The sequence below is a fragment of the Mustela lutreola genome, chromosome 9, assembly GCF_030435805.1.
Source record: "Mustela lutreola isolate mMusLut2 chromosome 9, mMusLut2.pri, whole genome shotgun sequence".
NCBI classification, from domain to species: domain Eukaryota; kingdom Metazoa; phylum Chordata; class Mammalia; order Carnivora; family Mustelidae; genus Mustela; species Mustela lutreola.
Window position 1 is genome coordinate 58,210,065 of NC_081298.1, and position 72,089 is coordinate 58,282,153.

The window sequence follows — 72,089 nt, forward strand, 5'->3', positions numbered from 1 at the left end:
CCAATATGGTGACATGCTTTCTAATTTTGTGCTCATTTAGTTCAGATGTATTTCTTATTATAATTAACAATGCTCTACATTTCCTGAACACTTTATATTACAAAACATTATCACATACATTATTATAGTGAATCTTAACAACAGTCCCTGCTGTTTTATACTCCATTTAACATATGAGGGGAAAAGTTTAGAAGTGAAGTACATTGTGTAAGATAAGAAAATACTGGGGGGGGGGGGGACCTAAAGAATTTATAAGATTTTTTCCCTCCTTGGGCGCCTGGGTGGCTCAGTGGGTTAAGCCGCTGCCTTCGGCTCAGGTCATGATCCCGGGGTCCTGGGATCGGGTCCCGCATCGGGCTCTCTGCTCAGCGGGGAGCCTGCTTCCCCCTCTCTCTCTGCCTGCCTCTCTGTCAATTTGTGATCCCTGTCTGTCAAATAAACAAATAAAATCTTAAAAAAAAAAAAAAAAAAGATTTTTTCCCTCCTTGGTGAAATTTATGTGGCTTGAAGACCAAGAAGCATCAGCCTTAAGTAAAAGGAAGAGAGGCTGAGCTTGCATTTAAACTTCCCTACTAGTTTCTCTGCTTTGACAAGCCATTAATTCAGCCCAAACGTGGTTACTGAGAGTCCACCAAGGTTCCAGGTGCTGGGTTAGATCACTTGCCATTCTTTCTTGCACAAGTCTCATCCTACTCAACAGCTCTACTCAGCAGCTGGCCAGGAATCTCATACACCCAAGACCATTCCCCAGGGCAGCTTTGTACCAGGCAACTTGTAGTAAGAAGAGTAAGAACTATCAAAACAGGCTTATGATCCCTTCTTACACTTATCATTTATTAGCTTTCAAGTCATCAGTATTTACTTAGTATCTTTGGGCTACTGATTCTTCAATTGTGAACTGAATATTAAAATGACTATATTGCAACATTTTTATACATATAAGAGAATAATGTAGCAAATCACCCATGACATAACAGGAAATACAATTGGTCTCTGCCCCTGGTTCCTGCTGCAGAGTTCCTGAAGTCCTTGTGATTTGCTCATTGATAAGAGCACTAATAATTGGTCTTTGACCCTAATTCCTAACACAACCCTCCTAGAACCCTTGTAATTTCCTGGCTGATAGGACTATCTTTTGTTCTATTAAGGAAACACTGGGTTTCTGGATGGCTTCTGGATGGAGGCTGGTCACTGGAAAGACCAAGCCATAACTAGAAGCTTGAGATTTTCAGGCCCACCCCACCCTCACTCTCTTCATAAGTGAGAAGAGTGGGAAATAGAGTGAATAATTATATGTCTATGTGATGAAGATTTCATAAAAATCCCAAAACTATGAGGTTTAGAAAGTTTCCAAGTTAGTAAAGGGATCTATGTTCCAGGAGGGTGACACACTCAATTTCACAAGGACAGAAGCTCCTGAGCTTGGGTCTCTCTCACACTTCACTCAATATATGCCTTTATCTGGCTGTTCATCTGCACCCTTTATTATATACTTTAGTAAACTGGTAAATATGTTTTCCTGAGTTCTGTAAGACACTTGCACAAACTAATCAAACCCAAGGATGTCAAAAGTGAATCTCAGATTCATAGATGATTTTGTCAGAAGCCCAGGTGACAACCTGGACTTGCCATTGGCATCTGCAGTGGGAGTAGCAGTCCTGTGTGACTGAGTCCTTAACCTGTGGTATCTGATAATCTCTTCACATAGTGTGAGAATTTAAGCAAATTGAGTTAAATCATACCCCACTGGTGTTGCAGAGTTGCTTGGTGTGCAGAAAAAAATCCCACACATTCGGTGACCAGAAGTATCAGAAGTAGACATATTCTGTGTGAAATTTAAGGAGACAAGGGAAGAAGATGGTTTCTAAATACATCACAAAACCACAGCCCATCCTTCTTGGTCAGTGAGATGCAAGCAGGCAACTAATTCCCAACCAAAGATAAACAGGTGACAAGGACCAAAAGGATGTCCTCCCTTCATTTTAGAAGGGAATGTTGAAGGCTCCAAAACCTTGGCCCCCTTTTAACATAATTTTATTCTTCTTTGCAGGGATGGGGTCTCTGATGGTATCATTCATTCCTATTGAAAATCCATATTGGGCACCTATGCTGTCAGGCTTTGGGCTAAAGAAGAATAAGATATGGTCCCCAACTTGGAAGAGTTTATTACATCAATTTATTATTTCATCCACCATGGAGCATGGTGACCAATTGTTCTCCAGCCCCACCATCTGGTCTCTTCTAGAACACCTTCCCCATGGGTTCTCTGACAAGTGAGAGTCATTCTTTACTGATTACCTGAGAATTCATCCTTTCCAAAAATATTTTATCATAGAAGCTTATGGGACATAACTCCCATCCTTATACTTGATACCCCACAGCATGTTGCAAATTCCATTACCCTCACTCACATTGGCTTTGTGTGCCCTGTTACATGCAGGTCCTGTCAGCCCAGCCCTAGTACAGGTTCACGATGTTCTCATAGCACCTTGTGTAGTGCTGCCCATCCTCCATCCCTCACCAGCAATCATGCATTTGTGATGAATGAAGCTGAACTGGACTACATGAAAATGTGCAATATTAAGCTTAGACTTCAGACATTTCTAATAGGAAAAACTGTTAAACATTAAGAGACTGATACTCAAATCAGGTCACACAGTCCAGTCCCTTTGAGAAAAATCCATCTGGAGATGATTAAGTTGTGGTATTGTTACGGAAACCCAAGTCTGGCTGTCTGTCACTCAAAATGTCACTCAAGGGAACTGTTTTGGCTGGAAAGGAATATGAACTTTATTCAGGAGGCTAGCCTTCTGGGGAGAAGGCAGGCTCTTGCCCAAAAGCCAACTTCAAGGTTTCTGGCCCTCAGATTTTTAAAGGGGTTTAATCAGTTAAGGAAGAGCAATGGTCTATGATTGTTTCTTGATTACGTGCAGACTCCATGATGCCAGCTACAGTGTTATCTTGGTGCTCAGAGGTTGTGCGAGAAGTTCTAGTTCCTTGGTGCCCCAGGGGTTGTGCAAGAGTACTCTGCTCTTTCTGCAAAGGAGGGCACAAAGGGAGATCAGTAGTCATCTGTGTAACTTAAAAAAGAAAAAAAAAATTTTTGCTCAAAGATGGCTGGGCTAATCAGAAAGCTAAGGGGGATTGAAACAGACTTGCTGGGCTCTGTGGCCTTAGAACATTGTGATCCTTTATTCCCCAAAGCCAGTGATCTGCAGGATCTCTAAGAAAGTAAATTACTTCTATTACAGATGAAGGGCCTCAAGTCAGCAACCAGGACTGTGCTGATTTTGAAGGAAGTTAACCCTTAAGGCATCGGAATGCTGTTACAGTGATCAATCTTGGAAAAAATGTTGGTGGACTTGCCATACTCTTCATCTGGGGTAGCCTTTACTGTTCACCAATTAATCTCTTCTTTGTTACTGTCTTAGCAGTAGCAAGACCATACATATTTTATCATAAGCTAGAATCCTCAGTCCTTAGCAATAGAGTTGTTTTTTTTTTTAGATTTATTTATTTATTTGAAAGAGAGAGAGAGAGCAGGATGGAAGGCAGAGAGAGGGGGAGTTTTAAGCAAACTCTGAGTGGAGTACAGAATCCAACATAGGTTTCAATCTCATGACTCTGAGAGCATGACCTGAGCCTAAATCAAGAGTCCCATGCTTAACTGACTGTCACTCAAGCACCCTGAGAGTTGCTTTTTTTTTTTCTTTCAAGATTTTACTTTATTAATTTGTCAGGGAGAGAGAGCATAAGCAGGTGGAGCAGCAGGCAGAGGGAGAAGCAGAAACTCCCCACTGAGAAAGGAGCCCCATGCGGGACTCCATCCCAGGACTCTGAGATCACAACCTAAGCCAAAACCAAGAGTCCATTGCTTAACTGATTAAGGCACCTAGGCATCCCTCCGAAAGCTGGTTTTTAAAGGGAAAATTTTTGCCGAGTTTATAAAATATATTGGATAAAGCTATTGTTTTAATAAAATACTCAGCAGGATAACTGCTTGTCTGTGTCTGTGAAAAGAGCAATTTTTCTAAAAGTTTCTTTTATACTGACTCACCTTTCAAAAGATATCACATTCAAGATCTAGAACCATATTTTCCACTTTAAGGTGTTCATCCACACAAATAGCCTTCTGAAAGCTACTCTGCTGTGAGTGTAGCTTGACAAAAACCACTCAGACATGTCTCGCCTATCTAGCACATCTCTGTGCTTAATTAAGAGAGCAAAGCAAATACCGGAAAAGAAAACCATAAGCTACTTTTTAAGTAATTTTTTTGTTTTTTTTTTTAAGATTTTATTTATTTATTTGACAGACAGAGATCACAAATAGGCAGAGAGGCAGGCAAAGAGAGAGAGAGGGAAACAGGTTCCCTGCTGAGCAGAGAGCCTGATGTGGGTCTCGTTCTCAGGACCCCAGGATCATGACCTGAGCTGAAGGCAGAGGCTTTAACCCACTGAGCCGCTCAGGTGCCCCAAGTAATTTATTTTTAACTATAAGCTACTTCTTCCATTTTTGTATTAATTCTTAAATCTTTTAATTTTAATTTAATTAGGAAACTATCACAGCAAATGACCTCAAGTGTAGTTGAATGAGAAGCTAATTCTATGTCTCTACTACTAAGTATTAAAAGTCAAAGCGGAAAAACTTACCACCCATGTTCTTGCAGTTTATTGTATCAGTTAATTTAAAGAGTTAATCAGTTCATTCCTGAAATGCTTAAATCAGCTTGTCTGTTCTACTTTGTGCTTTCCCTCTGACACTGGCAACTCACCTTGAACCTGAGTTCACCATACAAAGGCTATCAACAGGGCTCATGGCACATTAGTGATGGATGGATGAAAGCCCTGTACAAATCTGTATTGCTTCCAGCTTATGATTCTTCTCTACTCATTTTTCACTGTTACATGCTTTTGCTATTACCACACACAACTAGAGAAAGGTCAAGTCAGAAACAAATAGGAATTGAAGGCAAGTATTCAAGGACTGAACATATTTTAAATAAACAGTACAAATTTGTCTTTTCTCTGCTGACATTCTTAGGATAATTCGTGTGAAAATGTATCTGTTAAATTTGAGTTTCAGATGAGAGATAATTAAAGGACAAGCAAGAAAACCATTTTAAATTTGGGTTATTGGGAAGGTAAAGGAGGTTTAAATGAAAACTATTCTCTGATAGGAAATTAGGTTAGGATTTAGTCTGGAAAAAGTTAGCATTTAGCATTGAATATTAAGGTGTTCAGATAAAACACAGACTACCAAATTGCATTATAGATAATTGTTTAGGATCAATAGGTCTCAAATATTGCATGTAACATACGTCCACGTAACTTTTGTTATTTGAACATCAAACTTAACTGGATATCTTGGTATTTTTATTTGTTAAATCTGGTAACCTGAATTAAGATATTGAAAATTAGGCAGAAAAAGGAAATAGGCTAAAGCTGAATTCTGTGACTTAAATTTTTGTGTGTGTGGTCACTCAATAAATATTTGGTGAATGAGTCAATATATTTAAAACATGCAGGAAAAGCCCTATTGGAGAGGAAAGATAATAGCATTTAAAGTCCTCAGGACTCAAGTTGGAGAAGAAATTATTACCTGACAAGAATACTTCTCAGTCTCTTGAAAAATTTACTCGAATAGCTTTTACTCCATTTCTAAAATTGGGACCATGCTTCTCTCCATAGGGGATGATTCAAGTCACCTTGTCAAACAGCAGTGGATGATAAGCATTATAATACTTAGAAAATATGTAAGAGAAATAAGGCTGACAAATGTGAAAGGTAAAATTCAAACACCTTGCTCTGAGTGGGGAAAATGAAGAGATTCTGCCCAAATAATTCAAATTCAATGAAGCAGATGAAACACGGCTATCACTTTCCCAAAGCAGCTTAAGTTTTAGATATCCTGAGACCCCACTGTCCCATTGAGACTTGCAGGGCTAACGGGTCAAAACAGACCCAGAAGTAACCAGAGAAGAGGGAGGGTACCTAGATCAGGCTACAAAATGGCAGTGAAAAATCAAAGTGTACATTCCAAGCTCGTGGAGAAGCTGGGATGCCAGAGGAAAAACAAGGTAAGGAGAATTTAGGAGCTGAATTGAAGAGCCATGTTATTTTGCTTTATCTGAGAGTTGAACACCAGCTAGAGTTTGATTGCCATTAAATGATAACGGGGTCTGGACGCACAGCCATCAGAATCTGTAACAGCCATTACAGTTGACTCTCTAACTCAAGAGAATGTTCAGATCCTGAAGCTTACTTTTTTCTTCTTTATCCTTCTTCCTCTGTGCTAGATCCTTAAGAGGCATTACTGGCTTTTAGGTAAGTGACTGGTGTTCTTGACATCCATGCGGAGAGACTACCAAAAAGAATTCTTTATCTCTGCTTTATTTCTACTCTTAAGGTGAGAGGATTTTATTATTATGAGTTCCAGCAAGGCAACTTTATTGAACAAAATGCCACAAGATAATGAATTCACATTTTTAGCAGTATTTTCTATCATTAAACATTTGAAATGGGAGAGACCAATAGGATTAAACATTCCACAGGTTTTTTTTTTTTTTAATATTTCATTTATTTACTTGAGAGAAATACAGAGCAGAAATGGGGGGGGGGGGACAGAGGTAGAAGGAGAAGCAGACTCCTGGCAGAGCAGGGAGCCGGACTGGGGCTCCCATGAGATCATGGGCAGATACTTAACCAATTGAGCCACCCAGAGGTTCCTAAAGATTCCATAGTTTTAAAGTGTGTGTGAGTGTGAAAGTTTCTGGAGAAGTGAGGTATGTCATTCTGTCCTTGCGCACTGTCGATACCCCAGACACAGACACTAGTGGCAATAAGTCATGGTGAACACCTCTAGTTATCTCTGAAAGACACTTAGGGTTGGTTATAGAGTAAGAGATGAAGTGGATTTCACATAATGATCATAACGGTGCATGATAGCAAACACTGATTGAGCACTGTCTGCTTGGGGGTCTATCAATGACTACTCCCAAGAATTCCATGATGCAAGTATGAGTTCTTATTCCCATGTGCCTCAGGGAAAACTGGACTTCAGTGGGTGGCCATCACCACTTCCCTCAGTTCCAGAAGATGAAAAGGATGCCAAAGGACTACTTCAACATGCTTATTTTATGTATACTCATGTTTAATTAGTAAATATTTTCTAAGACTTTTGAAGTCAATAAACAGTTCATGGAAAAAAAAAAAAAAGAAACCATATTGCAACTTACAATCCCTTACATATGCAAGGATAGACAGGTCTAAAAGCTTATTTCATGGATACTGAAGCCGCTTTCAACTTAAAAATAAAAACAAAAACAAAAACAAAAATAAATCTGTCAGAAGCATCAGAGGCGCATTGCCCGGCTGCCGCTGAATGCGGCGCGGAGATAATGTAGCAGAGTTAAAACGCTCTGACAAATATGGAGTCAGCATGGAAGTACAACAAGCTCTGCGTATTATGAATTTATAATGATTCAAATAGGATCCTATGGCGGAAGGCTATTTAACGGGTATTCTCAGGACCCAGCAGCCCGCAGTGCCTTTGTGAGGCTGATTTGTTTATCTTCTGTGCAGCGAGCCCGAGTGCACCAGGTACGGCCTGCAAAGCAGAGGTCCTGTTAGCTGTGGGAGGCTGAAGAGCCCCTACGCCACCCTCGCCGCGCTTACACTTGAACCTTCCTACTTCCCACATCGACATGAACTTCGATACAAGAACTCTATTGTTTACTAAAGATTGAAGGCAAATCCTTCATCTGCAAAGAGCTGTAGTTCTAATGACTTTACATGACCCTCCTAAAGAGAATTCCCTAACAACTGCATGTCTAAGGCTTCAGCAAGGTTTCTCTTTTCTGTCACAGTTCCTGAAACAAAAACCCTGTTGAACTAGCTGGAGGCCCTTTGTTTCATTGCCTGTCACCACTTCACAGCAAGGGGGTTAACTGAGAATTCCCTAAATTTAGATCCAACCTAGATCATTGCAGACAGTAACCTACATAACTCTTCCAATGGGTTGAGATATGTGCAATTGCCAATTATTGACTGGTTTTGACCCACAGAAATAGTAATTTCTTAGGGTTCAACTGAATGCTTGTAAGATTCCAATTTCTTCTTTTTTTTCCCCCACATGCTAACTTTGAGACAGGCCTGCTACTGTTAGAGAAGTCAGTGAGAAAGTCTCTGTCATCTTCAAAATCAATCTCTAAAATCCCCTAAAGTCCTCCCACAAAATCTTCAAGGGCAAACTGCCACATGCAGGCTTCCTATGTTCCTGTTTTAGGGACTGTATTTATTTTTAGTCATTCAAGGCAATTTTAGCATTTGAGGTTACCGTGCCTGAGGCAGAAACTGTCGATTTTGTATACTGTGCGTGGGCACAGAGGCCAGGGTGAGCCTGTGCAGTACTCCGGGGAGGGACCTCACTTAAATTTAAAACGGAAAAGCACACTCTTTCCATCAAGCACATATGCTGCGTTAGGAGCAGCACCTTGTCCCGGCTTAGCATCTGCTCAGGAAGGAAAAGCACCAGCAGGTCCTATTCTGGGAGAGCTTGCTTGTGAGCTTGTTGGTTTTCTCTCTAGGCAATGTGGGACACTGTTTTAAATGCGGGGGCTGCGACTGGGAGTCAGTTTCCCAAGATCACCATCATCCAGTCCAGTCCAGGGAGGGAAAGCAGGGCGAGCCTGCCCCAGAAAGCTGCACGTTACTGTTCCTTTCATATACATCCCTCCTGTTGCCTCTCCAGTGACACTGCGTCCCTGCTTTCTCTCCCCCACACACAGCTCAGCCAGATTTTTGTTGTAGTTACTGTTGAAGAGAAGCTAGTCTGTGGGTCTATAGGTTGAGCCAGAGCTGGCCTGTCTCAGCAGCACCAACAGGACGGTCGCAGGTCTGTGTTCAGAGACAAGAGGAATCCAGCTAGCCATGGTAAATAGAGGTGGATATCCTGAAAGGCCACAGTCACTTAGACTAGTGTTTTAGGGGTACATGAGTAGAAGAGATTGTAAAACATATCCACAAGGGTTTGACCTTGAACGTGTTCTGCCATGGAAAACCCAGGTTAATTTTTATCAAATTAAGATGCAACACTGTAAGATCTCTTTCCCTTACCTCTCTTCAGAGGACTCTGTAATTTATTGACAGTGAAAAAAACCTTCTAGACATGAAATTAATGTGGGACTGAAAACATTCCAAAGTGAATTTTAAAATATAGACATATTTTTTAGGATGCATTTGTCTGAGAAACGTTTGTTATTTTAATAACAATCAGAAGATATAACATCCTTGGAATTATTTACTAATTGTGCTAATGGCTTTGAAAATTCTTGGACTTTGTATCTTTTTCTTGATTCTGTCTTGATGGGTTGTATGTTTCTAGGAATGTATCTTTTTTTTCCCCCTAAATTGTCCAATTTGTTGTGTAATTGTTCATAATATTTTTGTATGATCATTTTTAATTTCTGTGGCATCACTTCTAATGTTTCCTCTTTCTGATTTTATTTATTTGACTCGTCTCTCTTTTTTTCTTTGCTGGTATAGCTATGGGTTTGATGATTTTATCTTTTCAAAAGATCACTTAACTTTCATCATTTTTTCTGTTTCTATTCTCTATTTATTTCTGCTCTAATCTCTATAATGTACTTTCTTCTATTAACTTTGGGCTTAGTTATTTTTCTAGATCTGTGAGCTCTAAATTAGGATGATTTATTTGAGAGCTTTCTTCTTCTTTTAATATTGGCATTTATAATTATATACTTCCCTCCTAGTCTATGTTAAGCTGCCTCACATAAGTTTGGTGTGTTGTGTTTCATTTTTACTTGTCTCAAGATATTTTCTAATTTTCCTTATGATGAACTAACGGTTATTCAAGTACACATTATTTAATTTTCATGTCTTTGCGAATTCTTTCATTTTCTTTTTGTTATTGATTTCTTATTTCTGGTTTCATTCCACTGTGGTTAGAAAAGATACTGGAGATGATTTCAATGTATTTAAATTTGATAAGACTTGTTTTGTGACCTAGTGTGTGAGTATCCTGAAGAATATTCCATGTATGCTTGAGAAGACTGTATATCCTTCTCTTCTTGGGTGGAATGTTCCATATGTTTGTTATGTCCATAAGGTCTCAAGTATTCTAGTATTGTTTAAATCTACTGTAACCTTAGTGCTGCATGTCTCGATGATCTATCCATTATTTAAAGTAGGGTATTGAAGTCTCTTACTATTATTCTATTGCTACCTAATTCTCCCTTCAGATTTCTCAATGGTTGCTTTATATATTTAGATATTCTGATATCAGGTGCATGTATGTTTGTTATATTTTCTTTTGGAATTGATCCTTTTATCATTATGTGAAGACCTTCTTCATTTCTTGTGAGTTTTTTGTGTTTGTTTTGTTGTTGTTGTTGTTGTTCTGGTCCAAATAATTTTGTCATTTTATTTGCTTATTTATTTTTATTTTTTCAGTGTTCCAAGATTCATTGTTTATGCACCACACCCAGTGCTCCATGCAATACATGCCCTCCTTAATACCCATCACTGGGCTCACCCCTCCACTCCCGTCCCCTCCAAAACCCTTTGTTTATTTCTCAGAGTCCACAGTCTCTTGCTTTGTCTCCCCCTCCAATTTAACTCAATGGTCTTAAAGTCTATTTTATTTGATGTAAGCAAAGTCAACTCTACTCTTTCGGTTTTCATATGTATGAAATATCTTGTTTTCATTCCATCACTTTCAGCCCATGTACGTTCTCACAGCTAAAATGAGTCTTTTGTATACAGTTGGATCTTGTTTCTTATTTATTAGCTTCTTTATATATTTTGATTGGTGTGTTTATTTCATTTATATTTAAAGTAATATTTAATAGATGAAGACTTTCTCTTGTCATGTTTGTTAATTGTTTTCTATTTTGTAGTCCTTTTTTTGTGCTTTTCTTCTCTTGAGCTTTTCCTCTGTGACTTGATTTTTTTTGTAGTGATATATTCTGATTATTTTCTCTTCATCTTTTTTTTTTGGTATCTACTATAAGTTTTACCTTTGTAGTTATCATGAGATTAACATAAAAAATCTTATTGCTATAAATAAATAAAATCTTAATAAAGAATTTACTTTTTAATATTGTGTATTCATGAAAAGATTTGTGTGGTTATAATTATTCTAACAGTTCTATCTTCTAACTTTTACACTAGGCTTAAAGTGACTTATGTACTACATCCACAGTGCTATAATATTTTGTATTTGTCTTTTTTAAAAATTTGCCTTTACCACTGAGAGTTATACTTTACTCAAAAGACCCTAAATAACCAAAGCAATCTTGAGCAAGATGTACAAAAAAAGAAACATCACTTACTGTTTCAAATATATTGCAAAGCTACAGTAATCAAAACAGTTTAGTACTGGCACAAAAACAGATACACACATCATTGGAACAGAATAGAGGCCCAGAAATAAACTCACACATACACAGTCAACTGAATTTCAAAAGAGAGGCCAGAACACACATTGGGGAAAAAAGTCTTTTCAATAAATGCCCCTAAAAAAACTGGATAGTCACATGCAAAAGGATGAAATTGGACTTTTATCTTACAACATACACAAAATGTAACACAAAATGAATTAAATGCTTACATGTAAGTCCTGAAATCATAAACTCTTAGAAGAAAATATGGGAGAAAAATTTCTTGATGTTGGTTTTGCCAGTGATTCTTTAGATGTAACATCGAAAGCAAAGACAATGAGAGCAAAAATAGACAAGTGGGACTACATCAAACTAAAAGCTTCTGCCCAGCAAAAGAAACTATCAGTAGAATGAAAAGATAATCTATAGAATAGAAGAAAATTTGATGAAACTTTAAATTGTGCTAATTCCAAAATATACAAGGAACCTCCACAACTTGATAACAAACAAAAAAAAATAAACAACCCAAATAAAAAATGGGTAAAGGAACTGAATAGACATTTTCCTGAAGAATATGTACCAACAGCCAACAGACTTATAAACAGGTCGTTAACATCACTAATCATCAGGAAAATATAAATCAACACCACAATGAAATATCATTTCATACTCTTTAGGGTGATTATTATAAAAAAAAAATAACTAGTGTTGGCGAGGATGTGGTTAAAGGGAACCCCTGTGCACTGTTGGTAAGAATGTAAATTGGTGAAGCTGCTACAGAAAACAGTGTGTAGATGCCTCAAAAAATTTAAAGTAGCACTACCATGTTATCCAGAAGTCCCACTTCTGGATATGGATCCAAAGGAACTGAAATCAGGATTTTGAACAGACATTTGAACTCCTATACCCATTGCAGCAGTATTAACAATAGCTGAGACATAGACACAAACCTAGTGTCCATTGATAGACAAATGGATAAAGAAAATGTGGTATAGACATATACTAAATATCGCCCTTGACCCGCAAGGATGACAAGAAGCCCCAGTTCAGATTTATCTTCTCTCTATTTTCGCAAGTCTACACACTTATATACGTTTACATGACCAATCAGCGAGCAGGGTACAGGAGGGAGCGAATCAGGCTGTGCACCTAAAGGAATAACTTCGCTAGCAACCAATGCTGTTTATTCCTCTTTGGGTATTCTGCTTAGTCTCACGAGGCAATCCTAACCTGGCAACTAGCCAGATGCCATCTTTTAATGGCAGAGGCCACCCTGGCCAGGTGCCTGCCTCCGACATCTCCCCCTTTTTTCTTTTATGGCAGGGATCGTGCCTGTCTTAGGTTGTCAGTGACGGGGAATATCCTTACCCGTCATCAGACGGCAGATATTAATGATCTGCGTCCTGTCTTAGGTTGGTATATTTCCCCCACCAATCTTACCCGTCGTTGACTACCGATCCAGCATAATTAGCCACACTTGGGGGATGTTCTAGCCTCGATGGCTAACAAGGCCTGCACCATGGCTTGCTGTTGCCTATGTTGCTGTCGCCTCCAAATTTGCAGTTTCCTTACTAGTAGAATCAAGCCTACTACGAAGATTGACATCAGACCAATTACGCTAGCCCATTGTTTCGTAAAGGTTAACACATCTTGCAATGTTTGATTATCTCTGGGAGAGTTGCAAGCTCAACTCTGGTGTTATTTATCCTTGTTATGCCTAGTAGCAGGTGCTGAGTGTAGTTTTGGAATTCTGCGAACTAATTCCCCCGCAAGTATTGGGAGAGCTGTCGGGAGACATTCTGTAAGTCACTCATATTAGTATAGGCTATGGGAGTTACACAAATTGCCAGGAAGGGTGCTATACATCCCAGTCCCAATAGGGCCCCCAATATGTCCACTTGTTCTTGAACCAAATCCACTCTCTGGTTGACTCTCAGGATTCCTGCTTACAGATGTGCATTGATCTGAGTCTGTGTTTGAAGGGCAGCCGCTGTTCCTTCTGCAAGGGTGTTCACAGCTTCCGCAGTGGGTATAGTTGCAGCAAGCGAGACTGCTGCTGCCGTGGCAGCTGCTGTAGATATAGCCAATGCTGTCACAACGGCGGCTGTGATCCCCAAATCTCTCTTCTTTCTGGATAGCACCACCGGTAACTTGTCCTCTGTGGACCTTTACTCCCCGCTTGACCATGGAATTCCCACTTTTGAACGTGGCTAATGTCCCCGCTTTCCTGCGGGTTACCTTACAAGATTCCTTTATTTAGTTCCCGGGTTTCGGCACCATTTATCGCCCTCGACCCGCAAGGACGACAAGAAGCCCCAGTTCAGATGTATCTTCTCTCCCTTTATTTCTGCAAGTCTACACACTTATATACATTTACATGACCAATCAGCGAGCAGGGTACAGGAGGGGGCGAATCAGGCTGTGCACCTAAACAAACAACTTCGCTAGCAATCAATGCTGTTTACTTCCTCTTTGGGCGTTCCACTTAGTCTCACGAGGTAATACTAACCTGGCAACTAGCCAGGCGCCATCTTTTAATGGCAGAGGCCGCCCTGGCCAGGGGCCTGCCTCTGACACTAAAATATTATTCAGTCTTTAAAAAGAAGGGAATTCTGTCATTTGTAATGCAATGGATGAATTTGGAAGATATTAATGCTAAATAAAATAATCCAGATGCTATAGGACAGATACTACCTGATACCACATATAAGAGGAATCTAGGCACTCTTGGGTGGCTCAGTCGGTTAAACATCCAGCACTTAGTTTGGACTCAGGTCATGATCTCATGGGTTGTGGAGTTGAGCCCCATGCTGGGCACTCCACTCAGAGGGGGGTCTGCTTGAAGATTCTCTTCTTCTGCCTCTCTCCCCAGTCTCTTTCTCTGTCTTTCTCTCTCAAGTAATTTTTAAAAAGATTTTGTTTATTTATTTATTTGTCAGAGAGAGAGAGAGAGAGAGAGAGAGCACACACAAGCAGGCAGAGTGACAGGCAGAGGCAGAGAGAGAAGCAGGCTCCCCACTGAGCAAGGACTTGGTCCCAGGACCCTGGGATCATGACCTGAGCTGAAGGCAGCAGCTTAACCAACTGAGCCACCCAGGCATCCCATTTTTTTTTTTTTTTAAGAGGAATCTAAAAAGGTCAGATTCATAGAAGTGGAGAGTAGAGAGGTGGTTGGCAGGGCCTCGGAGCAGATTTTTGCAAAAGGTATAGAGTCAAGAAGAATACATCCTACACATGTGTTCTATAGCATAGTGCCTAGAGTTAATATCATATTATATATTTGAATATTTGCAAAGAGGGTAGATCTCATGTTAAGTGTTTTTTTATAACAGCTAATAATAAATATATAAAGAAGGCAGGAGGAACCTTTTGGAAGTGATGGATATGTTCATAGTATAGACTATGGTGATAGCTTCACAGATGTATCCTTACCTCCAAATTCATAAATTTGTATACTTCAATAATGAACAGCTATTTATATATTGATTACATTTCAATCAAGTGGCTTTAAAAACTTAGAAACTAAGGTTTTGAACTTGTATTTCTGAAGAGTTACTATTGTCCCTTTAGCAAACATTTATTTTCAGTTTATCTCTGATAAAGGCATGAAGGAAATGATAAACCAGGAAGGTTGCTGGCCTTGGTAAAAGCTGACCAGTGCCTTTTTGTTATTAAAGCATCTACTGGTGGTTAAAATAAAAAAGCAAGACTGTCCTATATTACATCATCTTCTATGTTATTTACAGCAAATAACCTTGGTCCAATCAGTTTTTACATTTCTTTAGAAGTTTCCAGGACATGAATATTCCAAAGCAAGGTGAATTTTGTATTTTGGCTATTGTCCAGGCGGTTTGTTCCCAGACCATCTCACACAAGAAGATGCTTCAGATGCAATGCCCTCTTGATTTGAAATCAAGTAGACTTAGAAGCTCCAGAAAAAAGATGCCTTGTGGGTAAGAATACTGAGCAATTCTGGCAGTTATAGGAGATTCTAGTGCAAGGGGTTCCTCAACAGTGTGGCACGGCTGCATGTCAAACCTAAACCACGGCACCATCAGGGAGAGCACACGTGTCAGATGGCACTCCATGCATCCTCCATGCAAGAACAAAGCCCATTCCCTGTAACTCAGGGCCTAAAGGCCAACTGGGTATATTCTTCTTTCTTAACTTAGAGGCTCCCCTTGCCCTCTAGGATCTAAGGTCTTTTTTTATGTCTAGTAGACGTTTTAAATGTTTTCTTCACCTTCTAGAAGGCTTCATGGTGACCTTCCAGGCCCAAGTAGCACATTCAGTTGTGTGTGTTGAAAAAATAAGTAACTAGAACAATAATTAAAATATATATATATATTTTATTTATATATATATATATATATATATATATATACACACACACACACATATAGGGGTGCCTGGGTGGCTCAGTCATTAAGCATCTGCCTTTAGCTTGGGTCATGATCCCAGGGTCCAGAGATCGAGTTCCGCATCATGCTCCCCACTCAATGAGGAGTCTGTTTCTTCCTCTCCCACTCCCTCTGCTTGTGTTCTTTCTCTCGCTGTCTCTCTCTCTGTGTCAAATAAATAAATAAACTCTTTAAAAAATTTTATATATATATATATATGTGTGTGTGTGTGTGTGTGTGTGTATACACATGCATACATACACACACATATAAATAGAAACAAATGATTATATATGTTATTTAATTTTATTTTTGAATTTTTAGAGCCTTTGCAATTGATCTGGGCATTAGATTCCATGAAACAGCTTTTCCCACTCGTGACACCAAACCAGCCTGCAGTGGATGGTTGTGAGGAAGAAACCACTGATCCCATCAAACACAATTAAGTTAGACAGTTGAAAAGTCTTTTTAATACTGTTCACCAGCTTTTACTTACTTTTAATGACCACTATGTAGCCTGTGAACCTGCAGAATGTCTTTTAAACAAAAACACTTAGTTAGCCCTCCCAGGGAAGGGTCTCACCTGAAAGAGATGGAGAGTAACCTGGAAAGGGCTGTTGGTGTTTAGCATGGAGTCTGTATGTTCTAGGTGTGGGGGGAGAAGGGGGTGTGCCAGAACACAGAGAATCAGGAACACAGGATGTATTCAGTATACAAGGGGGTGGCACAGAGGATGCCAGCCCAGGAAGATCCAGCAGGGGATGGCCTGGGGCAGGCAGCAATGGAATAAAATATCCTTGATAGGAGGCCAGCAGGGTCCCTTTCACAGGCCCTGGCTATGAGAAACCACACTATCTTGAGAACTTGTAGGTATGCTTGCATTCTACAAGGGCAGACAGCAGGGGGAGACAGGAAGGGGTGATGCAGTGCCAGAGGGCAAGGCAATGAGACAGAGAGGAACAGACACCCATCTGAGAGGGACAAGCTGGGGACTACAACCATGTAGCTCTTTCTCCTGGAATCAGGGTTGGCTAAGCTGTTACCTGCAGGGAATATACTGTTGGGAAAAGGCATGAGACTATTCCAGGAGAAACCCAAATGCATAGTGTTCTCACCTGGAGTTGCCCAGAAGGCTGAGTGAGAGTTTCTGGTTTCAAACAACGTTTTGTTAACCCCATTCCCCAGAATGTGGCTTATGAAATATTCTGTCATCTCCAAGGACTGTCTGTAGCCACGGGTGGTACTAGATGATGATGATGGTGGTGGTGGTGGTGGTGATGGTGGTGGTGATTTCACTAAGTAATCAAATATCTGCAAAGTTCTACAAAGGGAACATTGTATATGAGTGGTACCAGAAAGTAGAAGCTGCCTCCATCTCTCTATGTGTAAGGATGAAGGTACCATTTGGTATCCCCCACCATGTGCCACCACTCTTACCTCACATCCTCTCTCCTTTTGTTCATGGGTATGACCTGGGACCAGGACTCAGCCCAGTTGCCTGCACACATGGCATTATGATTGCCAAGCAAACAAAGGAGAGCTACAAGGTATCACAGGGAGTCTGGCTGCTGGGTAAGTTCCTGAACTACCTAGAGCCATAACTGTTCCAGAATAATCTTTTTTTTTTCTTGCAGGTAGAGGAAATAGAATATGTCCTGGGGCGCCTGGGTGGCTCAGTTGGTTGAGCAACTGCCTTCAGCTCAGGTCATGATCCCGGACTTCCAGGATCGAGTCCCACATCAGGCTCCTTGGGGAGTCTGCTTCTCCCTCTGACCTTCTCCTTTCTCATGCTCTCTTTCACTCATTCTCCCTCAAATGAATAAATAAAATCTTAAAAAAAAATATGTCCTTATGGTGTATTGGTGGTGTCCAATACATCACCACTGGTGTATTGGCACCAGAAAGTATTTAATGTCATGGTAGAATCGAGGGTAATAGGCTCAGGTCTGCACACTAGAAAGCTGTGAAAACTTAGTATATGACTAGCTCAGACACATCACACCTACTACTGGGGTCTACTCTGAGCTGGTGCCGCCAATCAGTGATTGCCCATTTCCTCCTTAATCCTTAGTGTTTCCAGAGCAGAGATCCACAGTTCCACCATTGCTTGAAAAACCCATATCCCTCAACTTAATCTAGGATGCTGTGGGCAGTATTGTCTGTATTATTTTAGTTCCTACTAGGAAAGATAGCACCTGCCTCGCCAAACTATATTCTGCTGCAAGTAATTTTCATTCTAAAATGTAAAATATCTGCTCCAGGATCACAAAAACCACTGGCCTCAAGCTCCTTCCAAAAGGGTATGTTGGGATGTTAAATCCGAACCAGAGACTTTGCCTGGATTCAAGAGCATTACACTTGCCAGCACTTCCCAAACAACTTACCCACTCTGGGTGGGAGGGTGGTAAGTTTAATGAAGATAAAGAGGGAATTTGGAACATGTCAAGACACAAATCAAGGCACTGGATGCTAAGATGAGACTTAATAACACATCTCGAAGTTTCTTCTAACAAAATTTGGGTGCTCTGGTTTATCTTGATTTATCTTGACTGCTTTATTACCAGGAACACTGGCAAAGGAGAATGTACCAGCAGAGGTGATATTTATGATACTAATGATATTGTGAAATCTCTGTGAAAATGTGCTTGAAAAGATCAATGTGCACTTCTAGCAACTAGTATAACATTAAATAACAATACATGTTGAATAACTCTTTTTATACATGCGAAAGAATATCAAAGATAAGAAGACATGCTAAAACTGAAAATAATTGTCTTTTGTCCTGTTTTAGAGTTCCTGTTTGATTGCCTCTAAATTTAAGTTAGCTAATTCCAGGCCAGGTAGATTGGACACTATAGCTTTATTGTTACTAATAGCCAAAATCTTTCCCATTCCCCATGCGAGGCTGGTAGCCAAGCCTTACTCAAACATTAAACCCTCACCTCGTTTATTACAGAGAAAATAGAGGCAATGAATTCCCTTGATTCATCATATTCCTGTGTTCTCACTTTCAAACAGATCTATGTGACCCTTCCTTACCACTCTCTGCCCTTTCTCAGAGGATTTCCTCCACTTGTCTAAGATGAATTGCGGTGCCTTACCATGCTCTGGAAATCACGGCTTTCTTGCTTGGTCTGTCAATTATCCATTCTGCTTTGTGTATCCTACTCTGGATTCTTGTCTTTACCATAAGATGTGAGACATCTTTAAAAATACTATCATATTCAAACTCCTTTTTCTGATGAGATCTTGGCTCTCTTCCTCTTTTAATAGCTAAAATTCTTGAAAGGGTTTAGTATGTTTGTTCATTCCAATTCTCCAATGTCTACTCATTCCAGAAACCATTGGAATTTGGTCTCTTCTCATCATGTAAGAACAACTTTTACAAATATCTCCATTGACCTCTCTGAGGTCAAGCAACATGAGCAGGTTCAATCCTTTTTATGCACAGCCTCTTTTCATATTTGACCCTGCTAATCTTCCTCTTTGATTTTCTTTAGATTTTGATGTCATTCTTTTTTTATTCTTTTTCTCCAAGTCTCCATGATCTTCCTGGAACTTATTATTCATCACCTGCAGAAACCACCCCCTGTCCCCCCACACACACCAGTGGTTTTCTCTGAGTCCCTTACTGTCCATCTGTTGGCTTCAGGCACCTTCCACATACCAGTGACTCTTAAAACTGGATCTCCAGCTCTGTTCTCTCCTGTATCAAATCTATGGTCCCACACCCTTTGGGGCTGAAATTTAATCCATTATCTCACCACAAATATCCCACAAAATAAAAATATTTTGCTTCTTATCTTGATAAATGATACAACCATCTATTTGTTTCTTTTCTTTATGTAACTGTTTTTTCACTCATCAGTTCCTGTTCATTCAACATCTGAAATGTCACTCAATCCTTCTTTTCCATTTACTCTTCCTCGCTGATTCCCCATCCCCTCTTGCCTAGACACTACCAGTCTCTTAATTCATCTCCTGTAATTAACACTCTTTACTACCATTTGCCAGCCTACTGCCAAAAGTTTTTAAAACCCCTGTCAGATCATGGTATGTCTATTCCTGGATGGTTTATGAGAAGATAAGAGGCAAAAGTTGGCACCTGTCTTGGTGGCTTAAATGACTCCTTTCTTGCTGTAAGAGGGCAAGAGATGGGTTTAAAGAAATTATTTTGAGTAGGGAAGAAAAGAAAAATAATAATAATTACTACTATTACTACTACTACTACTACTACCACTACTATTGTTTTTATTATTATTGTCTCTACCTAGTTTCTTCAGTTGCAGATTTGGTTTCACCCACTGAGGTTGGGATCCTCTTTCCCCAGAAACCACTTTCAAGTTTCCATTGTCACTCAGCTCACCCACTCCCTTCCTCAGTTATGGACACTCTATCAGCCCCTCATGATACCCATCCAGGACTGTAGTCTACACCTGCTCCAGTATAGCAAGTATCAACATACTTTAGGGGACAAAACAGAATTGCTAAAAATTGTCAAGAATAGTGAAAATCACTATATATTCACTAGTACTGGAAATATTTTCCAATACTCTGAAATAAATTAAAAGTGTTTTACAAAAGTAATAAAATATAAAATCAATTATAGTCTTGGATACAACCAAATTTCTTAAAGAAGACTAAACCATCTTATATTTTGATAATTAAAAGAGTTAATAACAAAAAGTGGATAATATAATTCTAATTTTGTAAAACTGAGAAATAGAGTGTTTATTTATGAGTATCTGACTAAAATAATATAAACAAATTGTTGAGAATAATTATCTCTGGGTTATCGGGTTATGGGGATTTTATTTTCTCTTTATTGTTTTGCTGATTTCTCTAAATGTTCTACAAAGCTGTAGTAATTGCATAATCTGTAAAAATAAAGCAATAAATGTGAAAGAAGACTTGACTGCAATACATGAACATGTGTTAGTGATAATGGTGGTTATTTATGAGTGGTGGAGTTGTGCATGATTTATACATTCATCTTTATAATTTAGGGGGTTGTTTGATTTTTAATTGCTTATGAAATGAGGTATTTATAATTCATTAAATATATTTTAAAATACAATTTTAAATTAAAAATATTAAATATTATTTTTATACAAAATTTTAGAATTATTTTATCCAGGGTTTCATGGAAAATTAATTTCTGAGCTCGTGGGACTACCTAAATTGCTGAGCCTGGAAAAGCCCAGGAATGATGGAAAGGAAAGTGAAAATGGTGAATATGGGGCTTGCTGGAGGATTTTAGGAGTCATGAGATCCCCGTAGGTAGATAATTTATATCTTTTCATGTGCACTTCTTTTATGTAACGTTCTGTAGGCTGACTTCTGGAAACTAAAACTCCTCACTGGCTATTCTATTCACCCACCACTGGCATGTCTCTATCTACCATTGAAGTGAGAAAGGAGTTTGCAGCTTCTGATTGTTCCCCAGACCAGGATCTCTCCCTTACCTCAGTGCCACAAGATTGCATGTAAGTGATGAGGCAATATCTCAGTGTCATTCCTTATGGGAAGGAGGACAGTGCTTTCTGTCTTATGGCCAGTGACCCAAGAAGCAAATCACATACCTTTTACCTATGATGTCCTTTTCTCCTTATTGCCTTCAGGCATGGCAGAACACATTCAGATTTCACACATAAATATTTTCTTGGTGTAGGATGCAGGGAAAGTGATTCTCCATGGTGACTTAATCTGTGGCATATTGTCAACCTAGCCTTACTTCTCTGTATCAGTATGCCCATGTATAGGGTATCGGGCCCAAATCTGGATAGTTGAGTGTTCAAAGAATGCAAATAAATTTTAATGTTTAGCCTTAAGACATAACTAGAAAGGTAAGCTGAAAAGTGCACCAATATTTATATACTGATAGAATAATACTTTTTAGGCAATGTAACAGAAAATTTTCTCATCCATATAGATCAATTGTACTATAATTTAAACATAGAGACATTATGAACATGGAAACAATTGATTTGAAGTATTTTTATTGATTTCTCCCCCAAACACATGATCCTATAGAATAGTGCACAGGGAGAAAGTTAACCTTTTAATGACCATAAAAGCTTGATGATGAACACAAATTCATGGACTAAGTTCTAATGCAGTGCATCTCCTTCACAGGTTATTGAAGAAGAAGAACTTCCAGGTGCCTGGGTGTTTAGTTGCTTAAGTGACTGCCTTCGGCTCAGGTCATGATCCTGGAGTCCCGGGATCAAGTCCCACATCGGGTTCCCTGCTTGGCAGGGAGTCTGCTTCTCCCTCTGACCTCTCTCCTCTCATACTCTCTCTCTCTCAAATAAATAAATACAATATTATTTTTCAAGAGGAAGAACTTTCAATTACTGCCACATTCCCAGGGAAAGGGGGAACTTGGTCACCATCATATTCATCCAATGTAGCCATAATGCATGTGGGAGTGACAGAGGTATTATAGGTATATAGGGCTATTTGCTCATAGAGCTATGATAGTAGATTGCTCTTGGTTAGTTAACATTCGGTTAGTTAACATTTGGTTAGTTAACATTTTTCCTTCCATAGGGAGTTCCTTAGTGCAATGTCTTAACACTGCTATTACCAACAACTTAATTTAACCTCTTCTCTTCTAATCATGTTCACGGCTATGCCTATTAGTTCTACTACTCGTTGTGCTTTTTCATGTTCTTTTCCCTGTCACACTTCTCTCATTCTTACCCATGTGATTTCTGCTGCATGTATCAGCCTTCCCCAAAGTGAATCTTCATAAAGATCTTCATATATCCTTCCTGCCAATGAGATCCATCCTTTCTTAGTGAAATTAACATATATGTCACATCATGGGCTATCTTTGACTTGCTGATAATTTTTTTTAAAGATTTTTATTTATTTATTTGACAGATCACAAGTGGGCAGAGAGGCAGTCAGAGAAAGAGAGGAGGAAGCAGGCTCCCCACTGGGAAGAGAGCCTGTTGTGGGGCTCAATCCCAGGACCCTGGGATCATGATCTGAGCCGAAAGCAAAGGCTTTAACCCACTGAGCCACCCCGGTGCCCCTTGCTGAGAATTTTAACTATATTTGGTGTTTGAAGGTTCTATTATTCTCTCAAGGGTATTGGTGTTCTAGTGGTTGGTATTCTCAGAGGTCTGACCTCCAAATGAGGGTGTTCTCCAAAGAGTAACCAATAAAATATCAATGTTTCATGTATCATCATAAGTGATATACAGAAAAGTAGGTTCTTCCTTGGGAACCTGAAGCTAAGTGCATAGAAATGGGTGTGTGATGGAAAGGTTTCTCGAACACAAGGGTGTCCACGATGGGTTTCCAGGATGAGTCACGGAGTTTCCCAATGTGCATTTGTGGAAGGTTTTATTGAATATCTCTAGGACACCATTCAACATTTGATGATTGAAGTCAATGGGTATTATGGCATTTTTATTGGTAGATAGCAATAAAGTGTTTTGAGGAAACAGACCTTTTGTTAAGTTATAAAAAGTGTTTTAATCAGTAACTGTAAGCAGAATTTCCCAAAATTCCTTTAACCAAGGAACATCTATAAAAGGTGTTTTGGGGACGGCAATTTGGGAAAGGGGCTGCAATGCATTTCAAAGCACATGTAAACATTCCATTTCTTATCTGATGACTGCTACCATCTCCTTTATAGCTGGGTATGAATTTAGTTTTGCTTTTATTTTTATTTTTTATTTTTTTATTTTTTGCCTTTTATTTTTTATTTTTTTTTTAATTTTTTATTTTTTATAAACATATATTTTTATCCCCAGGGGTACAGGTCTGTGAATCACCAGGTTTACACACTTCACAGCACTCACCAAATCACATACCCTACCCAATGTCCATAATCCCACCCCCTTCTCCCAAACCCCCTCCCCCCGGCAACCCTCAGTTTGTTTCGTGAGATTAAGAGTCACTTATGGTTTGTCTCCCTCCCAATCCCATCTTGTTTCATTTATTCTTCTTCTACCCACTTAAGCCTCGATGTTGCATCACCACTTCCTCATATCAGGGAGATCATATGATAGTTGTCTTTCTCTGCTTGACTTATTTCGCTAAGCATGATACGCTCTAGTTCCATCCATGTTGTTGCAAATGGCAAGATTTCATTTCTTTTGATGGCTGCATAGTATTCCATTGTGTATATATACCACATTTCTTGATCCATTCATCTGTTGATGGACATCTAGGTTCTTTCCATAGTTTGGCTATTGTGGACATTGCTCCTATAAACATTCGGGTGCATGTGTCCCTTTGGATCACTACATTTGTATCTTTAGGGTAAATACCCAATAGTGCAATTGCTGGGTCATAGGGCAGTTCTATTTTCAACATTTTGAGGAACCTCCATGCTGTTTTCCAGAGTGGCTGCACCAGCTTGCATTCCCACCAACAGTGTAGGAGGGTTCCCCTTTCTCCGCATCCTCGCCAGCATCTGTCATTTCCTGATTTGTTGATTTTAGCCATTCTGACTGGTGTGAGGTGATATCTCATTGTGGTTTTGATTTGTATTTCCCTGATGCCGAGTGATATGGAGCACTTTTTCATGTGTCTGTTCGCCATCTGGATGTCTTCTTTGCAGAAATGTCTGTTCATGTCTTCTGCCCATTTCTTGATTGGATTATTTGTTCTTTGGGTGTTGAGTTGGATAAGTTCTTTATAGATTCTGGACACTAGTCCTTTATCTGATATGTCGTTTGCAAATATCTTCTCCCATTCTGTCAGTTGTCTTTTGATTTTGTTAACTGTTTCCTTTGCTGTGCAAAAGCTTTTGATCTTGATGAAATCCCAGTAGTTCATTTTTTCCCTTGCTTCCCTTGCCTTTTGCGTTGTTCCTAGGAAGATGTTGCTGCGGCAGAGGTCGAAGAGGTTGCTGCCCGTGTTCTCCTCAAGGATTTTGATGGATTCCTTTCGTACATTGAGATCCTTCATCCATTTTGAGTCTATTTTTGTGTGTGGTGTAAGGAAATGGTCCAATTTCATTTTTCTGCATGTGGCTGTCCAATTTTCCCAGCACCATTTATTGAAAAGGCTGTCTTTTTTCCATTGGACATTCTTTCCTGCTTTGTCGAAGATTAGTTGACCATAGATTTGAGGGTCTATTTCTGGGCTCTCTATTCTGTTCCATTGATCTATGTGTCTGTTTTTGTGCCAGTACCATGCTGTCTTGATGATGACAGCTTTGTAATAGAGCTTGAAGTCCGGAATTGTGATGCCACCAACGTTGGCTTTCTTTTTCAATATCCCTTTGGCTATTCGAGGTCTTTTCTGGTTCCATATAAATTTTAGCATTATTTGTTCCATTTCTTTGAAAAAGATGGATGGTACTTTGATAGGAATTGCATTAAATGTGTAGATTGCTTTAGGTAGCATAGACATTTTCACAATATTTATTCTTCCAATCCAGGAGCATGGAACATTTTTCCATTTCTTTGTGTCTTCCTCAATTTCTTTCATGAGTACTTTATAGTTTTCTGAGTATAGATTCTGTGTCTCTTTGGTTAGGTTTATTCCTAGGTATCTTATGGTTTTGGATGCAATTGTAAATGGGATTGACTCCTTAATATCTCTTTCTTCTGTCTTGCTGTTGGTGTAGAGAAATGCAACTGATTTCTGTGCATTGATTTTATATCCTGACACTTTACTGAATTCCTGTATAAGTTCTAGCAGTTTTGGAGTGGAGTCTTTTGGGTTTTCCACATATAGTATCATATCATCTGCGAAGAGTGATAATTTGACTTCTTCTTTGCCGATTTGGATGCCTTTAATTTCCTTTTGTTGTCTGATTGCTGAGGCTAGGACCTCTAGTACGATGTTGAATAGCAGTGGTGATAATGGACATCCCTGCCGTGTTCCTGACCTTAGCGGAAAAGCTTTCAGTTTTTCTCCATTGAGAATGATATTTGCGGTGGGTTTTTCATAGATGGCTTTGATGATATTGAGGTATGTGCCCTCTATCCCTACACTTTGAAGAGTTTTGATCAGGAAGGGATGTTGTACTTTGTCAAATGCTTTTTCAGCATCTATTGAGAGTATCATATGGTTCTTGTTCTTACTTTTATTGATGTGTTGTATCACATTGACTGATTTGCGGATGTTGAACCAACCTTGCAGCCCTGGAATAAATCCCACTTGGTCGTGGTGAATAATCTTTTTAATGTACTGTTGAATCCTATTGGCTAGTATTTTGTTGAGTATTTTCGCATCTGTGTTCATCAAGGATATCGGTCTATAGCTCTCTTTTTTGGTGGGATCCTTGTCTGGTTTTGGGATCAAGGTGATTCTGGCCTCATAAAATGAGTTTGGAAGTTTTCCTTCCATTTCTATTTTTTGGAACAGTTTCAGGAGAATAGGAATTAGTTCTTCTTTAAATGTTTGGTAGAATTCCCCCGGGAAGCCGTCTGGCCCTGGGCTTTTGTTTGTTTGGAGATTTTTAATGACTGTTTCAATCTCCTTACTGGTTATGGGTCTGTTCAGGCTTTCTATTTCTTCCTGGTTCAGTTGTGGTAGTTTATATGTTTCTAGGAATGCATCCATTTCTTCCAGATTGTCAAATTTATTGCCGTAGAGTTGCTCATATTATGTTCTTATAATAGTTTGTATTTCTTTGGTGTTAGTTGTGATCTCTCCTCTTTCATTCATGATTTTATTTATTTGGGTCCTTTCTCTTTTCTTTTTGATAAGTCGGGCCAGGGGTTTATCAATTTTATTAATTCTTTCAAAGAACCAGCTCCTAGTTTCGTTGGTTTGTTCTATTGTTTTTTTGGTTTCTATTTCATTGATTTCTGCTCTGATCTTTATGATTTCTCTTCTCTTGCTGGGCTTAGGGTTTCTTTCTTGTTCTTTCTCCAGCTCCTTTAGGTGTAGGGTTAGGTTGTGTACCTGAGACCTTTCTTGTTTCTTGAGAAAGGCTTGTACCACTATATATTTTCCTCTCAGGACTGCCTTTGTTGTGTCCCACAGATTTTGAACCGTTGTATTTTCATTATCATTTGTTTCCATGATTTTTTTCAATTCTTCTTTAATTTCCCGGTTGACCCATTCATTCTTTAGAAGGATACTGTTTAGTCTCCATGTATTTGGGTTCTTTCCAAACTTCCTTTTGTGGTTGAGTTCTAGCTTTAGAGCATTGTGGTCTGAAAATATGCAGGGAATGATCCCAATCTTTTGATACCGGTTGAGTCCTGATTTAGGACCGAGGATGTGATCTATTCTGGAGAATGTTCCATGTGCACTAGAGAAGAATGTGTATTCTGTTGCTTTGGGATGAAATATTCTGAATATATCTGTGATGTCCATCTGGTCCAGTGTGTCGTTTAAGGCCTTTATTTCCTTGCTGATCTTTTGCTTGGATGACCTGTCCATTTCAGTGAGGGGAGTGTTAAAGTCCCCTACTATTATTGTATTATTGTTGATGTGTTTCTTTGATTTTGTTATTAATTGGTTTATATAGTTGGCTGCTCCCACATTGGGGGCATAGATATTTAAAATTGTTAAATCTTCTTGTTGGACAGACCCTTTGAGTATGATATAGTGTCCTTCCTCATCTCTTATTATAGTCTTTGGCTTAAAATCTAATTGATCTGATATAAGGATTGCCACTCCTGCTTTCTTCTGATGTCCATTAGTATGGTAAATTCTTTTCCACCCCCTCAGTTTAAATCTGGAGGTGTCTTCGGGCTTAAAATGTGTTTCTTGGAGGCAACATATAGATGGGTTTTGTTTTTTTATCCATTCTGATACCCTGTGTCTTTTGACAGGGGCATTTAGCCCATTCACATTCAGGGTAACTATTGAGAGATATGAATTTAGTGCCACTGTATTGCCTGTAAGGTGACTGTTACTGTATAGGTCTCTGTTCCTTTCTGATCTACCACTTGTAGGCTCTCTCTTTGCTTAGAGGACCCCTTTCAATATTTCCTGTAGAGCTGGTTTGGTATTTGCAAATTCTTTCAGTTGTTGTTTGTTCTGGAAGCTTTTAATCTCTCCTTCTATTTTCAATGATAGCCTAGCTGGATATAGTATTCTTGGCTGCATGTTTTTCTCGTTTAGTGCTCTGAAAATATCATGCCAGCTCTTTCTGGCCTGCCAGGTCTCTGTGGATAAGTCAGCTGCCAATCTAATATTTTTACCATTGTATGTTACAGACTTCTTTTCCCGGGCTGCTTTCAGGATTTTCTCTTTGTCATTGAGACTTGTAAGTTTTACTATTAGGTGACGGGGTGTGGGCCTATTCTTATTGATTTTGAGGGGCATTCTCTGAACCTCCTGAATTTTGATGCTCGTTCCCTTTGCCATATTGGGGAAATTCTCCCCAATAATTCTCTCCAGTATACCTTCTGCTCCCCTCTCACTTTCTTCTTCTTCTGGAATCCCAATTATTCTAATGTTGTTTCGTCTTATGGTGTCACTTATCTCTCGAATTCTCCCCTCGTGGTCCAGTAGCTGTTTGTCCCTCTTTTGCTCAGCTTCTTTATTCTCTGTCATTTGGTCTTCTATATCACTAATTCTTTCTTCTGCCTCATTTATCCTAGCAGTTAGAGCCTCCATTTTTGATTGCACCTCATTAATAGCTTTTTTAATTTCACCTTGGTTAGATTTTAGTTCTTTTATTTCTCCAGAAAGGGCTTTTATATCTCTCGAGAGGGTTTCTCTCATATCTTCCATGCCTTTTTCGAGCCCGGTTAGAACCTTGAGAATTGTCATTCTGAACTCTAGATCTGACATATTACCGATGTCTGTATTGATTAGGTCCCTAGCCTTCGGTACTGCCTCTTGTTCTTTTTTTTGTGTTGAATTTTTCCGTCTTGTCATTTTGTCCAGATAAGAGTAAATGAAGGGGCAAGTAAAATACTAAAAGGGTGGCAACAACCCCAGGAAAATATGCTTTAACCAAATTAGAAGAGATCCAAAATCGTGAGTGGGGAGGAAGGGGATAAAAAGAGGTTCAAAAAGGAAGAAAGAAAAAAGAAAAAAAAAAAAAAGAAAAGAAAAGAATATTTTTAAAGAAAGAAAACACCTAAGAAAAATGTAAAAAATATATATATATATATATATATTAGATAAACTAGTAAAAAATCGTTAAAAAAGAAAAAGGTAACAGTTAAAAAAAAATTTTACCCGAAGGCGAGAAGAAAAAAAAAAAAAAAAGAAAAAGAAAAAATTAAATTAACTGCAAGACTAAAAAAAATCACAGGAAAAAAGCCATGAGTTCCGTGCTTGGCTTTCTCCTCCTCTGGAATTCTGCTGCTCTCCTTGGTATTGAAACTGCACTCCTTGGTAGGTGAACTTGGTCTCGGCTGGATTTCTTGTTGATCTTCTGGGGGAGGGGCCTGGTGTAGTGATTCTCAAGTGTCTTTGCCCCAGGCGGAATTACACCGCCCTTACCCGGGGCCGGGGTGAGTAATCCGCTCGGGTTTGCTTTCAGGAGCTTTTGTTCCCTGAGCGCTTTCCGTAGAGTTCCAGAGGACGGGAATACAAATGGCGGCCTCATGGTCTCCGGCCCGGAGGAGCCGAGAGCCCAGGGCCCCACTCCTCAGTGCGCCCTCAGAGAACAGCGCCCAGTTACTCCCGTCTGCCTGACCTCCGGCCGCGCTCCGAGCTCACCGAGCCTGCGACCGGTTCAAGGTAACACGGAGCTGCGAGCTTACTGTCGGCTCTGTCTCTGTAGCCGGCTTTCCCGTTCCAATACCCGCAAGCTCTGCGACACTCAGACACCCCCGATCCTTCTGTGACCCTGCGGGACCTGAGGCCACGCTGACCCCGCGTGGGCTTCGCCCCGGTTTAGCCTCTGGAGCGATGTCCCTCAGCGGAACAGACTTTTAAAAGTCCTGATTTTGTGCGTGGTTGCTCCGCCGCTTGCCGGGAGCCGGCCCCCCCCCCGGGGTCTATCTTCCCGTCGCTTTGGATTCACTTCTCCGCCAGTCCTACCTTTCAGAAAGTGGTTGTTTTTCTGTTTCCAGAATTGCTGTTCTTCTTCTCTTCGATCTGCCGATGGATTTTCAGGTGTTTGCAATCTTTAGATAAGCTATCTAGCTGATCTCCGGCTAGCTGAAGCAGTCTCAGCTTGCTACTTCTCCGCCATCTTGACTCCTCTCCTATTTTTTACCTTTTAATTTTTTTATTTTATAAACATATATTTTTATCCCCAGGGGTACAGGTCTGTGAATCACCAGGTTTACACACTTCACAGCACTCACCAAAGCACATACCCTCCCCAATGTCCATAATCCCACCCCCTTCTCCCAAACCCCCTCCCTCCAGCAACCCTGTTTGTTTTGTGAGATTAAGAGTCACTTATGGTTTGTCTCCCTCCCAATCCCATCTTGTTTCATTGATTCTTCTCCCACACACTTAAGCCCCCATGTTGCATCACCACATCCTCATATCAGGGAGATCATATGATAGTTGTCTTTCTCTGCTTGACTTATTTCACTAAGCATGATAAGCTCTAGTTCCATCCATGTTGTCACAAATGGCAAGATTTCATTTCTTTTGATGGCTGCATAGTATTCCATTGTGTATATATACCACATCTTCTTGATCTATTCATCTGTTGATGGACATCTAGGTTCTTTCCATAGTTTGTCTATTGTGGACATTGCTGCTATGAACATTTGGGTGCACGTGCCCCTTCGGATCACTACATTTTTATTTTTAGGGTAAATAACCAGTAGTGCTATTGCTGGGTCATAGGGCAGTTCTATTTTCAACATTTTGAGGAACCTCAATGCTGTTTTCCATAGTGACTGCATCAGCTTGCATTCCCACCAACAGTGTAGGAGGGTTGACCTTTCTCCGCATCCTCGCCAGCATCTGTCATTTCCTGACTTGTTGATTTTAGCCATTCTGACTGGTGTGAGGTGATACCACATTGTGGTTTTGATTTGTATTTCCCTGATTCCCAGTGATTTGGAGCACTTTTTCATGTGTCTGTTGGCCATCTGGATGTCTTCTTTGCAGAAATGTCTGTTCATGTCGTCTGCCCATTTCTTGATTGGATTATTTGTTCTTTGGGTGTTGAGTTTGCTAAGTTCTTTATAGATTCTGGACACTAGTCCTTTATCTGATATGTCGTTTGCAAATATCTTCTCCCATTCTGTCAGTTGTCTTTTGATTTTACTAACTGTTTCCTTTGCTGTGCAAAAGCTTTTGATCTTGATGAAATCCCAATAGTTCATTTTTGCCCTTGCTTCCCTTGCCTTTTGCGTTGTTCCTAGGAAGATGTTGCTGAGGCTGAGGTCGAAGAGGTTGCTGCCTGTGTTCTCCTCAAGGATTTTGATGGATTCCTTTCTCACATTGAGGTCCTTCATCCATTTTGAGTCTATTTTTGTGTGTGGTGTAAGGAAATGGTACAATTTCATTTTTCTGCATGTGGCTGTCCAATTTTCCCAGCACCATTTATTGAAGAGGCTGTCTTTTTTCCATTGGACATTCTTTCCTGCTTTGTCGAAGATTAGTTGACCATAGAGTTGAGGGTCTATTTCTGGGCTCTCTATTCTGTTCCATTGATCTATGTGTCTGTTTTTGTGCCAGTACCATGCTGTCTTGATGATGACAGCTTTGTAATAGAGCTTGAAGTCCGGAATTGTGATGCCACCAACGTTGGCTTTCTTTTTCAATATCCCTTTGGCTATTTGAGGTCTTTTCAAGTTCCATATAAATTTTAGAATTATTTGTTCCATTTGTTTGAAAAAGATGGATGGTACCTTGATAGGAATTGCATTAAATGTGTAGATTGCTTTAGGTAGCATAGACATTTTCACAATATTTATTCTTCCAATCGAGGAGCATAGAACATTTTTCCATTTCTTTGTGTCTTCCTCAATTTCTTTCATGAGTACTTTATAGTTTTCTGAGTATAGATTCTGTGCCTTTTTAATTAGGTTTATTCCTAGGTATCTTATGGTTTGGGGTGCAATTATAAATGGGATTGACTTCTTAATTTCTCTTTCTTCTGTCTTGTTGTGGTGTAGAGGAATGCAACTGATTTCTGTGCATTGATTTTATATCCTGACACTTTACTGAATTCCTGTATAAGTTCTAGCAGTTTTGGAGTGAAGTCTTTTGGGTTTTCCACATATAGTATCATATCATCTGCGAAGAGTGATAATTTGACTTCTTCTTTGCCGATTTGGATGCCTTTAATTTCCTTTTGTTGTCTGATTGCTGAGGCTAGGACCTCTAGTAGTATGTTGAATAGCAGTGGTGATAATGGACATCCCTGCCGTGTTCCTGACCTTAGCGGAAAAGCTTTCAGTTTTTCTCCATTGAGAATGATATTTGCGGTGGGTTTTTCATAGATGGCTTTGATGATATTGAGGTATGTGCCCTCTATCGCTACACTTTGAAGAGTTTTGATCAGGAAGGGATGCTGTACTTTGTCAAATGCTTTTTCAGCATCTATGGAGAGTATCATATGGTTCTTGTTCTTTCTTTTATTGATGTGTTGTATCACATTGCCTGATTTGCGGATGTTGACCCAACCTTGCAGCCCTGGAATAAATACCACTTGGTCATGGTGAATAATCCTTTTAATGTACTGTTGAATCCTATTGGCTAGTATTTTGCTGAGAATTTTCGCATCTGTGTTCATCAAGGATATTGATCTATAGCTCTCTTTTTTGATGGGATCCTTTTCTGGTTTTGGGATCAAGGTGATTCTGGCCTCATAAAATGAGTTTGAGTGTTTTCCTTCCTTTTCTATTTTTTGGAACAGTTTCAGGAGAATAGGAATTAGTTCTTCTTTATATGTTTGGTAGAGTTCCCCCGGGAAGCTGTCTGGCCCTGGGCTTTTCTTTGTTTGGAGATTTTTAATGACTGTATCAATCTCCTTACTGGTTATGGGTCTGTTCAGGCTTTCTATTTCTTCCTGGTTCAGTTGTGGTAGTTCATATGTTTCTTGGAATGCATCCATTTCTACCAGATTGTCAAATTTGTTGGCGTAGTATGTTCTTATAATATGTTCTTATAATAGTTTGTATTTCTTTGGTTTAGTTGTGATCTCTCCTCTTTCATTCATGATTTTATTTATTTGGGTCCTTTCTCTTTTTTTTTTTTTTTTATAAGTCGGGCCAGAGGCTTATCAATTTTATTAATTCTTTCAAAGAACCAGCTCCTAGTTTCGTTGATTTGTTCTATTGATTTTTGGTTTCTATTTTATTGATTTCTGCTCTGATCTTTATGATTTCTCTTCTCTTGCTGGGCTTAGGGTTTCTTTCTTGTTCTTTCTCCAGCTCCTTTAGGTGTAGGGTTAGGTTGTGTACCTGAGACCTTTCTTGTTTCTTGAGAAAGGCTTGTACCGCTATATATTTTCCTCTCAGGACTGCCTTTGTTGTGTCCCACAGATTTTGAACCGTTGTATTTTCATTATCATTTGTTTTCATGATTTTTTTCAATTCTTCTTTAATTTCCGGTTGACCCATTCATTCTTTAGAAGGATGTTGTTTAGTCTCCATGTATTTCGGTTCTTTCCAAACTTCCTCTTATGGTTGAGTTCTAGCTTCAGAGCATTGTGGTCTGAAAATATGCAGGGAATGATCCCAATCTTTTGGTACCGGTTGAGTCCTGATTTAGGACTGAGCATGTGATCTATTCTGGAGAATGTTCTATGTGCACTAGAGAAGAATATGTATTCTGTTGCTTTCGGATGGAATTTTCTGAATATATCTGTGATGTCCATCTGGTCCAGTGTGTTGTTTAAGGCCTTTATTTCCTTGCTGATCTTTTGCTTGGATGATCTGTCCATTTCAGTGAGGGGAGTGTTAAAGTCCCCTACTATTATTGTATTATTGTTGATGTGTTTCTTTGATTTTGTTATTAATTGGTTTATATAGTTGGCTGCTCCCATGTTAGGGGCATAGTTATTTAAAATTGTTAGATCTTCTTGTTGGACAGAACCTTTGAGTATGATATAGTGTCCTTCCTCATCTCTTATTATAGTCTTTGGCTTAAAATCTAATTGATCTGATATAAGAATTGCCACTCCTGCTTTCTTCTGATGTCCATTAGCATGGTAAATTCTTTTCCACCCCCTCACTTTAAATCTCAAGGTGTCTTTGGGCTTAAAACGAGTTTCTTGGAGGCAACATATAGATGGGTTTTGTTTTTTTATCCATTCTGATACCCTGCGTCTTTTGACAGGAGCATTTAGCCCATTAACATTCAGGGTAAGTATTGAGAGATATGAATTTAGTGCCATTGTATTGCCTCTAAGGTGACTGTTACTGTATATGGTCTCTGTTCCTTTCTTATCTACCACTTGTAGGCTCTCTGCTTAGAGGACCCCTTTCAATATTTCCTGTAGAACTAGTTTGGTGTTTGCAAATTCCTTCAGTTTTTGTTTGTCCTGGAAGCTTTTAATCTCTCCTTCTATTTTCAATGATAGCCTAGCTGGATATAGTATTCTTGGCTGCATGTTTTTCTTATTTAGTGCTCTGAAAATATCATGCCAGCTCTTTCTGGCCTGCCAGGTCTCTGTGGATAAGTCAGCTGCCAATATAATATTTTAACCATTGTATGTTACAGACTTCTTTTCCCAGGCTGCTTTCAGGATTTTCTTTGTCACTGAGACTTGTAAATTTTACTATTAGGTGACAGGGTGTGGGCTTATTCTTATTGATTTTGAGGGACATTCTCTGAACCTCCTGAATTTTGATGCTCATTCTTTTTGCCATATTGGGGAAATTCTCCCCAATAATTCTCTCCAGTATACCTTCTGCTCCCCTCTTTCTTCTTCTTCTGGAATCCGAATTATTCTGAAGTTGTTTCATCTTATGGTGTCACTTATCTCTCGAATTCTCCCCTCGTGGTCCAGTAGCTGTTTGTCCCTCTTTTGCTCAGCTTCTTTATTCTCTGTCATTTAGTCTTCTATATCACTAATTCTTTCTTCTGCCTCATTTATCCTAGCAGTGAGAGCCTCCATTTTTTATTGCACCTCATTAATAGCTTTTTTGATTTCAACTTGGTTAGATTTTAGATCTTTTATTTCTCCAGAAAGGGCTTTTATATCTCTCGAGAGGGTTTCTCTGATATCTTCCATGCCTTTTATCGAGCCCGGCTAGAACCTTGAGAATTGTCATTCTGAACTCTAGATCTGACATATTACCAATGTCTGTATTGATTAGGTCCCTAGCCTTCGGTACTGCCTCTTGTTCTTTTTTTGTGGTGAATTTTTCCGTCTTGTCATTTTGTCCAGATAAGAGTATATGAAGGAGCAAGTAAAATACTAAAAGGGTGGCAACAACCCTTGGAAAATATGCTTTATCCAAATTAGAAGAGATCCCAAATCGTGAGGGGGTAGAAAGGGGATAAAAAGAGGTTCAAAAAGGAAAAAAGAAAAGAAAAGAAAAAAGTAAAAAAAGAAAAGAAACGAATTTAAAAAAAGAAAACAAATAAGAAAAATATAAAAATGAAAAAATATATATATTGGATAAACTACTTAAAAAACGTTAAAAAAAAAAAAGGTAAAAGTTAAAAAAAAAATTTACCAGAAGGCGAGAAAATAAAACAAAAACTAAAAAAGAAAAAAGTCAAATTAACTTCAAGAGTAAAAAAGAACACAGGGAAAAAGCCATGAGTTCCGTGCTTTGCTTTTTCCTCCTCTGGAATTCTGCTGCTCTCCTTGGTATTGAAACCACACTCCTTGGTAGGTGTACTTGGTCTTGGCTGGATTTCTTGTTGATCTTCTGGGGGAGGAGCCGGTTGTAGTGATTCTCAAGTGTCTTTGCCCCAGGAGGAATTGCACCGCCCTTACCCGGGGCCGGAGTGAGTATTCCGCTCGGGTTTGCTTTCAGGAGCTTTTGTTCCCTGAGCGCTTTCCGTAGAGTTCTGGAGGATGGGAATACAAATGGTGGCCTCCTGGTCTCCAGCCCGGAGGAGCCGAGAGCCCAGGGCCCCACTCCTCATTGCACCCTCAGAGAACAGCGCCCAGTTACTCCCTTCTGCCTGACCTCCGGCCCCGCTCCGAGCTCACCGAGCCTGCGACCGGTTCAAGGTAACACTGAGCTGTGAGCTTACTGTTGGCTCTGTTTCTGTAGCTGGCTTTCCCGTTCCAATACCCGCAAGCTCTGCGACACTCAGACACCCCCAATCCTTCTGTGACCCTGCGGGATCTGAGGCCACGCTGACCTCGTGTGAGCTTCGCCCTGGTTTAGCCTCTGGAGCGATGTCCCTCAGCGGAACAGACTTTTTAAAGTCCTGATTTTGTGCGCCGTTGTTCTGCTGCTTGCCGAGAGCCGGCCCCTCCCCCCAGGGTCTATCTTCCCGTCGCTTTGGATTCACTTCTCCGCCAGTCCTACCTTTCAGAAAGTGGTTGTTTTTCTGTTTCCAGAATTGCTGTTCTTCTCTTCAATCTGCCGATGGATTTGTAGGTGTTTGCAATCTTTAGATAAGCTATCTAGCTGATCTCCAGCTATCTGAAGTAGTCTCAGCCTGCTACTTCTCCGCCATCTTTACTCCTCCCCCAGCTGGGTATGAATTTTACAGAAAAAGAATAGAGTAGGCAGTAGCTACATGCCACTGTGAATAGTCACAGGCATGAGGAGATAAATTTATCAATTCTATCCTGTCCACTATCTGCTATCAAATTTTCTATTCATTGCTATCTAAATTTAGATGTCCAGCAGCGTTAAATCTAGGAAACATGGGTAGTCAATGCTACACATGCCTCCCCTCTTTAGAGGTTCACAATGCACAAGATCTGTAGCGGAAGCTCTGGGATTCTGCAAACCATCCCATTTCACTTTAACCATAGGCTTTCCAAATGTTTTATTATGGAATATTGTTATGTTCACTGTTTAATACTTCATTATAGCCTGTGGCATTAGTACTCATTTTGGAAACATTGGCACAATGTATTTTGCCTCCTTTCAAATTAACTTATTTTATGCTCATTATCTGAAAAATGCACTGCTTTCTACCATATAGTGGCACGTCAGGATACTTTTTATGCATAAGGAGAAGAGATTTGGAAATTCCTAGTTAGCTCATGTGAGTTTGGATTTCAGGGTCATGAATTCCACCACACTTTGGGCATGGATTGGACTTTAAAACAAAGAAGAAGAAGGAATAGGAGGAGGAAGAAGGAGAAGGAGGAGAAGAAGAAAAGATTTGCTATTTACTAGAACAAGAAAAATATTTTAAAATGAAACTAATTAATCTCTTTGTAGGATGACTTGAAACTGTTCCTGCCTGATGAAGACAATTGTTTTAGCTTTCACATCCAGATATTTTCAAGTCCTGTTGTTTTATGGTGAGGTGCTTTGGAAACATAGAAGTGAATTGCCGCACAAATTTTGCTTATAAATTTAATCTGCATTTGTAAGTATTGTGAGGAAAACTTATCTCTTCAGAAATAATACTGACTTAGAACACTAAGGAGGAAATATCTTGACTTATCAGTTAAGGTTTGTGGAACAGACAGGTCACCAATAATATTTCATGATGTGCTTTTCGTATTCAAGACTCCAAAAGCTTTATAAGTATTAGTGCAGTCTTTATAATATCTCTCTTAGATAAGGAAGTGGCAAGCATGATTTAATAAGGCATTTCAGTTTGGAAAGCCGAGTTACCTAAAAGCTTATTCTTTGACTCTTTAGTTGAGAAAAATTGGTTGCAGAGATGAAGTTTGAACGGAGAGTGTGAGGTGCAGGTCTAATGTAGAGTTAAAGAGATTTAACTTTTAAGAAATTTCTGTTAAGAAATTTCAAAAGAAGAAGGATGTTTGTGCTCATGAGAGAGCAGTGTTTCTCAAGAAAGGCCCTAAGCAAGGTCACCTGGGGAGTTTGCTAAAAACGTGGTGCCTTGATCTAATCACAAAGCTTGATCACATGGGTCTGGGTGTAACCTAGCTGATGAAACAAGCTTTACAGTGATTCCCTGTTACCCTGAAGCTTGAAAACCCACAATAGAAAAGGGCTCAACGATCACGGGGCCTCTATTAAGTACTGATCTTAGAAACTCAAGACATGACATGAACATCACAGCAGAGGAACAGCAAAGGGATTTCTTGCATTTTCTGGGGTAAAGGCAGAAGCAAGTTCTTGATCTGGCCAGTATTTACTCTCCCTTTGTAAAGGACAAGGATGTAAGAACTAAGGATGGAATCTTCTTAAGATGATTCTGAGACCAGAAGTCAAAGTGGCTTTGACATAAGAGGAAGACATTAGCAAAAACACCAAATACACTATTGGAACTGTGGTCCTGAAGAAAGGCCAGCACCGGGAACATTCTCTGGAAGGTGCAAGGCCCAGTGAGGAATGGGAATGACTCCAGTCTTGGGCTCTTTACCCACCAGCTTGTGCTTTTCCTGGTATAAGTCACTCTGGGTTAAGCACTACACAGGTTATGGGTGAAAACGATGTTAAAAATAAGTCTTTCTGAAGCACCTAAAATCTGAGTACTCATCAGGGATGCCAAATACTCCCATAATCTAAAGTGAAGTAGCAGGCCACTATCCAGACCTTAGAAGTTGGACTTAGAAGCCGTCCAGTTCTTGGATGGCTGTGCCTCAGACAAGGGTCTTACTGGGACACTTCTCTCCAGATTTCTTGAAGCTGATGCCAGGGCAAAGTCCATGGTTGGATAAGCCTCAGGGGGGTGTTCTGTAGTGAGAATACTCTGATGCAGCATGAAGGGGCCAGTGTTAGAAAATCTTTCCCTCCCAGCATTCTCCTAGGCCATTCAAGACTTCAGCTAATAGAATTCCATTGTAACCTTCATAATAAACACATTTAAATGCAAGGAAGCTATAAAGTGGAGAGTACTGAACCTATAGTAATTAACCCTTAATGAATCAGTAAGTTAGACTTTGGGATGCTTGGGTGGCTCAGTCTGTTAAGCCTCTGCCTTTGGCTCAGGTCAGGACCCTGAGTCCTGGGATTGAGTCCTGCATCATGCTCCTTGCTCAGCGGGGAGCCTGTTTCTTTCTCTGCCTCCTACTCCCCCTGCTTGAACTCTCTCTCTGACACATAAATAAAATCTTTTAAAAAAAAAAAGATGACAAAAAAATAGACTTTTCTTGCAGAATCTACTATTTAACTTAGTAACTATGCAACCTTGGGCTGACAATATTGGTTTGCTGGCTCTTAGTACCTTTTTGGGCAAAGTGAGATAGATGGTTAAGTTTTTGATGGCCCTAGCTTGTCTGCAAACCACTATTGCACTAAAACCTAAAGAGCAGCTAAACAAGGATTTTTAAAATGTCCTTCTACTTGAGTTTAGGAACCTCAGATGTAGACAACCCTAAAGCCACTTTCTATGCTCAAATTCTATCAAATTTTAAAATCAGATTTATCACCTTCCAAACATACAGCTTATAAAGTGCATGGAACCAGCCAAAACAGCACACAACTTGGGTAGTTCTGGTTAGTGGTTAGTCTGAGAATAGTGTTGGCCAGTTAGGACCAGTCTGAGGGTGGGGCCCAGAAGGAAGCAGGCTTGAAAAGAACACTCCCCCTTGGTAGCCCCAAACCATCCTCTTTGGTAATATTAAAAATTACCAAGAATGTAAGACTGTAGCATAGGGTTTAGAGGAAAAACAAGAATGTACTCTTTTACATCTGTGTTCTATTTGAGGTGACAGCAAGCTATTCAGAAAAAACATGACTTTTGGCAGGTTTGATCATTTGGACAAAGATTGGACAGTGAGGCACAAAATAATATCCTTTGTAAGCCTGGGGAGGTAGCTAGGGAGGCAACATGAATCTTTAGCCTGTCCCCACCAGGGAGTCATTCTAAGTTATGATGGCTCTGCCTTCATAGTAGCAGTAGTAGTCCATACCATGTGCCAAAGACCACCACCAGCCATGGGATCATCTGGCCTTGCCATCATTGAGCAGACATGTCCATGGATAATTCAGTCATGTGAGAGCACCATTCAGCCTTTACCGTTGTTACAAGGAAACCATGATGGCAGAGAGGAGGTCCCTCCCCCAGCCTGCAAAGACCAGCAGAGTTTCTCTGCCCTTCCTTTCCCTATCTTGACATGTGGATCTCTCTTAGGCCTCTGGTGTTAACCAGGCATGAAAGCCTCTGGATGCAGGCTTATACCATCAGTCTTAGAACAGGAAAAGCTTTGCATTTTTTTTCTAATCCCCAAACTACAAATCAGCAATAACTCATGGATGGGAAATAAAATTTGGAAACTTTGGGACAATTCTGGGGTAATTTGAAATCAGTGAGAATTTCCCCTAGGTCAAGAACATACTCTTTCTAGTTTTCCTGGACTGGGAGGCTGTGTTTTTCTTATTTATCCTTTATAAACAAGTAAGCTTTTCAAATGTCTGGGCATTTTGCAGGAGTTTGGGTCTTGCTGCCTGCCTTATACAATCAAATCCACACCTGATTTCCTCACATGGGCACTAAAGTTAAGCTCTGAGGTCTGAACACCAATGGCCACCATAAGGTCAGCTCCCACTTAACATTTTACCATTGATGGACATAAAAATACTATATAGAACTGAAGTTAACAGTGGACTTTAGTTAATGTGTCAATATTGGTTCATTACTTGTTATAAATACCAAAGTAAGATGTTAAAAATAGGAGAAATTGCATGTGGGTATAAAGGAATTCTCTGTATTATATTTGCAATTTTCCTGTAATGGAAAATGATCTTAATTAAAATAAAAAGTTATTTATTTATTTATTTATTTATTTATATATTTAAAGAAATAGAAAAAATCATGAAGAAAATCCTCTTTGTTTCATCTAACTGACTATTCTCTTTTCTGAAGGCCTTGACAATCACTGGTCTATTTTCGATCTCTACAGGGTAAGGGTTTTTCTGGAACATCATTATATTGGAAACATACAGTAGTTTCTTTAAAGCAGTAAGAATCTGAGATTCCTTCATTCCTGCAAGGGTTGATAACACATTCCTTTTTAGTGCCAAATAATATCCTATTTTTATGGATTCTATCCATTCACTTTTTGAGGGACATCTGGGCTGCTTCCAGGTTTTGGCAATTATGGATTAGGCTGCTATAAACATTTGCATGGAGATTTCTGTGTGGACATCAGTTTACAAATCAAGTGGATAAATACCTTGGAGCATAATTGTTGGGTCATATGGTTATACCTGATTTAGAATTATAAGAAACTGTCTTCCAAAGAGAGTGTATTATATTGCATTCCTAGCAACAATAAAATAATTCCTATTGCTCCACATCCTCTCTAGCAATTGGTAATTTTAGTTTTTCGATTTTAGCTATTCTAATAGGAAGGTTGTGATATTTCACTGTTATTTTCATCACAGGTTTTTTGTGAGAATCAAATGAGTGGTTGATATATAGGGATTTTTTGGTAATTATTATTATATTTTATTCAAGATCTCTATGTGTTTCAGTGGATTGAGTCCCATTCCAACATATAGGTTTTTCTTTCAGGTAATGTTCTGCTTCCATTTAGCATGAGTTTAAGCAAGGTCATTTGTCAAAGGCAATCCTCACATCTCTCAACAAGTTATGATTTCACTGCAGACATACCCCAAATTAAACATTGGGGATACTTGCTATTGATATGGTACCCAGCTCTCTAAAACTTATCAATAAATGTTTTCTGGATGATCTAGTTAATTGATACAGTAATATATTTTTTAAATTTATCCTGTCTTCTTTCCTCATCCTTTGTCTTACATTGAGTAATTCAGAGTATTTCGGCTTCTGAAAATTATTCGGGTGAATTACACAGATGCAGGAAACAAGGGACGCCATTGAATCTGCCTGTAGACATGTTGATGCAATGAATGTCACCTTTGTCTTTGACTAGTTTGTGATGAGTCATTAAAATGATTGAGTTTGTTAAATATGCCATCTTGTCTTTGAAGTTTTAATTTACTCAGAGCTAAAGCAACACACCATAATACATCTTATTGAAACCAGCATCAGTATAACTCTCATATTCCTTTATATGTTTTTATTCCGACAGCTATTTTAAAAATGCTTTCAGTCAAGCAGAGTTTTGATCAACAACTCCAGAGCTCAGTTGAGAGTGGTAGGATTTGGAATTTGTCTATCTACATTTAAGAAATGAGAAACCTGTGACAATGTGAAGTCTCCAAGGTTAAACAGTGTAGTGTCCGAGTTTATTGAGCAATTATGAGGATTCCTTACCTGTGATAAAAGATGTGGAAACAACAGCAAAATAACACAAGCTACTGCTGTTAGCCATGACAAAGCAGTGGTATGGGAAATCCTTGAGGACCTCTCTCAAGGGAAAAAGAGAAGAAAATAATCCCCTGATTCACTGTAGCCAAATAAATTTAGAACATTATGTGTGCTTCTGTAGTTAGTGAGAAAGCTAATGTTTCCTACTATGTCTAGGAAGATCTGTTACAGGGAGTGAAGGCTAAGTCTAGATTCTAGCAGGACATTATATCCACAGCAATTCAAACTTTCTCTTCATTAAGGTCATAGTGATATGAGTTCCCAGTGTTTCAAAGATCTTATATAAACAGAAAAGAACACTGTATCATGGGTATTAGTTAAAGCGTTACATTTCACGTGATGAGATGAGCTTCGTTCTATCAAAAGACTCGAGCCAAGTGATAATATACTCAGAAATAGGATATAAAGGAATTACCAGAAAACAAAAGATAATCAACAACACATTGATAAGGCTACATCACCTGTTATCCACACAAATAGCACCAACTGACATAAACATTTTAAAAGTGAATAGTTCAAAAGCTGAAAATAGAGAGGGACTTTTTATTCCAAGGAATAGTATAAGCTGGGTTGGAAGACACCAATCTATTGTGTTTGAAGTCAGATCAAAAATCATTTTTTACACATATACTTCTCGAATTAACTCTGATATTGCTGATATATTACAGAGATCTTTGAAGAAAGTGACCAACATTTCTGTGTTTAGTTTGGGTGACCTACTTTGGACCCAAGTACATGTATAAACAGATGAAAAAGACAATATGTGAAGGCAGTATTATAGTTGAGATTGTGTACACACAAACCTCAGAAAATCAAATTTATGGTTCCCATGGCAACTGTAACTCTGCCACACTGCACATTATAGTAATCACTGCACTGAGCTCTGTAGTTATAGTTGCAAGATATTTGTGGTAGTAACTCCTTATTTTCCATTGCTTGTAATGATTTTCAGAAAACTTTTCATTCAGGGCTCTAACTTTTAACAATTATCTCTGTTGAATGGTGAATAATGTTGGAAAGTGTAAGAAACATAATTAGAAGACTTGTGGAAGACAAGCCTTAAAAAATTATTTTCTTCAGTTTTTTTTCAATTATATAAATTATAATTGAAATATACATAATTTTTATATATGATTATATGTGACATATATATGTATATGTAGTTGTATATATGTATATATAAGTGTATATTGTATATATATGTACATATAATTATATATATATACACATATATATAGTTGGGTGTGTGTGTGTATAGATAGACAGATAGTCACAAACTGTAATGTTTGTGTGTGTGAAAAAGAGAGAGAAGCTAAACTGAAGGAGCTGGGAGATAAAGTTATAGAAGAAGACATAATAGGATAAGAGGAGGTGAATGGGAGGAATTATGAAAGGCTAAATGGAGGGTATATTTTTCTCCAGTATGGAGGGTATATTTTTCTCCAGTATGCAAAAAGGTATGTTAAATTTTGGCATAGACATGATATATTTGTAAATGAGGTGGGGAAGCTGTTGGAAAACCAGAGATAAAGTCATCTAGGAAAAAATGTAAATCCAGAATAGTAGAGAACCAATGTAAAACCAAATCAAATGCATAAAATGAATCATTTACAAGACAGAGGGAGAGCCAGTGAAAGCAAAGGCAGACAAGCAAGAAATGTAAGATAAACTGGTGCCATGGAACCTAAAGGTAACGTAAAAAATGAGGTTTGTTTTTTGTTTTTGTCTTTGTTTTTGTTTTTTTGAGGGAAAAACAGAGAGAAACAGTGCAAGTAAGGGTGTGTTGGAGGGCAGAGGAAGAAGGGGAAGGAGAGAGAGAGAATTCCATGAAGGCTCCAAGCCCAGTGCAGAACCCAATACAGAGCTTGATTTCATACCCAAACTGAAATCGAGTCCCATGCTCAACCACCCAAGTGCCCCAAGGAAAAAGGTGCTTTAAGAAGGATGGTGCAATTTGGTGCAGCCTCTTTGGAGAAAAGTGTGGAGATTCCTCAAAAAATTAAAAATAGGGGGAGGAGTCAAGATGGCGGAGAAGTAGCAGGCTGAGACTACTTCAGATAGCAGGAGATCAGCTAGATAGCTTATCTAAAGATTGAAAACACCTGCAAATCCATCGGCAGATCGAAGAGAAGAACAACAGCAATTCTGGAAACAGAAAAACAACCACTTTCTGAAAGGTAGGACTGGCAGAGAGGTGAATACAAAGCGACGGGAAGATAGACCCCAGGGGGAAGGGCTGGCTCCCAGCAAGCGGCAGAGCAACGGAGCACAAAATCAGGACTTTTAAAAGTCTGTTCCGCTGAGGGACATCACTCCAGAGGCTAAACCGGGGCGAAGCCCATGCGGGGTCAGCGTGGCCTCAGGTCCCGCAGGGTCACAGAAGGATCCGGGGTGTCTGAGTGTCGCAGAGCTTGCAGGTATTGGAACGGGAAAACCGGCTACAGAGACAGAGCGAACAGTAAGATCACAGCTCGGTGTTACCTTGAACCAGATACAGGCTCAGAGAGCTCGGAGCACGGCCAGAGGTCAGGCAGACAGGAGTAAATGGATGCTGTTCTCCGAGGGCGCACTGAGGAGTGGGGCACCGGGCTCTCGGCTCCTCCAGGCTGGAGACCAGGAGGCCACCATTTGTATTCCCATCCTCCGGAACTCTACAGAAAGAGCTCAGGGAACAAAAGCTCCTGAAAGCAAACCCGAGCCTGGACCCTGGTAAGGGTGGTGCAATTCTGCCTCGGGCAAAGACACTTGAGAATCACTACACCAAGCCCCTCCCCCAGAAGATCAACAAGAAATCCAGCCAAGACCAAGATCACCTACCAAGGAGTGCGGTTTCAATACCAAGGAGAGCAGCAGAATTCCAGAGGAGGAGAAAGCAAAGCACAGAACTCCTGGCTTTCTCCCTATGATTTTTTTTAGTCTTCAGTTAATTTAATTTTTTTCTTTTTCATTTTTTTTTCTCGCCCTCTGGTAAAAATTTTTTTTAACTTTTGCCCTTCTCTTTTTGAACATATTTTAACTAGTTTATCTAATATATATATATTTTTTCTTTTTTATATTCTTTTTGTTCGTTTTCTTATTTTTTAATTGTTTTCTTCTCTTTTATTCTTTTTTCTTTTTTTTTCTTTCTTCCTTTTTGAACCTCCTTTTATCCCCTTTCTCCCCCCTTACGATTTGGGATCTCTTCTGATTTGGTTAAAGCATATTTTCTTGCGGTTGTTGCCACCCTTTTAGTATTTTACTTGCTCCTTCATATACTCTTATCTGGACAAAATGACAAAGCGAAGAAATCACCACAAAAAAAAAAAAAAAAAAAGAACAAGAGGCAGTACTGAAGGCTAGGGACCTAATCAATACAGATATTGGTAATATGTCAGATCTAGAGTTCAGAATGAAAATTCTCAACGTTCTAGCTGGGCTTGAAAAAGGCATGGAAGATATTAGAGAAACCCTCTCAGAAGATATAAAAGCCCTTTATGGAGAAATAAAAGAACTAAACTCCAACAAATTTGAAATCAAAAAAGCTATTAATGAGGTGCAATCAAAAATGGAGGCTCTCACTGCTAGGATAAATGAGGCAGAAGAAGGAATTAGTGATATAGAAGACCAAATGACAGAGAATAAAGAAGCTGAGCAAAAGAGGGACAAACAGCTACGGGAATATGAGGGGAGAATTCGAGAGATAAGTGACACCATAAGACGAAACAACATTAGAATAATTGGGATTCCAGAAGAAGAAGAAGAAAGAGAGAGGGGAGCAGAAGGTATACTGGAGAGAATTATTGGGGAGAATTTCCCAAATATGGAAAAGGGAACAGGCATCAAAATTCAGGAGGTTCAGAAATGTCCCTCAAAATCAATAAGAATAAGCCCACACCCCGTCACCTAATAGTAAAATTTACAAGTCTCAGTGACAAAGAAAATCCTGAGAGGAGCCCGGGAAAAGAAGTCTGTAACATACAATGGTTAAAATATTATATTGGCAGCTGACTTATCCACAGAGACCTGGCAGGCCAGAAAGAGCTGGCATGATATTTTCAGAGCACTAAATAAGAAAAACATGCAGCCAAGAATACTATATCCAGCTAGGCTATCATTGAAAATAGAAGGAGAGATTAAAAGCTTCCAGGACAAACAAAAACTGAAGGAATTTGCAAACACCAAACTAGTTCTACAGGAAATATTGAAAGGGGTCCTCTAAGCAGAGAGCCTACAAGTGGTAGATAAGAAAGGAACAGAGACCATATACAGTAACAGTCACCTTAGAGGCAATACAATGGCACTAAATTCATATCTCTCAATACTTACCCTGAATGTTAATGGGCTAAATGCTCCTGTCAAAAGACGCAGGGTATCAGAATGGATAAAAAAACAAAACCCATCTATATGTTGCCTCCAAGAAACTCGTTTTAAGCCCAAAGACACCTTGAGATTTAAAGTGAGGGGGTGGAAAAGAATTTACCATGCTAATGGACATCAGAAGAAAGCAGGAGTGGCAATTCTTATATCAGATCAATTAGATTTTAAGCCAAAGACTATAATAAGAGATGAGGAAGGACACTATATCATACTCAAAGGTTCTGTCCAACAAGAAGATCTAACAATTTTAAATAACTATGCCCCTAACATGGGAGCAGCCAACTATATAAACCAATTAATAACAAAATCAAAGAAACACATCAACAATAATACAATAATAGTAGGGGACTTTAACACTCCCCTCACTGAAATGGACAGATCATTCAAGCAAAAGATCAGCAAGGAAATAAAGGCCTTAAACAACACACTGGACCAGATGGACATCACAGATATATTCAGAAAATTCCATCCGAAAGCAACAGAATACATATTCTTCTCTAGTGCACATGGAACATTCTCCAGAATAGATCACATGCTCAGTCCTAAATCAGGACTCAACCGGTACCAAAAGATTGGGATCATTCCCTGCATATTTTCAGACCACAATGCTCTGAAGCTAGAACTCAACCATAAGAGGAAGTTTGGAAAGAACCGAAATACATGGAGACTAAACAACATCCTTCTAAAGAATGAATGGGTCAACCGGAAATTAAAGAAGAATTGAAAAAAATCATGAAAACAAATGATAATGAAAATACAACGGTTCAAAATCTGTGGGACACAACAAAGTCAGTCCTGAGAGGAAAATATATAGCGGTACAAGCCTTTCTCAAGAAACAAGAAAGGTCTCAGGTACACAACCTAACCCTACACCTAAAGGAGCTGGAGAAAGAACAAGAAAGAAACCCTAAGCCCAGCAAGAGAAGAGAAATCATAAAGATCAGAGCAGAAATCAATAAAATAGAAACCAAAAATCAATAGAACAAATCAACGAAACTAGGAGCTGGTTCTTTGAAAGAATTAATAAAATTGATAAGCCTCTGGCCCGACTTATAAAAAAAAAAAAAAAAGAGAAAGGACCCAAATAAATAAAATCATGAATGAAAGAGGAGAGATCACAACTAAACCAAAGAAATACAAACTATTATAAGAACATATTATAAGAACATACTACGCCAACAAATTTGACAATCTGGTAGAAATGGATGCATTCCAAGAAACATATGAACTACCACAACTGAACCAGGAAGAAATAGAAAGCCTGAACAGACCCATAACCAGTAAGGAGATTGATACAGTCATTAAAAATCTCCAAACAAAGAAAAGCCCAGGGCCAGACGGCTTCCCGGGGGAATTCTACCAAACATATAAAGAAGAACTAATTCCTATTCTCCTAAAACTGTTCCAAAAAATAGAAAAGGAAGGAAAACACTCAAACTCATTTTATGAGGCCAGAATCACCTTGATCCCAAAACCAGAAAAGGATCCCATCAAAAAAGAGAGCTATAGATCAATATCCTTGATGAACACAGATGCGAAAATTCTCAGCAAAATACTAGCCAATAGGATTCAACAGTACATTAAAAGGATTATTCACCATGACCAAGTGGTATTTATTCCAGGGCTGCAAGGTTGGGTCAACATCCGCAAATCAGGCAATGTGATACAACACATCAATAAAAGAAAGAACAAGAACCATATGATACTCTCCATAGATGCTGAAAAAGCATTTGACAAAGTACAGCATCCCTTCCTGATCAAAACTCTTCAAAGTGTAGGGATAGAGGGCACATACCTCAATATCATCAAAGCCATCTATGAAAAACCCACCACAAATATCATTCTCAATGGAGAAAAACTGAAAGCTTTTCCGCTAAGGTCAGGAACACGGCAGGGATGTCCATTATCACCACTGCTATTCAACATACTACTAGAGGTCCTAGCCTCAGCAATCAGACAACAAAAGGAAATTAAAGGCATCCAAATCGGCAAAGAAGAAGTCAAATTATCACTCTTCGCAGATGATATGATACTATATGTGGAAAACCCAAAAGACTTCACTCCAAAACTGCTAGAACTTATACAGGAATTCAGTAAAGTGTCAGGATATAAAATCAATGCACAGAAATCAGTTGCATTTCTCTACACCAACAGCAAGACAGAAGAAAGAGATATTAAGGAGTCAATCCCATTTACAATTGCATCCAAAACCATAAGATACCTAGGAATAAACCTAACCAAAGAGACACAGAATCTATACTCAGAAAACTATAAAGTACTCATGAAAGAAATTGAGGAAGACACAAAGAAATGGAAAAATGTTCTATGCTCCTCGATTGGAAGAATAAATATTGTGAAAATGTCTATGCTACCTAAAGCAATCTACACATTTAATGCAATTCCTATCAAGGTACCATCCATCTTTTTCAAACAAATGGAACAAATAATTCTAAAATTTATATGGAACTTGAAAAGACCTCAAATAGCCAAAGGGATATTGAAAAAGAAAGCCAACGTTGGTGGCATCACAATTCCGGACATCAAGCTCTATTACAAAGCTGTCATCATCAAGACAGCATGGTACTGGCACAAAAACAGACACATAGATCAATGGAACAGAATAGAGAGCCCAGAAATCGACCCTCAACTCTATGGTCAACTAATCTTCGACAAAGCAGGAAAGAATGTCCAATGGAAAAAAGACAGCCTCTTCAATAAATGGTGCTGGGAAAATTGGACAGCCACATGCAGAAAAATGAAATTGTACCATTTCCTTACACCACACACAAAAATAGACTCAAAATGGATGAAGGACCTCAATGTGAGAAAGGAATCCATCAAAATCCTTGAGGAAAACACAGGCAGCAACCTCTTTGACCTCAGCCTCAGCAACATCTTCCTAGGAACAACGCAAAAGGCAAGGGAAGCAAGGGCAAAAATGAACTATTGGGATTTCATCAAGATCAAAAGCTTTTGCACAGCAAAGGAAACAGTTAGTAAAATCAAAAGACAACTGACAGAATGGGAGAAGATATTTGCAAACGACATATCAGATAAAGGACTAGTGTCCAGAATCTATAAAGAACTTAGCAACCTCAACACCCAAAGAACAAATAATGCAATCAAGAAATGGGCAGAGGACATGAACAGACATTTCTGCAAAGAAGACATCCAGATGGCCAACAGACACATGAAAAATTGCTCCATATCACTGGGAATCAGGGAAATACAAATCCAAACCACAATGAGATATCACCTCACACCAGTCAGAATGGCTAAAATCAACAAGTCAGGAAATGACAGATGCTGGCGAGGATGTGGAGAAAGGGGAACCCTCCTACACTGCTGGTGGGAATGCAAGCTGGTGCAGCCACTCTGCAAAACAGCATGGAGGTTCCTCAAAATGTTGAAAATAGAACTGCCCTATGACCCAGCAATAGCACTACTGGGTATTTACCCTAAAGATACAAATGTTGTGATCCGTAGGGGCACGTGCACCCAAATGTTCATAGCAGCAATGTCCACAATAGCCAAACAATGGAAAGAACCTAGATGTCCATCAACAGATGAATGGATCAAGAAGATGTGGTATATATATATAATGGAATACTATGCAGCCTTCAAAAGAAATGAAATCTTGCCATTTGTGACAGCATGGATGGAACTAGAGCGTATCATGCTTAGTGAAATAAGTCAAGCAGAGAACGACAACTATCATATGATCTCCCTGATATGAGGAAGTTGTGATGCAACATGGGGGCTTAAGGTGGGTAGAAGAAGAATCAATGAAACAAGATGAAATTGGGAGGGAGACAAACCATAAGTGACTCTTAATCTCACAAAAGGAACTGAGGGTTGCTGGGGGGAGGGGGGTTGGGAGAAGGGGGTGGTATTATGGACACTGGGGAGGGTATGTGCTTTGGTGAGTGCTGTGAAGTGTGTAAACTTGGTGATTCACAGACCTGTACTCCTGGGGATAAAAATATATGTTTATAAAAAATTAAAAAGAAAAAAAAGAATAATGTGTAAGAGTATATGCTTTTGTTTTTCCAGGCCAGGCCCAAATGGAATGGATTCAAATAATAAAAACAAGGATTTAAGTTTAAAAAAAAAAGAAATTATAAATAGAACTTCCCTATGACCCTGCAATTGCACTCCTGGGTATTTACCCCAAAGATACAGATGTAGGGAAAAGAAGGGCCATCTGTACCCCAATGTTTAGAGCAGCAATGGCCACAGTCACCAAACTGTGGAAAGAACCAAGATGCCCTTCAACGGACGAATTGATAAGGAAGATGTGGTCCATATACACTATGGAGTATTATGCCTCCATCAGAAAGGATAAATACCCAACTTTTGTAGCAACATGGATGGGACTGGAAGAGATTATGCTGAGTGAAATAAGTCAAGCAGAGAGAGTCAATTATCATATGGTTTCACTTATTTGTGGAGCATAACAAATACCATGGAGGACAAGGGGTGTTAGAGAGGAGAAGGGAGTTGGGTTAAATTGGAAGGGGAGGTGAATCACGAGAGACTATGGACTCTGAAAAACAATCTGAGGGGTTTGAATTGGTGGGGGGGGGGGAGGTTGGGGTACCAGGTGGTGGGTATTATAGAGCGCACGGATTGCATGGAGCACTGGGTGTGGTGAAAATATAATGAATACTGTTTTTCTGAAAATAAATAAATTAATTTAAAAATAAAAAAATTTAAAAAAATTTAAAATTGTTAGATTAAAAAAAAAAAAAAGAAGAAGAAAGATGGTGCAGTCCACTAGAGAAAATGCTGCAGAGAGGTCTGTTAAGGTTAGGAGATCCAGGAGTGTGTTCATCAGGACCAGCTTTAGAAGCTACTACCCAGGCAAAGACAGCTAGATACTAATTGGTAAGAAGATAATGGAGAAAAATTCTAGGGAAATTCAACATGCGTACAAGTAACTTTGTGGCAGAACTGGGTCTGCTGTCTCCAAAAAGAACCTCATGTACTAGACTCTTCCTTCTTCGCTGACATCACACCTAATAACTGAGAGATTTTCCCCTAACAGATAATCCATTCACATTTCAATGAAGGTCTCCAAAGGTGGAAGGAGATAAACATTTGTCCAGGTCAGAGAAATGTTAATTACTTCATATCTAAAATTCTACCAGATGAATTTCTAAATACTTCAAATAAAGAAAACATTAACTCTGTGTGTACATGGGACAAGCTCTGTTAACTCAGGAGTGCCTCATCCTCAGGTAGAGTTTTTGTAGTATCTAAAATAATCTATCTAGAAAAGACCTGTAGGTCTTTTCTGGTGGTCTCATTTGATACCATCAGAAAGAGTTGTTCATTACTTTAAAATGATGTCTTCTATTTATTTAATCATTTCATAGTTATTTTTGTTCTTTATCTGACATTTCAAGAAATTGAAGTCTTCACCAGAGTGAGAGTAGGGAGGAAGGAGGATACTTAAAATGGATCTGTGTTGTTTTAGTGAACTGTCACTCAAAGTGGGTCCTCTTCTCTCTCTCTGTATGTGTGTGGGCATGTGTTCATGTTTATTAGATTTGACCAAAAGATAACTCATGATTCTAATTTCAGGAGGCCTAAATTGAAGTTTTCTCCTCCAATGATTTGTATTTGCTTCAGATGAAAGCCAGAGGGTACGACTGGCTTAGGCTGACATTGACCTCTTAAATGATCTATCTAGGCTTGATGGAGTGAGTCTTAGGCTCTGAGCAGACTACAGCAAGGTGAGGTATTTTGCCCGGAGCAACAGCAGCATGCCTATCTACTCACCTTTGCCTCTGGGCATGCCACTTACTGTCCACTTATTCTTTCATAGATGTATTTATTATTGACACTAGAAAGTTTGTTTCCTTCAGATGAGTCCAGAAATACATTACAAGTTAGATTTTATTCAAGATCTAGATCTATTGTAGAAAGAACTTTTGAGTATCTAAACTTTCACAAAGATCTAAATTTTCTAAATTCTGATATGAAATTGTTGTCTTTTAACTAAGAACTTTGTCTTTGTATATTTATTATATTTAGGTGGATTTCTATCATCTTTAGTTCTGCTTCATTATCTTGTGTTTTGTATCTTTTTCTTCCTATTTCATGAAATTTATTCTGTGCTTTGTTTTTATTTCATCCCCATTTCACCTCCACACTCCTATCCACTCACATGCAATTCTTGGAAAATATACACCCATCTATTTCTATTATTTTAATGATTATCATTAAGATTTTTATTATCATCTGATCACATGTGAAGTCTAAAGTTAATCAGTATCTCCAGTTCAACTCCAGAATAATTACTGAATTTTAGAATATTTTAAATCTAGTCAAACCCTGTATTTCTTACATTTGTATTCACTAGTACTTTCATTCCATATTATTTTTAATAAGTTTTATTGAAGTATAATTTACATATGATTTAAGTGTATAGCTTGAATTTTAACAAATGTATGAAATTGTGTAACTATAAACCCATCAAGATAAAGAGAATCCCCAGAACCCTAGTTCTTTGGGGCCCATTCCCAGTCAGTTCCTACCTACTTCTTGACCCCAGGTAACTACTGCTCTACTTTCTGTAACTCCAGATTAGGTTTCCTTCTTAGAGTTGATGTAAATGGAGTTGATCATAGAGTAGATACACAATTTTTGTGACTTCTCTTACACACTGTAATGTTTTTGAGATTCATCCATGTTTCTACTTTTAACGATGGTTCTTTCTTTGTATTTGCTAAGCAGAATTCCATAATATAGATACACAAAAAAATTATCCATTTACCCATTGATGGATATTTCACTTGTTTCTAGTTTAGAGCTGTTATGAATAAAGCTGCTGTGAACACTCATAAAAAAGTCACTGAGTAGACATATGTTTCCATTTATTTTCAGTAAAAACCCAGAACTGGGTTTTGGGTCATATTGTCAGTCTATGGTTAACTCAGAAGAAATTGCCAAATTGACTCCCAAATTAATTGTACCATTTTATATACCCCCACCAACATGAGAGTTCCAGTTTCTCCATATTCATGTCAACACTTGAAATTTTCAGCCTTTACATTTTAACCATTCTACTGAATGTACAGTTTTATCACATTGTGGTCTATGTTGAATTTCCTTAATGATTAATGCTATTGAGCATATATTTTGAGTCTGTTTGGTATTCCTGTATTTTCGAATGTTCAGATTTTTTACCTATTTTTTATCGTGTTATTTGTATTATTATGTAGTTGTAAGAGCTTTTTCAACCTTGATATGTCCTTTTTGAGATAATATGTATTGTAAATACTTTTTCCCAGCATGACTTGTCTTTCATCTTTTTTAAAAAAAGTGTCTTTTAAAGCGTAAATTTGTAATTTTATAAGGCTTGTTTTATTTTTTTATGACTCCTGATTTTTATATCTTATCAATGGAATTTTCCATATGCCAAAGTTACAAATACTTGTTCTATTATTTCTACTATTGTCATTTAACTTTTATGTTTAGAGATATGACACTTTTAAAGTATGACCCTTTTAATTTTGACATTTGGTATGACATAAGGTTCAAGGTTTAATTACTTTCTGTTTGGATATCCAGTTATTTCAGGACCATTTGTGAAAAGACAATTCTCCATTGACCCTTTGTGGGAAATCAATTAAATGTGTAACCTACATCTATTTCTGTACTCTCTATTCTAATGTTCTAGTATTTATCCTTATACCAATATCACAGTTCCTTAATTCCCATATGCTATAATACGATTTGAAATTCAGGAGTGAAATTCTTCCAAATTTGTTCTTATTTTTTTCAAAATGGTTTTGACTATTCTTGATCATTTTTATTTTCATATACATTTTAAAATCCGTTTAATAATTTCTAAAAACAAAATCATCTGGGATTTTTATTAAATAGCATTGAATGTATTAATCAGTTTTAGAGAGAGTTGACATCTTAACAATGTTAATTTTCCTAGTCCATGAAGTTTGTATATTTTTCTCCCTTTGGATCTTTTAATATTTTTCTCAGCAATATTCTGTAATTCTCACTATGTAAGTTGTATACATATATATGTGTGTTTTAAATGTATGTTTACTTTATAATTTTATTCTATTATAAGTCTGTTCTTTCATTTTAATTTTTAATTATTTATTGTTAGTGTATAACAATATGAATGTATGAATGTATGAATGAGTGTATAACAAATGAATGATGTTTTTGCATGTAGCTGTTGTATCCTAGCTTATTTTTTACATACAAATAACTTATTATTCTTTTATTCATTTAGTGATATTTCAGATTTATCTTCATATTTGTCAATTACTTTACTCTCCTTCTGTATATAAGAGAATTTCTGGGATTTTTACTCTTCTTGCAACAGCACAGTTTTTGATGTGATTGCTGTTGTAAACTCAATTTTGATTTGATAAAAACCAAATTTATTTAATCAGTTTCTAGTGAAACTTTAACTGGAAATGAAATTCAAGAACTTATTCCTTTATTAAATCTTTCTAATAAAATTTATCTTAAATTAAAAAGTAGAAAAAAATACAGATATGTACAATTGAAGGAGAGTAATAAAATGAATACATAAAATTGTTATTGAACTAGAAGAAAAATAATATATTGCCAGTACCATAGGACTTCCAGGTTTGCACCTGTTGTACCTCTCATCTTCAGTCAGGCTAGTTTAGGTTCCTTGGAATGATTTTAGGGTTCTAAGTTATACAAAAAATCAAGCCCTACTTCTCAGGCACTTGTCAAGCTTCTGTTTGCATTATATGTGATGATGTTCCATTGACCAAAGCAAGATACATCCTCATTTGGATTAACAAAGATGGAGATATGGACTCATGAGGTCTATTAAATATAGTGACTCATGGAGTATACGTATTATATATAAAAACAGAAATGTATGGAGCACTTGGGTGGCTTAGTTAGTTAAGCCTTTGACTCAGGTCATGATCCTTGGATCCAGGGATCTGGTCCTGAGTTGGGCTCCCTACACAGCATGAACCTGCTCCTCCTTCTCCTGCCCCCCCTGCCTGTGTGCTCTTTTTCAAATAAATAAAATATTAAAAAAATAAATAAAAGCAGAGATATAAACATATTTTTTCATGGAAGTAGAATAATTTTTGTTTATTTTTGCCCATCACCAGCACATATATTCATTCATAAGTATGAATGTGTATGTATATGTAAGTTATATATACATATATGCATATATATACACATGTATTTTTTAATTTTTTTATTAACATATAATGTATTATTAGCCCAAAGGTTACACATCTGTGATTTGCCAGGTTTACATACTTCACAGCACTCACCATAGGACATACCTTCCCCAATGTCTATAACCCAGCACACATATGTATGTGAAAGTGAGCTAAAAACATACCAAGTTTATATGTATTTAGATAGAGCATGTTTTGAATTTCATTTATATAAAATCATGTTATATATAAGATAAGGTTCTTTCACTTACATTATATTTTTAATAGTTACGATGCTGAACTTAGCTCTACTTTGTCTTTTGTTTTGTTTTGTTTTAAGATTTTTATTTATTTATCAGAGGGAAAGAGAAAGCACAAACTGCAGGAAGAGAAAGAAGCATGCTCCCTACTGAGCAGGGACCCCATTGCTGGACTTGATCTCAGAACCCAGGATCATGACTTGAGCTGAAGGCAGATGCTTAACCAACTGAGCCACCCAGGCTTCCCAGCTCACTCTGTCTTTATCTTTGTATGATATTTAATTGTATGAAAACATTTTAATTCATTTTTATGTTCTTTTATTTATGGAAGTTGACTGTTCCAATTGATTATATTCTCACTCTAAGGTGTTTTCAGACCAAGAGAAGTTTAATTTTTTTTTTTAATTATGAAAAGCTTGAATTTGCCAGTCTTTTGTTTATTGTTTGGATTATTATTTATTTAAGAAATTCTTCCCTACATTTAGTCACAAAGACATTCTTTTATATTGTCTAACAAGCATAGTGTACATTATAATATAATTTTATTTTTATGTGTAAGCAGTATCATGACTACTGAGTAGTCCAATGCTTTTCTAGTGACAATGTAAATTTTGCACAGCTCAAATTTATATTGTGCATACATGTATCTACCTTATACATTTGTTAAGAAAAATCTTTTGGCATGTCAATTCTCTATAGTATAAATATTCACGTTTGCATAATTTCAACTCATTTATTTCCTTCGTTTATCTTTACATTCATCTTTTTGTTATTTTATGAGTTCATTAATCTACATCTTCTTTTCCAATAAAAGACATTCAGTGTATAAATTTTTTTCTAAATGCTATTTTTACACATGCCCCATATTGTGTACAAATTTTGTAACTGTTGTTATAAATCTTTTTCAAATCTTATGATTTCTCTTATTAACTTAAATTTCCACATATATGGAAGTTCACTAGTTATTTATGTTATTGTGTTCTAATTTATTAAATTATAATCTAAGAATGGATTTTTAGATGATAATAATACTTTAAAATTTGCTAAGATTAATTTTATAAATATGTCTTGTTTGCTTGAGAATAATATTATGCTTACACCTATATAATACAGTTGAATTTATTAATCTTTTTGAAGAAAGGCAAAGAAATAGATAGAAGTATTCACTATTCTATGTAAGTCTGTGAGATAAAATTTCATAATTTGCTTTCAAAATCTTTTATATTCTTAACTGAATTTTTTAGTTTGAATTTTCAATTACTGAGAGACAGACATATCAAAATCTTCTGCAAACACCTGACTTATTTCGCAAAGCATGATACGCTCTAGTTCCATCCATGTTGTCGCAAATGGCAAGATTTCATTTCTTTTGATGGCTGCATAGTATTCCATTGTGTATATATACCACATCTTCTTGATCCATTCATCTGTTGATGGACATCTAGGTTCTTTCCATAGTTTGGCTATACAACTATCATATGATCTCCCTGATATGAGGAAGTGGTGTTGCAACATGGGGGCTTAAGTGGGTACGAGAAGAATAAATGAAAGAAGATGGGATTGGGAGGGAGACAAACCATAAGTGACTCTTAATCTCACAAAACAAACTGAGGGTTGCTGGGGGGAGGGGGGTTGGGAGAAGGGGGTGGTATTATGGACACTGGGGAGGGTATGTGCTTTGGTGAGTGCTGTGAAGTGTGTAAACCTGGTGATTCACAGACCTGGGGATAAAAATATATGTATATAAAAAATATATGTTTATAAAAAATAAAAAATAAAAAATAAAAAAAATTATATCAAAATTAAAAAAAAATCTTCTGCAAACATTGTGACTTTTTCCATATTTTAAATCTGTTCTTGCTTTGTATATTTGGAATCTCTGCAACATAGGTTTGGAATTTTTATATTTGCCTGAGCAGTGGAAACTTTTATCATTGTGTAATGACCTTCTTTTCAATCATTATTAACATTATGAATACATTTGCCTTAAATCTATTTTTTCAGATATTAATATAGTTGTCCCAGTTCTTTGGTAAGTATTTGTAGTTATGCCTCTTCTGTGTTTTTATTTTGAACACTTATCTCTTAAAAACAGAATAAATTTGTAAAATCCACCATGTTAACTCTTGTCTTTGACATAAAACATTCAGTCTGTTTACATTTATAATGATTACTGGTATATTTGGAATTCTTTCTTCTTTCATCTTATGTTTTTGCTATTTATCCTGCAAAATTTACAAATTTCCTTTCTTTCCTTCTTTCAATTATGATATTTATTCCTTTATTTTTCTCACTCAATTATTTTTCTTCTGCTTGCTTGGAAACTATTATTGTCTGTACATTCTTTCAGTGATTATACTAGAAAATTCACCTAGCATATTTACTAAAGTTCAGCATTTTTACCTAATTAAGGAAGGATGCAATGATCTTAGAACTTAATTCTGGTCATCCACAACTTATTTGCATTTTCCCAGTATTTTTGTGGTAACCTCCTATTTTGTCATATTTTAGACATAGTCATTATTGTTTTATAATGTCAGTATCTGTTATTCACCACAACAGGGCTGTTAGCATCTGGCTCTACAGGCACATTCACTGCTTGGAATCCCTTTGTCACTTACTAATTTTGTAATCTTAGAAAAATTAAACTTGCTTAATAATAGGATCCAGCTCATAGTGCAGGAGTGAGGATTAAATGAGCTAAATCATGTGAACGGCTTAGAAAATTGCCTGGCACACAGTAATTGCACAATGAGCATTTATCATTATCTTTGGTATTTAAATTGCTTCTTGTAAATCAGATCTTGCATCGAGAGCTATACACTGTTCTGAAATACGTCCTTTAAGAATTCCTTTGGAGAAAGTCTTTGGTGATTTCTGTTTTTATTAGTACAAAAGTGTCTTTATTCCACCATTCTTAAAATAAAGATTTACTATGAACAGGATTCTAGGTTATCAACTACTTTTTCTTAGACTGTTTGAGGATACTGCTCTTCCAACATCTGTCTTCCAGCAGATGACCAACAGCACCGTAAGCCTTTCTTTTGTAGGTGACCTGTCTTCTCTCCCCTGACTGCTTTAACTCTGTCTCTTTCTCTCTGTCTCTCTCTCTCTCAGTGTCTTTTCATGTTTCAAATCTAGGTGTGGGTTTCTTTCTATCTGAAGTCATTAGACTTCCTGGATATGAAAATTAGGGTTTTTTTTTTTTTCCTCCTGCTTATATATTTTCAAATACTTCTCCCTTATTCGTTCAATTTCATTTGTCCAGAATTCCAATTAGATGTGTATTAAATCTATGAACTTTATTTTCCATTTCTTTCTTATATCTTCTCTCTCTGTCACTCTAAGCTGCATTTTGGGCAAGTTCTTCATAGCTAACTTTCGGTTTACTCCTTCTGTTTTCATCTATATCCAATTTTATATGTAGTCATCCCCTGAGGCTTTCTTCCAATGTAAATGTATCACTTCTAGGAGTTGTATTTGAATTTTTTCCTGTTAGGCTTGGTCATTTTTTTTAATAACAAATTGTGCCTTGCTTATGTGTCTTATCTCATCTTTAATAGCTTCAAACATTTAATTATATTTCTTTTATTTAGTACAACATAGTTCCAAAGGCTGAATCAGTTGGGTAAGGTGAAGGTCTTTGTGTATGGTGTAAGCCAACGGTCCAGTTTCATTCTTTTGCATGTAGCTGTCCAGTTCTCCCAATACCATTTGTTGAAAAGGCTGTGTTTTTCCCATTGTACGTCCTTTCCTATTTCATGAGAGATCATTTGATCATACAAATTTGGATGGAATTAGAGACTATCTAACCGAAATAATCAAGTCAGAGAAAGCAAATACAATATGATTTCACTCATATGTAGAATTTAAGAAAAAAACAAAATGGGAAAAGAGAGAGAGAGAGAAATCAAGAAACAGACTCTTGGGTCACCTGGTTGGCTCAGTGGGTTAAAGCCTCTGCCTCAGCTCAGGTCATGATCCCAGGGTCCTGGGATTGAGCCCCACATCAGGCTCTCTGCTCAGCAGGGAGACTGCTTCCCTTCCTCTGTCTCTGCCTGCCTCTCTGCCTACTTGTGATCTCTGTCAGTCAAATAAATAAATAAAATCTTAAAAAAAAAAGAAAAAAGAAACAGACTCTTAACTATAGAGAATAAACTAATGGTTATCAGAGAGTTTCTAACAATAACATTTCTCTGAGGAGAAGGAGATTTCTGGAACCCACATATTTACCAGCTAATTCTCATTGTAAAAGTAATGCTTTACTGAAGCCATCCCATTTCTCCTTCAGACTTGCTATACTGAAGATCATGACATCTCTCTTTCAAATGTGAATTTCTTCATTCATTTGTTCAGTCAGTCAATATTGATCAAGTGCCTGCTATGGGCCAGGCATTGTGCTGGAGTGGCAGGAGAGTAATTATGAGACAAGCAGAACTGATCCTTTCTCTCATGAGAAAAATGGCCTAGCGGGGAAACAAAGAGTCCACTAATCACACAAATACCAAAAATGTAAAAACACATCTAAGGGAATACTTTGAAGTAGGCACACCTGTGAGAAGAGAGCCCATGATGACAGAGATGAGTCACTGAAGGGGCAGAACAGGTCCTGCCTGAGGGATTGATGCCAGTGGCTGAGAGGGAGGCATGGCTGAAGCTGGTGAGTGAGGAAGGAGGCTGGGAAGCTGGTGGGAACAGAAAAAAGAAACAGAGCTGCCAAAAAATGTTGCAAAGACAGGCAGGGTCACATAATGAGAAGGGAAGATGTTTTTCTATTTTCACTTTCTATTTATTAGGACACAAGTGCAGAATTCTACACTAGAGAGACAGGATAAGGAAAAGAAATCGTGCTGAACATCACCAAGAATTCCTTCTAAAATAATTTGTGTGTCTTACTCATGTCTTAGCTATGGCTAAACCATAATACACTCTGCCCTCTCTTTCTTATATAGTAAAATCTCTTGTAAAACTAAAATCTTCAAGAAATTACATTAACCAGTCAAAACAGTTTCATATTTTTTTTCATATCCAAATTCTGCAAAACCAAACCACCTCAGTTTTGCTGAGAAGAACCACCTGAAACCCATTTCATTCCTCAAGTAATGTATAGTCAAAGACGCTGTCTCAGTCAGCGTCAGTCCCTATCCAGATGGTAACCAGAACAGTTAACCTATTGGGCCACGGGGTGGGGGGGGGACCCTAGCTAACATTTAAGGATAATAAAAGCACCAGTTCTACAGTAATTGTCCATTTATTCATTGATTTATTTAGTGAAAACTTATGAAACATCTCCTATATGAAAGGATCTATTCTCTAGTCTATGAAAGGAAAATTAATTAACTTCTAACAGGTTTATTTTTATAAGCAAATGTATCAAGGTGCTATCTGAGCTGTCATCCATCTGAAAACAGATTGTACCAAATCTCCTTCAACCCACATCTAGTGAAACAGTAACTAATGGACAGCAGGAAAACAGAAGCCAAAGCAGTTTAGAAAAGTAAAGATGACTGCTTTCTTTTTTCTTTTCTTTTCTTTTCTTCTTCCTTTTCTTGTCTTCTTTCTTTTTTCTTTTCCTTTCTGTTCTTTTCTTTTTTCTTTCTTTCTTCCTGAATGGCTGTACTCTAAGAGATAGTAGGACATTATTTCTGTGGCACAGAGGTAATTAGTGACTAATCAAGAACACCCAAGGGACGGTTGCCTGGGTGGCTTAGTTGGTTAAGCATTGGACTCTTGATTTCAACTCAGGTCATGATCTCAGTGTTATGAAATTAAACCCTGCATCAGGCTCTGCATTGGGTATGGAGCCTGCTTGAGATTCTCTTTCTCTCCTTCTCCCCCTCCCACACCCCTCAAAAAAAAAAATAAAAAAGAAAAGAATGCCCAAAAGACACCTAACTGGATCAATCAGCAGGGCATGCAACTCTTGATCTCAATCTCAGGGTTGTGGGTTCAAGTCCCAAGCTGGGTGTAGAGATTACTTAATAATAAAATCTTAAAACAAACAAACAAACAAAAACACAAGAATTGTACCAGTCTGAGTTCTACCTCATCTCACTTTTGGAAATGTCTCTGAAATAGTTTGCAGTTGTGAAAAAAAATTTGTACAGGGGAGGGAATAGAGTAATGCAGCCTTTTATAACATTAACAAACAGGCTCAATTCTTAGTCTACAAATGTTTTAAAAAGTTGTTCCAGATGGACCTTAGCCTCACCTTATTTTTGTATAAGAAATGAGTTGAAATTAATATTGGGCTGACAAGTCAGCTTACAAGTCAAAAAGAAGAAATACCAGGAACAAAATTTTTTAAAAGAACACAAAAAGAAACCGTTATTACCTATGATGCTACTGATTTTTTTTTTTTTTTAATTTTCTTGTCCCAGCCAAAGCAAATTAGAGATGTGGTGCTACTACAACAAAGTATTTGGATTTAACTACTTGTTTTTCTAACTGTAAATAGTCTCAATTTCAACATCTTTAATTCTGGCTGCTGATTGGGGACAGAATTGATTTAGCTTCTATGAGGATAAGTCATTTCTGTCTAGGAAAATCTTGTGATATCTTATAGTTAAACCTACCTAGGATTTTAAATCCCTCAGCAATGAAAAGAAATCAGGAATGCATCCTTTCTGATTACTCTAAGGAAATTAATACTTGTCAGCTCTCTGAAACATTTAAAATAGAAAATGTTCTCATTTGCAGGGAATAGTTTATATGGAGCCCTTCTTAAAGGCAGGGAGAGGGTTTGGATGGCTCCTCTCAATCCTTTTCAGCAGCAGTAAACTTTCCTGGTAAGTCTAATGGGAAACTTTTCTTCCTCTGTGCTACTTTGTGTGGAAGGTAATAAGCTATGACACCTATGGCGATTCCACAAATGGAATTGCTGCCCACTGAGTGTTGTTTTCTGTCTCTTTAGGGGGGGTAGGCTCTTGCCTTAGTGGTACTTTTAGTAATGCAGATAACTGCAAAGAGGTAAATGCTTACCAAGATTTTTCCCTATCACAAAGTCCTGGCCTTTAGCAAGATTGTTTTCCTCCTACAGTGAAGAAATAGAATATTAAGTACATATCTCAAAATGAAAAATGTGATAAAAATCCCTTCTTATCTGGCTGTTTATTAAGACTTTTCATTCTGGGTTCACTACCGATCTCCCTATTTTTAATTAATGGCAGATAAAATTACGAATGGGACAAACCATGGCAGAGAATGTCTTTCTCTGAAAAGTGGGCAATCCAAAATTAATGGCAAACAGAAAACACTTTCCATATCACATATAACACCATTTTAAAATTTATATCTTCATAAGCTAAAAGAACTGCAGATATAGTCACTTATGGATGTTATCAGCCAGTGGACAGCTATGGTATAAAAGAAAGACAAAGGATAAAGATAAGGTAAAAGGGAGACACTTTTTACTCTATAGTCTATTTTTTACTGTGAATATCTAATGTAACATTTATGGTGGCAGAAAAACAGCTGTACAAAGCACAGTCTCCCATGTGGGGCACTGGTGAAATTGCATGCCAGGTGGCTGACCATGAGTTAGGCAGTTGGTGTGAATATGTGCACATGTGAACAAGAAAGGTGAGAAAATTGACTTAAGATTAGTTCTAGGGGCGCCTGGGTGGCTCAGTGGGTTAAAGATTAGTTCTAGAACTTTAAAAAATATAGACTGGGCTTTATGGTAGTTTTTTGGGTTTGTTGTTGTTGTTGTTGTTGTTGTTTTATCCTTTAAAAGCCCAACACAAAGCATTACCAATGGCACTCTACTCTTACTGCTGAGAAAGAAACAAGCTTACCAAGTGGCAAGATGAGCTGGCAAAAAGCCATAGCTGCACCAAAGGTGAAGTAGTTGGACCAATTCCAGAGGTATCAGTAGGAGTCTTTTGGGGGTTTCCACTCACTGAGGTATGTAAACTCATGAGAGGAACATGTTTGGGTGGGAGTTGTGGATTTTGGACAGGTTGTTTTAGAGATGTGTATTAGCTATATAAGCGGAGAAGGCATTGTTGGAGGTAGGAACTCAGGGCAGAGTCCTAGGCTACAAATATGAATTTGGAAGTTGCTGATGTAGAAAACACATCTATAGACATGAGGCCAAATGAAATCATTTTAGGAGAGAGACTACGTAAAGAAGAGGGGAGGCCTAGGAACAATGGGTTACATTTGTTTTGAAAGCACAAATACCATCCATGAGGAAACAAGGTAGAGAATTCCTTGAAACAATTATTCAGTATTACTGCATCTGAGAAACAAAGCCTGTGCAAAACAAACCCAATAGGATCAAGTAGAAGATCCCAGAAATTAAGATGAACTATTCATATAGGGATGAAAATTCAAGTGAATTCGTAGAAAATATGAGGCCACATTTTTATTTACAGTTTCTTTGGTGATAGGGAAACACATGACTCAAAAACTTTACCTTTTTGAGTGTTTATAGTCTCTCTAAAAGGCAAATGTTTATCAGATGAGGTTGAAGGACAAGATCCTGCCAACAAAATTTCCTAGGGTACCTGCTATAAAATTGAATTTCAATTCTTTCATATCTTTGGAGTTTAAAGCACTTCCGGGAAGGGTTAATATTGTAAACTTTTACCAGGTAAAATCTTAATGAGGGTTAGGTTTGTTTTGGTGGGAACTTTTTCTAGTTCATACCAATTCCCTGGGAAGAGATTAATCTGGAAGGAAGAAAAGGTGAGAAGGTGACTCAAACACATCTTAATTTTGCTGACTGCTGGTAGAACCCTCCATGGCTTCCACCTGCCTCAATGTTTGGATGCATTGGGAAAGCCCAATGAAATAGACAGCCATTAGGGGAACTGAATCAAAGCACCACAGGGATTTCAGTAAAAAAGTACAGGAGAAAGGAATGTTTGTCATATCATGAAATTTATAGCCTTCCAGAGGATTTTCTCATGCTTTGAAATGAATCTGCCAGAAAAATAGTTAAGTTTGCATAGCATTGCAATAGATGACTAGAGAAACTTCACGAAAAAGAACCAGAAGAGTAATGTTGTTCATCACTTGTGTTTGTTTTGTTTTTCAAATTGTGATGGGATTTTTTTTTTTTTTTTGAGTCTCAGAACAAAACCTTGAGCCCGAGAGAGGTATCATGCAACAGATATAACTCCTTTTAGAGAAAATCAAATGTCCCATACCTTATAATAAACAATATAGTTTGCTTCTAAAGGAAAAAAATATCTTGAATTGTATATGTTGTTTATGGAGCTTTTCAATCCATAGATCATTTTCTCTCCCATCTTTACATTTCCGATCACTTTTAATACTCATCTTGATTTTGCCTTCCTTCCCTCTTCTCTTTGGCTTCAGTGTTTCCTCTTGGTTTGCCATTACTATATTCAACTTTCACTTACTTTTCTGCATTCTGGTTTTAACTGAAACCTCTGATGTTGCATCAAGTAATTATACCAACTGTAAGTTATGCTCCCTGCTCACAACAGGACCTGTAGGCAACACTTCCATCATGTTTATGACTATTTTGTTCTATGATGCAGGCAGTTCCACTACTTTTGTTTATACATAGTGACTGTCAAATGCCTGTAGTACTTAGATTCTTCTACTCTACCTTGATGAAAGTACACTTTGGGGGTAATTCCTTATCGACATGTTTCTTTCATTCTATGGGGCTCCTTCTTCATATAGAAAAGATTACACTTCTGTCAAAACATAATAAGAAACCAATATTTTAAGAAGAGCAAAAATAAGGCAGAATGTCCAGTTCTTGGAAGAAGAGAGTAAAATGCTTTATTTTAATACAAGGTTCTTGTTTTTTAACTAATATTTGGAAGGTTGAAATATACTGTGTAGCTTGATATTTCTCCTTTTCTTTAAATGTTATAATTTTCTGTTTCCACATTGCTTACCACATTTTTTCCCTGATTTCTTTTATCTTCTAAAAGAATGCATCTTACAGGGGCACCTGGAGGGCTCCGGTCATGATCCCAGGGTCCTGGGATCAAGCCCCCTATTGGGCTCTCTGCTCTGCGGGGAGCCTACTTCTTCTCGATTTGCCTGCTTGTGCTCCCTCTGTCCAATAAATACATAAAAATATTTATATATTTTTAAATGCATTATACAGTTTCTGTTACTTTTAAGGATTTCACTCTTGTTTGGCAATTTTTCCCTTAGAGTCCTCATTTGTCTCCTCCATCCTGCTGTCCATCTCCCAACACATTCCCGCATAATCTATATTTTTACATTCTGGCTGGACACCCAACAGCCCAACATAGTACATTCAGATGAACATCATCATTGACTCCTCAATCTGGTTACTTTTTTCTTTATATTTGTCATTGTCACATAGGGAGAGGAGCTGAACAAGTGCTGCCATCATTACTACCAACAAAACACAAACAGTAAAAACAGTGTTTGCCTCCAGGATGAAGCAAAGAATGTAGCCTACTGGTGTAGAAGCTCTGACACTAGAAACTCTTGGTCTGGAGCAACCAGAGTTAGGTGACATAAAGCCATGGGAAGTACAGGGAGACTCCCAAACCAGAAGATAAACCATATGTGATTTCCAAATTCATTGGCATCACATTTGGTCTCCTGGAATCACCAGATGTGGTATTATTAAGGTGAAACTTTATCTCTTTCCAGAGATCATCATTGTGAATGAGAAAATGGATTACACCTTGAAATATATATTCAACTTGGACCCTTATCTACAAGTCTTTTAGGGCACACAAGAATCAAAGCCAAAGAAGGAGGCATCAAATGCAAAGTATAGATCAAATACTAGCCAATAGGATTCAACAGTACATTAAAAAGATTATTCACCACGACCAAGTGGGATTTATTCCAGGGCTGCAAGGTTGGTTCAACATCTGCAAATCAGTCAATGTGATACAACACATCAATAAAAGAAAGAACAAGAACCATATGATACTCTCAATAGATGCTGAAAAAGCATTTGACAAAGTACAGCATCCCTTCCTGATCAAAACTCTTCAAAGTGTAGGGATAGAGGGCACATACCTCAATATCATCAAAGCCATCTATGAAAAACCCACCGCAAATATCATTCTCAATGGAGAAAAACTGAAAGCTTTTCCACTAAGGTCAGGAACACGGCAGGGATGTCCATTATCACCACTGCTATTCAACATAGTACTAGAGGTCCTAGCCTCAGCAATCAGACACAAAAGGAAATTAAAGGCATCCAAATCGGCAAAGAAGAAGTCAAATTATCACTCTTTGCAGATGATATGATACTATATGTGGAAAAACCAAAAGACTCCACTCCAAAACTGCTAGAACTTATACAGGAATTCAGTAAAGTGTCAGGATATAAAATCAATGCACAGAAATCAGTTGCATTTCTCTACACGAACAGCAAGACAGAAGAAAGAGATATTAAGGAGTCAATCCCATTTACAATTGCATCCAAAACCATAAGATACCTAGGAATAAACCTAACCAAAGAGGCACAGAATCTATACTCAGAAAACTATAAAGTACTCATGAAAGAAATTGAGGAAGACACAAAGAAATGGAAAAATGTTCCATGCTCCTGGATTGGAAGAATAATTATTGTGAAAATGTCTATGCTACCTAAAGCAATCTACACATTTAATGCAATTCCTATCAAAGTACCATCCATCTTTTTCAAAGAAATGGAACAAATAATCCTAAAATTTATATGGAACCAGAAAAGACCTCGAATAGCCAAAGGGATATTGAAAAAGAAAGCCAACGTTGGTGGCATCACAATTCCGGACTTCAAGCTCTATTACAAAGCTGTCATCATCAAGACAGCATGGTACTGGCACAAAAACAGACACATAGATCAATGGAACAGAATAGAGAGCCCAGAAATAGACCCTCAAATCTATGGTCAACTAATCTTCGACAAAGCAGGAAAGAATGTCCAATGGAAAAAAGACAGCCTCTTCAATAAATGGTGCTGGGAAAATTGGACAGCCACATGCAGAAAAATGAAATTGGACCATTTCCTTACACCACACACAAAAATAGACTCAAAATGGATGAAGGACCTCAATGAGCGAAAGGAATCCATCAAAATCTTTGTGGAGAACACGGGCAGCAACCTCTTCGACCTCTGCCACAGCAACATCTTCCTAGGAACAACGCAAAAGGCAAGGGAAGCAAGGGAAAAAATGAACTATTGGGATTTCATCAAGATCAAAAGCTTTTGCACAGCAAAGGAAACAGTTAGTAAAATCAAAAGACAACTGACAGAATGGGAGAAGATATTTGCAAACGACATATCAGATAAAGGACTAGTGTCCAGAATCTATAAAGAACTTAGCAAACTCAACACCCAAAGAACAAATAATCCAATCAAGAAATGGGCAGACGACATGAACAGACATTTCTGCAAAGAAGACATCCAGATGGCCAACAGACACATGAAAAAGTGCTCCATATCACTCGGCATCAGGGAAATACAAATCAAAACCACAATGAGATATCACCTCACACCAGTCAGAATGGCTAAAATCAACAAGTCAGGAAATGACAGATGCTGGCGAGGATGCGGAGAAAGGGAAACCCTCCTCCACTGTTGGTGGAAATGCAAGCTGGTGCAGCCACTCTGCAAAACAGCATGGAGGTTCCTCAAAATGTTGAAAATAGAACTGACCTATGACCCAGCAATTGCACTATTGGGTATTTACCCTAAAGATACAAATGTAGTGATCCAAAGGGGCACATGCACCCGAATGTTTATAGCAGCAATGTCCACAATAGCCAAACTATGGAAAGAACCTAGATGTCCATCAACAGATGAATGGATCAAGAAGATGTGGTATATATACACAATGGAATACTACGCAGCCATCAAAAGAAATGAAATCTTGCCATTTGCGACAACATGGATGGAACTAGAGCTTATCATGCTTAGCGAAATAAGTCAAGCAGAGAAAGACAACTATCATATGATCTCCCTGATATGAGGAAGTGGTGATGCAACATGGAGGCTTAAGTGGGTAGAAGAAGAATCAATGAAACAAGATGGGATTTGGAGGGAGACAAACCATAAGTGACTCTTAATCTCACAAAACAAACTGAGGGTTGCTGGGGGGAGGGGGTTTGGGAGAAGGGGGTGGGATTATGGACATTGGGGAGGGTATGTGCTTTGGTGAGTGCTGTGAAGTGTGTAAACCTGGTGATTCACAGACCTGTACCCCTGGGGATAAAAATATATGTTTATAAAAAATAAAAAAAAAATTAAAAAAAAAAACCTAAGGAAAAAAATTAATAGATAGGAAAGGAAAATCTCAAAATAAACAGTCCTCATCAAGAATTGAGATATGAGGGGCGCCTGGCTGGCTCGGTGGGTTGAGCCTCTGCTTTCGGCTCATGTCATGATCTCAGGGTTCTGGGATTGAGTCCTGCATCGGGCTCTCTGCTTAGCAGGGAGCCTGCTTCCTCCTTCCTCTCTCTCTGCCTGCCTCTCTGCCTACTTGTAATCTCTGTCTGTCAAATAAATAAAATCTTTAAAAAAAAAAAAAAGAGAATTGAGATATGATCCATTAAAAAAGAGGCCAATATGAAGGAGAAGGGAGAGGAAAAAAAGAGGAAGGAGGTGGAAGGAGAGGGGGAAGAAGAAGAGCAGAAACAGGAGGTAAGAGAAGAAAAGAAAGAAAAAAAGAAATATATGTTAAGGAATCAGTTACAGGAAAAAAAAGAAAACCCTCAAGGGTTCTTAGAGTGCTCAAGTATTGTCATGGAAACAAAAGATTAAAGATGAACTGAGGGGCGCCTGGGTGGCTCAGTGGGTTAAAGCCTCTGCCTTCGGCTCGGGTCATGATCCCAGGGTCCTGGGATCGAGCCCCGCATCGGGCTCTTTGCTCAGCAGGGAGCCTGCTTCCTCCTCTCTCTGCCAGCTTCTCTGCCTGATCTCCATCTGTCAAATAAATAAATAAAATCTTTAAAAAAAAATAAAGATGAACTGAGTGACATAATTAAGAGTCCTGGTGAGAATGTGATTTTTAAGGTAGAAACTTTTGTGAGGGAAACAAAAGATGGATATTTGAAAGAAAAACTGAAACCTGGAAGACAAATCTAGAGGTTCCAAAATTCGTCTCATAGAAGTTCTACAAAGGGAGCAAAAATCTATGGAAAGCATGAAATCATTACATAAATTAAAGAAAGATAAGACAGCTTTTTGTTGCAGAAGAAATAACTTTACCTTTAAAATAAAAAGACAAATAGGGTGCAGAACAGACTAATCAGATTCATATCACTTGTAGAGTCTAACTCTATGACAAATAATAGGATTATGAAATTTAAAACAGTTGCTACAATTTATTTCTAAGTACTTAGAAGCCTAATGCAAAAATTGTTATCTAAAACTGAAATCTCACCAGATTTTAAGAAAACACAGAAGGTGGTGAGTTTGGAAACACGTTAAAATAGTGTCCTCCAGGGGCGCCTGGGTGGCTCAGTGTGTTAAGCTGCTGCCTTCGGCTCAGGTCATGATCCCAGGGTCCTGGGATCGAATCCCACATCCGGCTCTCTGCTCAGCAGGGAGACTGCTTCCCTCTCTCTCTCTCTCTGTCTACTTGTAATCTCTGTCTGTCAAATAAACAAATAAAATCTTTAAAAAAAATAATAGTGTCCTCCAGTATGCAGTATGAAGAGATACAGACAAAGGAATATATAAAGGGAACATATTTTGTTGAAAACTTCTGGAAATGATAAGGAAAAGAAAAATAAATTTTAAAAAGACAAAATGGTAGGAACTCAGAATTCACAGAAGTTCAAAAGGACAAGAAATTAATAATCAAAGGAATGGAAAGAATATAAAAAGTAATGAAATAGTACTTTCTGCAGATTTTCAAAAATTAAAAAATAGTACTACTTAATGCTTACTAGGTGCTTACTATGTATGTGATACTAGAATAAACACTTTGAAGAGATTATCTCACTCAGTTCCCATAGTAAGTCTGTAGAGAATGTGTTATTAATATTAATGTCCCATCTGTATAAATAGAAACATTGAGACTTTGAAAGATTCCCAGAACCTTCTCCACTTCTCTAGAAATACTTTGTTACCTCCTTTTACACTTAAAATTCTTGGAGGTTAACCCTCAACACATTATATCCACTTTTTCCTTTTTTTTTTTTTCATTCATCAGTCTACCTTTACTACTATTTGATTATTCTGATAGCTATTATCCAGTCCTCATCTTCCCTGGGATGTTTGACATTGTCAACCACTTTGTTTTCTCTTGAAATCCTTTCCTTTCTTTGACTGTGGCCTCTGTGTTTGCAAATTTCTTCTGGTACTCTGTGCTTAAACCTGCGCATCCCTCTCTTGCCTTATCCTCCCAAGCTCCACAGTATTCTATAAGAATTAGTTATGAACAACTTTCCTTAAAATATATATACTCTCTTACAGATAAATGATTGTATCTAGATCTAAAATGAAGTTACACAGAAGACAAATTTCTTAAAATAAAATGATAAGCATGGAAGCTATCACTCTGTTCCATAAAATTAAACTCTCATATTGCATTTGTTCATGTTCAAAAACTATACCCTTAATTATGGTAGTTTTTTTGGGGTTTTATTTTTGCTTTTTGTTTTTTTGTGTGCATGTGTGTGGGTAAATGTGACTAGGAAAAGCGTATAGTGTAGTAACTTCCTGCTCTGCACCAGAATAATAATCTAATAAATACTGTGAGATAAAGAAACTAATAAACAAGAACAACTATCCTAAAATAATGAAACACTTAATTTACTCCATTTTTTCCAAACTGGTCATGAAACTGATTCAGTCTTGTGAAATGATTGCCTCATGGAACCATTTAATACTGTATAGTGCAATTCAAGAATACTATATATGGGGCGCCTGGGTGGCTCAGTGGGTTAATACTCTGCCTTCAGCTCAGGTCATGATCTCAGGGTTTTGGGATCAAGCCCCACATCGGGCTCTCTGCTCAGCGGGGAGCCTGCTTCCTCCTCTTTCTGCCTGCTGCTCTGCCTACTTGTGATCTCTCTCTCTCTTTGTCAAATAAATAAATAAAATCTGTAAAAAAAAAAAAAAAAGAATGCTATCTATGTTGCTAGCAAGCTTCGGGGACTTTAGAATCTTGTGCATTATTGAGTTGGTTAGAGCCATACAATTTGGATAAGTAAAATACCAAAGAAAACTTGTAGCAAAGGGTAATCATTGCTTCTGTCATTGATCAAACCCCAGGTTAAGGGTCGGAAAAATGTTTGAGAAATATTAGCCCTAGAAGAGAGTATGATAAATAATATTTAGGGGTAAAACTGCACATTGATTAATTATATTTCATGATTCCAAATCCCCAATATTAAAATTGAAGA